This window comes from Erithacus rubecula, assembly GCF_903797595.1.
Source record: "Erithacus rubecula genome assembly, chromosome: 11".
In the NCBI taxonomy this organism is placed as follows: domain Eukaryota; kingdom Metazoa; phylum Chordata; class Aves; order Passeriformes; family Muscicapidae; genus Erithacus; species Erithacus rubecula.
This window is the reverse complement of record NC_136663.1, coordinates 2,983,763-3,049,587: the sequence shown is the minus strand read 5'-3', so window position 1 is coordinate 3,049,587 and position 65,825 is coordinate 2,983,763. Positions and strand designations below refer to the sequence as shown.

At 43.2% G+C, this 65,825-nt stretch overlaps 1 protein-coding gene and 1 long non-coding RNA gene across 3 annotated transcripts; one reads left to right on the top strand and one right to left on the bottom strand.

The window, feature by feature from the left end:
• The first annotated feature begins 10,002 nt into the window (after nucleotides 1-10,002).
• GOLIM4 (golgi integral membrane protein 4) lies at nucleotides 10,003-38,808 on the top strand. Of its 2 annotated transcripts, XM_079315329.1 has the most exons (16): nucleotides 10,003-10,552; nucleotides 21,849-21,923; nucleotides 23,131-23,180; nucleotides 23,911-23,964; nucleotides 24,417-24,567; nucleotides 25,742-25,824; nucleotides 26,438-26,521; nucleotides 29,526-29,690; nucleotides 30,514-30,813; nucleotides 32,013-32,239; nucleotides 32,666-32,745; nucleotides 33,330-33,442; nucleotides 34,505-34,672; nucleotides 35,090-35,158; nucleotides 36,578-36,658; nucleotides 36,963-38,808. In XM_079315329.1, the coding sequence occupies exons 1-16, from the start codon at nucleotides 10,366-10,368 to the stop codon at nucleotides 37,122-37,124; spliced, it is 2,049 nt and encodes a 682-aa protein (XP_079171455.1). In that variant the 5' UTR covers nucleotides 10,003-10,365; the 3' UTR covers nucleotides 37,125-38,808. The 2 variants fall into 2 exon arrangements, with proteins under 2 accessions (XP_079171455.1, XP_079171456.1); XM_079315330.1 differs by lacking the exon at nucleotides 26,438-26,521 and having other exon boundaries at nucleotides 10,004-10,552.
• Nucleotides 38,809-50,843: 12,035 nt separating this feature from the next.
• Nucleotides 50,844-53,272, bottom strand: LOC306806672. The gene is made up of 3 exons (XR_013775523.1): nucleotides 53,136-53,272; nucleotides 52,333-52,530; nucleotides 50,844-51,006 (listed from the first exon to the last, which is right to left on the bottom strand). It is a non-coding gene; the product is annotated as an uncharacterized lncRNA (long non-coding RNA).
• Nucleotides 53,273-65,825: the final 12,553 nt, after the last annotated feature.

Below are 65,825 nucleotides of genomic sequence, written 5' to 3'. Positions count from 1 at the left end.
CTTCAAGAAAAATATCCTGGATACTATAATTTCTATGGGGAAAAAATGGAAACTTATCTTCCATTTAAAAAATCTTTGCTTCAGATGAGGCCATGTGCCTTTGGTATTTATAGAGGAATACTGGCAAATTTGATTATAAGTGACAAAGAGGATGGGTAATCCTGACTGATCCTGAGGCTTCGTGTCTTGAGAAAATAATATAAAACCTACTTCTTGAACAAGTTTCAAAATTTGCACAGAAACACATGAAGAGAGACAGTGGACACTGAGCTGAGGGGAAAAAAAAGACAGCAAACCCACTCTTAAACCTGATATATCACCAAATACTGTTGTGATAAATGCTGTAAAAATTTGGGGGTTTAAGATGGACACATCAAAGTGGAATAAGAAGTTTACAACCTCATCTACCCTATGCTTACTCTCACCTATTAACCAAGCTCCATTTATTTGTCCCAAAGCTGAGACAACCTTCTTTTCTCAAAATACCCTGCAGAAGTGGAAAAGGGAGAGTCTGACTTCAAAAGCCCTCAAACACTGTAACAGTAGACCAAGTGTATTTTAATTAGAAAAAGGTTCAGGCTGCAGAATACAGGTCTGGCTCTGGACCTAAACTGCTCTAACATGCAGCCTGGCTGTCATCTTTCAGCTGGGGCCTCTTACTTTTACTGTGGAAATAAAAATGAAAAAAAACCCTCCACTGTAGCATTGGTATGAGTCCAAATTGACAATAAAGTTGCTCGAGTTTCTTGGGATTTACCCTAACAGGAAGTTTTATCACTGCACATCAGCGTTAGTCATGCCTCAGGTTATGAGTCAAGTCAAAACAAAGCAGTCACCTCTTAAATTGTGAAGGGAAAAGAAAGTAAAAGTGAAATTTGGAGTATGCTGTAGTCAATAACCTGATGCTGGCTTTAACAGCAGGAGGGTGTCACCCAGAAAAGTGCCTGTAGGAATTCCAGTCTTTGTTTTTGGCACACAATAACACATTAAATAGCAATTCTGAGAAGTGCAGCCCTTAGGTAAACATAGTTCTTACTTGATTTGATTAGGAATTGCACTTTTAACCAATCATTCTTAAGGGTAAGAGGTCAGCAATTATTTTAACTTTAGATCTGGAGATTTCTGCCCTCTGAAACTGGAGAGAAATCAGCAGCTCTTCTTAACAGTAGGTTTCTTCTACATGTGCTACATGAACTCAAAAATTCTATTGCTTTGCTGCAGCAGCTTGCTCCATTCTTTCAGAGATAAAACAAAATAATTTTTAGCAACCAGGAAGTTTACCTGAGCCACTGCAGAAAGCTCACCATAATAAAATACTATTTTATTGAAATTTGGCAATTCCCTCTCCTCATTGCTGGAATTTGAATGTTAATATCCAATAATGCATTTTGATTTCCAATTGTTTTGGAATATCACAGCTCTACTCCAGATGTATTTTAATCTTCCTTACTGTCCCTGCCAAATTTCTGTTTCCCATTTGCTGAGAGCTCTCATCATGAGCAATATGTCTATGTCACTTCCTCCCTGTATGTTCAGGCTTTTCCTTGACTCATGCAATCTGGAAGAAGCTAAGCCCAAAGGAAAATTCAAGCCCTTCAGGGCTGCTATTTTTAAATACAGGAACTTCCATGGGGCTGTTTGAAAAGGAGATTCCTTTTGAAGATAATAAACAACATGCAAGAAATACCATTTTTACCAAAGTCTCATGTCCCAGCCCTGGAGCAGGTCAGCAAAAGTGACACACCAAAAAGCATAAAATATCCAAAGAGAAGCCACAGAGAATCAGATTTCCACAGCCTAATGCTGTGGGGTTTTCAAATATTTGCTGAAACGTGGACTGTCCCCATTGATCATGGATACCCCATCCCTGGAAGTGTTCCAGGCCAGGCTGGAAGGGGCTTGGAGCAACCTGGGATAGTGGAAGGTGTCCCTGCTCAAGGCAGGGGGGACTGGATGGGCTTTAAGGTCCTTTCCAACCCAACTGGGATTCTGGGATCTGCATCACCAGATGTGGGATCTCTTGTGGGATCTCTTCCCTTCTCCCTCTCCTCCTTAAGGATTAGCCTGACCTGCTGCAAACACATCTTTGATCCCTATGGTTGCAAGGACAACTGCCCATGAAACAAATCCTCCTCCTTCCACATTAAATGGGGAGGAAGGGAGGGCTCCCTTGAGCCCAGAGACAAGAGAGGCAAAGGTGTCCCAGAGATCAGGAGTTCATGTCATTCCTTTTTGTTTTTCCTGGGACTCTGAGAACTGCCATTCCCTTTAAACCAGCCACACACTGCAGTTCTGAGCCCCACCTGGACACAAGGTGATCTCCCACTTAAAGCAGAGTGAGTGGCAAACAGCAAGAACGTGTCCAGAGTGCACCAGGCTTCTCTGCTCTGAGACAGCAAGAGCCACCCAGGCAAGGCAAACACTTTGGGTTTCTGCCAGATCTAAATGCATCCAGCTGAGAATCCTTGTGGCATTCAGGGGTGCCAGGGTGCCAGGCCATGTGCTGGGGTCCCACTGCAGGGTGGAACCAGGAGCAAAACCCTGATGCTGCTCAGTGCCCTAATCCCACTCACATTCCTGTTTTATTACCACTTGTCTCTTGCTTTTGCCTAAACAAATACTTACAGCAGAAGCTTATCTTTGAAAATCTTGTGGTTTATAGTTTACTGTGAAAAGTAATGGTAGGTTTTTTTCCTGTGCTAGTAGTATGTATTAAGTATTTTTCCATGTTATTAGGGGCCAATTGATGGCACTTTTCCCCCTGGCTGACTCTCCTCTGCCTGGACACTTATTTTCATGAAACTTTCAGGAATGTCATATCTGAGGTTGCTGCCCTCTGGTAAATCTGCTTGAGTTAGGTTTGAAAATGAACAACACACAAATACAACACCCTTGTCTGATTGCAACATCATTTCCTGAGGAAATGATTTTTTTTTTTAGTCAAACAAGAAAAGGCATGCACTGAGCTGGACTCATGGCTCTCAGGGACTGTTCATCATCATGGCCAGAGCACAAGAATGTCTGATACTGTAGGTGAGTAGATTTTGCTCTCCAGGCTCATTATTTACAAGGCAGTAACTCTGTACAGAGATTCTTACCAGCAGCTGTAGCACTTTTTTATTCACAATGTAAATGTGCTGTGTAAATGCTTGTAAAACTTTATGAGCCCCATTGCCTCCAAGCACTTCCAGCCCAGGTATGGTTAATAAATCCTGCATGTGCACTGTCTCAAGCCCCTCCTCAACCATCCAGGGCAATATTCCACAGGCAAAGGGCTCCCCTGCACCCTCTGAGCAGGGTTAGGGGGTTTTTGTTACCTAACTCTAGGAGACACAATCCCCTTGTAAAGAGCTGTACCAGAGATTTAATTAACTTTACTTTTTCCATCCACCACCTGCTGTAGCCTCCATCTCACACATTCCCAGCCTCACTTATTGAGTGCCCACACCATCATCAATGGTTCCTTTATTTCTCTAAGAGATTGTTTTAGAGTGAAAAGCAGCAGCCTGGCTCTCCTTGATCTTCTGGAGAATTCCCACTAGGTGGCACCGATATCCAACATTCCCTCTCCATCCTGCGTGTGAATTCCCCCTTGCTTTGCTCCAGGTCTTCTCTCCCAATTTTTTTTTTTTTTTTTTTTTTCAGCATTTCCAAGCTCTGAGTTCATCGGTTTTAATAACTACAAAAACAAACAGCTCTCGGGATCTTTTTTCCTGTCCTTACAGTGCTGGGTGGATCCAAGCCAAAAGCCAAGTTATGTTTCTTTTTCCCAGACAAAAAAGATCCATTTCCAGTGTGGTTTCTACAGCTGGTTCAGGAGTCTGACTGGTACAGCAATTAATTATTTCTTTTAGGACCTTCATCATTCGAGTCCTTAAAGGTTCTTTACTTTGTCATCCTCACTCATGTGCATAATAAACCTGGTCTCTGCAGGAACACCTTGATCCCAGACAGACCAGGGAGCTGGGAAACAGGGAAAGCTGGGAGGAAAACTGATGGAGCAGTGACTGAGAGCTGCCAGCAGCCATTCATCTACTGGGAAGTAAAAGAATGCCTCAAATGAGGTTTTGGTAGCAAATACAATAATTCTTTCATCAGGAAGTAGTCAAGAGTAATTCTCATTAATAGGACTGAAGTAATTTTGGATATCTTTCAGAAGAGACTGATTTTTTTTCAGCAGGTCTTTCTCAAGATCAGCCCTTTCCTCCACTCCTCCATACTCTTATACATTCCCAAACAAATATGTAGAATTCCTTTGGACTGGAACTAATTTTAGTTTGTAATGTAACAGCAAAGCCCTTCCAAGACTAACAATTAGCAAAGATAGTTATGTTTTGGGAAAAAAGCCTGCACACATTTTCCTGGTGAATAGGAAGAAGCTAGAAGTCAGTAACTCCAATTAAATTAAAACTACTATTTGGGGATAACCCTGACTGGAAAAACAGCTTCTGTTTCTGAGTCTGCCAGGCCAAGATAATATCATTAGCAGAGATAACAGTTCCATGAAAATGAATGTGGATATGACTCTTGAAGTCCTGAGTTCATTTTAAGCTCATTTAAAATACTTTATCTACATTTCTTCAGATTTTAAGCATAAATTCCAGAGTGGTTGTTTTTCTCTACTCAAATTAACTTTAAAAAGAGTTTCCAAACTCCATTTGAAAGTCTCCATTTCAGATCCTTTAAAAATCACAAGGATATCCCAGACATAAACATCAAGGAATGTACATTAGTTCATCACTCACTATCTTACAGCACAATGATAATGTAAACAATTATGAAGATGGGATTTCTGGAAGGCCAGGCAGCTTTACAGCTGTGGGATATCAGAGCCTGGCTTTTATTCAGGTGCTGGAAAAACAGACTGAGAGGGAAAAAAAAATGGATAAGTGTGACAAGACTGTAAAAAAACAGGGAATGGAATAATTCAAAATTCACTGACCTATTTATTCTTGCATCTGCCACAGCTTCCAGTCTGGACAGCCCAACAGGAAATGCACCAGGAAAAAGTAATCACTGGAGATTATCCTATGTATGAGAAAGAAACAATGTCTGCAGTCAGCCTTCCCAAGCTCAACAATTTCCTCCAACTCATAAAAAGTGGAATGCAAGGGCTGTCTTTTGAAACAGCAATGTGGGGAATCCTCCTTGCCTGGCAGATAGGACAGAGAATTCCCAAAACTCCAGGCACAGAGAACCCACCAGGATCCTGTGTCCTCACACCTGCGTGGTGCTCCCCCAGCAGTCAGGGGTTTTTCCTCAGGGGTTTCCAGTTGTGAATTTCTCATCAGGTGGATCATCTGACCACTGTTTAAAGTAAATTCACTGTTTAAAAGATATGGAATCCTACTCTTTATTTTAGGTGTTACTAGTGTTTTTATGGAAGCTGTCATGTTAAGAACAATGGAGCATGTAATGGCATGAGGAGGGGTTTTTTTTGGTTTTTTTTTTTTTCCTCTGGGGATTGCAGCAAAAGGCTGATCAAATTTCAGTGTTTCTTAAAAGCTATTCTGCCTTGACAGGCTCCAGCACAGGATACACTGAGTTCAACTGTGGTGACTCCATGGCAATGGCACAAAGTCACCTATGGCCATTCCAACTGCATCCTGCATGTGTAAAGTGAATTTGTGACAAATACAGCTCCACTACATCCAAGTGCTGCTGTACATTAGAATGCATCCGCTCACCTGCATGAATTATTTACTAAGGATAATGGTTTTGAGCCAGTAAAATGACAAGGCTGTTTTAAGTCAGGAAGAACCAGAAACAAAGTCACAGTGTAGCCTCCTCAGCTATCTCCACCAGGAACCACATTTCTCATCTCATTTTTAATGTTTAAAATTGTTAAACAATAAATTGTTTAAATTACTCCACAAAATTTTCTCACCAGTGTTTCATCCCCATTCTTACCCTGAAGCTGAAGGATTTACAAAAAAGGTGTCTTTATGAGCATCCATGAAGTAAAAGTCAATAATCATCTCCTATTCCACATCCAGAACTGGGGCCACCAGAACATAAATGTCAAAGCTCTGATAATTTGGAGTATCTAGTCTGGGATGCCTAATGCTTGATTATTTTTTCCCTCCAGAATACTAAATAGCACAGAACTTTCTAGATTAAAAGACAGCCCTCCTGTTCTCACCTCCACTCTGGACATCAGCAAAGTTCAACTCATCACTCAGACATAGCTCAGCTATAAAAGTCTTGACTTCCCCCAATGTCACAAAAATTATGACCTCAAGTAGGGGTAAATTCAAATTTCCCAGGAGCATTCACCTCTTCAAGTCCAACCTTTTTATTCCTGATCACTAATAAAAGACACTGCATGTTAAAATAATCTTTGTATGTCTTAATAGGCTTTAGCCACTGGACAAAAAGGTTCAACATCTGCAGCTGGAATGTATTTTGGAGCTGGAGAGGTAATAACAGATACCTTGCCAGGACATTCCTTAACTTCTGGCAGCCAAAGGAATGGGCTGTGACTTGTGTGGGACAACTTTCACCATCCATTTCCATAGCTTGGGATCCCTGATTAAAGATTAAAATAAAATAAAAATAAATAAAAGGCTTGCTGCCTGATCTGTTCGGCTGCTTTGCTCATTACACCATTCTGGAAGAACTCAAAACTGTTCAGTGATCATTTTTATCAGAGATATAATAATTGTGGCATTGAATTTAGTAAAACTAAATGACAAAAAATACAGGAAAATTATCTTAGGAGAAGGAAAATAAACAAAGGAAACAAGCAAACCAAAAAATGTAGTTCTGTGGTGTCCGAATTCCAGAGGGGTGCAGTTCCCAGATGAGAATTTTTCTGACATCTCTGCCCTGATCAGTTCTGAGTTATCCAAGTCTGAGTACACGGAGAGGAACTTGCAGGGTTGTAATTTACACATTTCTCAAAACTTAGAGGAACTTCATTTTGCTCAAGGTTTCTTGGTCACATCAGATGGGGTTGGCCAATGCTCTGGCCATGAGCAGCACAAACCCACGGGCAGTTGGGTTGCACAAACCTCCCTTGCCCAGGAAATGGAACCAGAGGTGACAAATGGCTCTGTGCCAATTCCTGCCACCAATTCCCTCTGCAGCGTCCCAGCTCCCCTCGGCTGGGAAACCACTCATCCTCATCTCTCCTGATTAATCAGCAACGTATCCAGAGATTAGGCCAAGTTACATTTCTCCCCCAGCAACTAATTTAATGCTTTTTAATATATTACAGCCTCTTTTAGGTTCAAACCTTTCTATTTTGGGACTTCCAATTCAAATTTGCCTAATAGCTTCGTATAATAGTCCCTTGCTCCCAATAAATTCCTCGTTTCAACTTTAATTGGTTTGTTCATGGAGAATCACAATTTACACGAGCTGAAGAGATCTATCACTAGCAGCTACTGAATATAAGTAATATTTGATTAAACAAAATGAGACAATCATTTGCTTTTTTTTCTCCTAGTATTTGTTAATGATATTGCCAATTTTTACTAGCAGTTAAAGTATATTTACACCAAAATCAATTAAATGTATTTGGAATAGATATTAAATAACACTGTGGGTTCAGTGTCCTTTCAAATTTACATTTTATCATTTTAATCATTTTAAAATGTCAGCCAATTGTTCTCCAGTGCAAAAAAAAAAAAAAAAAAATCAAAGCTAAAGACACAGACTGGTTTTATGCGTGGTGATGTAAGCAACAAGTGGAAACAAAAAAAAAAATTAAATAATTTGAAGAGCTGTAATACTGAAGTAAAAATCATTCCCAGTGATGTGAAACTCTCAGACCAAAAATAAAGAATTATCTCATTTTACTCAGCAGAGCTCAGCCTGTAGAGCCTGGAAATGGAAAAAGCACAGGGCAGCTGTAAAGGAGTTTGGTAGAGGGAGGCGAGCTGGAGATTGGGTGATTAAGAAACTTCCTGGAAATAGTTTTGTGAAAGAAATGGATGCTCTAAACCAGGATGAAAATACCTCAACTTAAAACACTCATGATTGGAACAAAAGATTTTAAATCTTTTTAATGCCAGGAAGCCCAGGAAGATTCCTAAAGACAAGGGAAAAGGTTGTGATTTTTTTTTCTTTTTTTAAAATCATCACTGTTTCAAAGCAATTACAGTTCCTTCCGGGGTGTCTAACTCATAATTTCAAACACTGTGGTCCTCAAACTGAGAGCAAGGGATTCCATTAAATGAAAATATATCAAACAGAGATTTGAAATACACGTAGAAATCATATTAGCTTGAGGAACTGACTGCTATTAATTACCAGAATATGCAGAGTATTTGAATAAGAATTTCTGAAGCTTCTTTGATGTTGTTTTTCTATTAAGGCCAGAATAATGCCTATGCAAAACACAGATTTATGACTTAAATGTATTTAGGAAAAAAAAAATAACTTGGGCATATGAATTTGATTTCTTTGCTTATTCTTCTAAGTTTAGCTTGAGAGTTGGTTGGGTTTTGTTTGCTCTGTAATAAAATACACAAGGAGAGGGAGCTGTATTTAGGCTAAATCTGAATTTATGCTGGTGAAGTATACGTGACCTGTCTCACATTTTTTGGCACCACAGAGAGATTGGGGAGCACTGAATTATGCTGGCACAATTTTGGGAGTTGAACTGAGATGCACCAGCACCCTGGGTTGGGCAAGGGGAAGAAAAGGACAAAGACAGTGAAGGATGTGACAATCAAGACCCAAAACAAAGTGCAGCCAACAAATAGATTAATGATGAGTAGGTTTAGATGGGATATTGGGAAGGAATTCCCCTTGTGAGGGTGGGGAGCTGGAATTCCCCGAGGGGCTGTGGCTGCCCCTGGATCCCTGGCAGTGCCCAAGGCCAGGCTGGACACTGGGGTTGGAGCAGCTGGGACAGTGCGAGGTGACCCTGCCATGGCACGGGGGCACTTTTAGGGTCCCTTCCAACCCAAACCATGCTGAGATTCCATGAGCACCGCTCAAAGCGGCTCTTCGGGGCTTTGCCCTCCCGGTGCGCTGAGCCCAGACGGTCCCGGCGGTGCCGCCTCGGTGTCACCGCCGGTGTCACAGCTCCCGTTCATCACCGTTCGGCCCCGAGGAGATGAGGGGGATAAGAGAGGCTGAGGGGATGCGGGGATCAGGAAATGAGGGGATGACGAGATGCGGGGCTGAGGGGATGCGAGGCTGGAGGGCTCAAGGGCTGAGGGGATGCGGAGCTCAGGAAATGAGGGGATGACGAGATGCGGGGCTGAGGGGATGCGAGGCTGGAGGGCTCAAGGGCTGAGGGGATGCGGAGCTCAGGGGATGCGGAGCTCAGGGAATGCGGGGCTGAGGGGATGCGGGGCTGAGGGGATGCGGAGCTCAGGGGATGCGGAGCTCAGGGGATGCGGGGCTGAGGGGATGCGGAGCTCAGGGGATGCGGGGCTGAGGGGATGCGGAGCTCAGGGAATGCGGGGCTGAGGGGATGCGGGGCTCAAGGGATGCGGGGCTGAGGGGATGCGGAGCTGAGGGGATGCGGAGCTGAGGGGATGCGGAGCTCAGGGAATGCGGGGCTGAGGGGATGCGGGGCTGAGGGGATGCGGGGCTCAGGGAATGCGGGGCTGAGGGGATGCGGGGCTGAGGGGATGCGGAGCTCAGGGGATGCGGAGCTCAGGGGATGCGGAGCTCAGGGAATGCGGGGCTGAGGGGATGCGGGGCTCAGGGGATGCGGGGCTCAGGGGATGCGGGGCTGAGGGGATGCGGAGCTGAGGGGATGCGGGGCTGAGGGGATGCGGGGCTGAGGGGATGCGGGGCTGAGGGGATGCGGAGCTCAGGGGATGCGGGGCTGAGGGGATGCGGGGCTGAGGGGATGCGGAGCTGAGGGGATGCGGGGCTGAGGGGATGCGGGGCTCAGGAGATGCGGGGCCGAAGCTGGAGGCTGAGGGGCGGGCGGGAAGCGCTGCCCGCTGCGGACGGACGCGGCAGGCACCCAATGCGCTCCGGAGGGAGGGCAGAGCCCCGCGGCCCGACCCAATGAGGCCGCGCCCGGAGCGGGACTTCCTTCGGGGATCCCGCGGCGGGGGAGCCGCGGCCGAGCGGGGACGCGTCAGTGCGGGGCCGGGATCTGCCTTTGTTCCCCCGCAGCCCCGGCCCGCAGCTTCCCCCGGCCGCAGGGACACGGAGCATCCCCGGCATGAGCCCCGCTGCTGCCCGCCCCGCTGAGGCCGCCCCGGGCGCCGCGGCCGTGCCCAGGGGCTGAAACGCTGGGCCGGCCCCGCCTCCGCCGCTCCTCCTTCCCTTCCTCCTTCTCCTCCTCCTCCTGCTGCTCTCCTCCTGCTCCTCCCGGGGCCTCCGATGCCGCCGCCTCCAGCCCGCTGCTGAGCCGTGACGGGCGGGGGCCCTCGGGACCCCGCCGGGGACATGGGCAACGGGATGTGCTCCCGGAAACAGAAGCGGGTTTTCCAGACGCTGCTGCTGCTGACCGTGGTGTTCGGGTTCCTGTACGGGGCGATGCTCTACTACGAGCTGCAGGGCCAGCTGAGGAAGGCTGAGGCCACGGCGCTCAAGTACCAGCAGCATCAGGAGTCGCTCTCGGCTCAGTTACAAGGTACTCCCTGGGCAGGAGCCTCTGCTGCCCTTCCCCAAGGCTTGCAGAACACCCTCCTCCTCCTCCTCCGGCTGTCCAGCCTCTCTCAAAGTTTTGCTCCTTTTTCCCCTTCTTCTTCTGCAGCCTGCGGGGTTTTGGGGTCTCCGCGCTGGGATCCCAGCCCCGCCGAGGTCAGGGCGAGGTTTTGTCCTGGATTCCTAGAGAGCTCTTGTGCCCTCGCATCGTGTAGTGACTCTTATTCCCAAAGGACTGCACATCACTTGGCAGTTCCTGGCATAAATGGGAAAGGCAGGCGTGCACTGCAGACCGTGTCCAGTCTGGGATTTCTGTGGGCTTCTCTGTTGTCTTGCAGGGTTTTATGTGGGGCATCCATCTGGAGCTCCTGGGCAGCATAAACTTTAAATAGCTCCAGAATGGAGGAGAATAAAGTGGTTTTAAAGGGTGATTTGAAAGTAAAGTTCAAGGAAGTTGCTTGACTAAAGCTGTTCTATTACTTTTGGAATAACTTTTAATTTTTTGGCTTAAAGGTGCCACATAAATACAGATCCGTGTGTATCGTGATTTAAGGATGCAGCAAATGTGAGTGTCCTGTAGTTGAAGATGAAAAGTTGTCCATGTCTGACATCTGCATGCCAAGAAAATCAGAAGCAAAGCAGCAGGGATGTACCTGAAACATCAGTGGTCTGAGAAGTGAAAGACCTCAGCACCTCTCTAATTGTCAAATGCGAGGTTATCAGGTCAGCACAGACAAAGCCCAGAGCCAAGTCAAGTTTTCTTTCTCAAAATAGCATGAAAGAAGAATCAGAGGAATCTGCTGTAGCAGCACTAAACTTCAGGGTGATCCCCAGCCGTCCTTTTCCCTGTGCAAGCATCCATCAAAGCATGCCTGGCAGCACACAGTGCAGAGAGCACAGCATTGGGTTTATGCTGTTAGATTCTTACAGTGCTTTGTTCCTTCATCCTGTTTAGACACCAGCTGACACCATCCTTCCTTAGTATTTCAATTTCACTCCATTTCCAGGTAATACCAGGGAGCTCTTTGCCAGAAACCTTCATTTTGATCACAGAAAAGGTGTAAGTGTTTGGCTGGGAAGGGGGTGTGTGGCAGATGGCTAAAGGGCTACTCTAGCTAGGCTGTGCATCTGCCAACAGAGGACACAGCAACATCTTGTTCTCAGGCTCAGATTTGACAAATTGGCTTTTTCTGCTGCTCCTGGTTTGCCAAAGAGGAGCGTGCAACAAACTTTATCCTGACACAGAGGAGAGATTCTCTGCATCAGGTATGTGAAGTCTGGACTGTTGGTTTGAACTTGAAACACGATTTTGAGTAGCCATCATCTGTCCAAGCTTGTTCATGGAAGCAGCAAGCAATTGTGGGAACTGCATTTTCTGTAATTCTCTTGCTTGTTTGAGTGTATCAATGGGACATGTGAAATAAGGACTAGGATCTGATAACATTAATAGATTTGATGATCCATGCAATAAGCTCACATGGTTCTGGGATCCATGCCAGTGTATCAAGCCCATTAAGCAGGAGAATTCTTCTATGCCAAATACAGTAGCAGTAAACCCTGTTTAAAAAAATAATCACTGGCAATTAAGTCACAGTATAGAAGGAAAAATAAAATATACCAATAAAAATGGTTCTTTAAATTTTCCTGTGTTCTGGAAGTAGCTGTTACACCTAAGAGAGAATGAGAGCCTAGAGAAATACTAAATGCAGCAGCAGCCCCTAGCTGCCTAATGTCCCACCAAAGAAAAGGGAAGTTATATTCCTAAGGATCTGGGAAATAAACTTTTCTTTCCTGTCTTTCTGCAATGGCCTCCCCTGCACAATCACCCAGATTTTTGCAGTAGAAGTTTGTTAGTAAGGAGAACACAGGGAATTCAGTGCCTGTGCCTACACCCAGCTCACCTGGAGAGACACAAGCTGTGATATCCACCAGCAAACCCATTCCTGAACCTGTCCTGTTTAACTCTTTGTTATGGAAAAACAGGAAGGAATTTTCTTTAAGCAGACACTTGGAAACAACATGAAACACTGACAGCAAATCCAGTTTGCAGGTGCAGTATCTGACTGCACTTTGAACTTTTGATTTTAAATGACCTGGATTTTAAATCAACAGTGTTCCTGTTGTCAAAAATAAAAGCAGCAAAGCCCTTTATGAATATCTGAGCTACATCTCTTGGCTGTCCAAAGATTATTAATGGAGCTTATTGCTGTATGAGAACAATAAAATTAAAGTATGTGCTGGTGAAGTAATGCAACTTATCTTTTCTATGCAGCATAACCAGTTTCTCTATAGATCTTGGGTTAGAGATAACTTGGGGGCCTGAAATATGATGGAAGCACTCTGAAATCTTTTTAAAAAGAAACCAGTTAAAGGGCAAAGTTAAAAAAATGGAGGGTGCTGCAGCAACAGGGATTGATTTCTTGGTGTTCACAGCTCTCCTGGATGATTGAAAAAGCTGAGCAGAAAAGGATATCTTGGACTTCTATTTCCTGAACAACCAGGTCATCAGGAGGCTTTTATAGGCTTAAATGTAAGCTACAAGAATAAAAGGCAACTTCTAAAGGTGGTGTTTTTGGGAATGCTGAGGCTGTAGTGTGACAGGCTGGCTGTGCCCCTGGAAGTCTGACTGGAGTCAATCTCTTGGAGGACAGTGATCACCTGTTGTGTAACTTTTTTTTTTTTGTTTTGTTGTGACTGCTGGAGCCCACAAAGGCTTTCCTGATTGCACACAGAGGGGCTTGGAAGTGCAAATTGAGTCCATTTGTAAAATGCCTGAGGTTTATGGACTCTCCTGAGTTTATGGACACAGTGGCAGTTTAGGACCTGCATCCCTTTGGTCTGCCCAAAATCTGAATCAAGATCCTCAGCTGTAGCTCAGAGTGCAGCTCCCTTCACTTCCTGCTGTCCCCTCTATTATTTTTTATGTTTTTATGAGGGTTTTTTCATCCATATAGGTAATAACCACCTTCTTTTTGGTACTTGCCAGTTCTTCATGCCTGAATGAGCTGTTCTTTCTCTTTTTCCATGAAAAGCCAGCTGTCTTAGATTTTTATCTTTTTCATTGCCTTGTTTGACTCAAGCACAGCAACACATGAAGGAGGCCCAATCTCCTGGGAGTACATGGGCAAATACCAAGGCAGAATCACAGATCACTGGGGAAAGGTGCAGGAAGAGTCTCAGAATCATTTAACACACACACCTGGTCTGAGGAGAGCTGCACATGGCTGTGCTTTTGGGAGGCTCTGCTCTCCCTGGTGTTGACACCTTCAGCTACTCTGCTGAGAAGTGTTTGTGCCCCTTGGAATAAGCCCAGGGTACAAAGGGAAGGATGGCAGACCTGGGAAACACAATAACTGGGTTAGAAAGGCTGGGATCTTAAACTCACCCCCTTCAGAGGATCAGGTTGCAGAGGATTTTGTAGAAGAATATCAAACTTTGGCATTTTTCTCTAACAAAGTTCTGCTGGGCACGGAGAAAGTAGAGCTGCTTTTGTAATCCACAAAGGGAATACCAGGGGCAAAATTTAGAGATGACACAAAATTTTTTGACTGCTGAGAAAACCTAAAGTCATTGTTATCTGTAAGGTCTTTCATAGAGAAGCTGATCTCCCCAGTAAGCTGATTATTTTCAAGCCTCATTCTTTGAGCACTATATACATTTGAAACATGGAGATAATCTTACTTAGTATTTCTTTAAGTGATAAAAGCAAAACTTGATGCTCTTTGCCTCCTTTGAAACTGTCAAACTAAGTCTTGAGCTGTTGGCCATAGAGGAACAGGCTTCAGTTGCTAGAACAGAACCACACTGAGAGCTGCAGGTGAGCAGGTACCTGAGACTGCTGCAGGATTGAAAGTGTCTACAGACATCTTAGCCCTTGCAGCTTCTGTCTTCTCATCCTCTGGGTGTTAAGTAACCCCTGTGTACTATATAAATCTGTTTAATCTGTTTTAATCCCTAATCCTAATAGCAGCCTACAGTTAGTGCCTCTTACTACCTGATCTTTTCTGCTTTTCCTGTGAGAGTCTTAACGTGTCTGTTGGCTTTGTGCAATCTCTGTGCAGCCTGAAACTGTCCTGTGATCTTGGCAGCCAGCTCAGCAGGGACTCTGGACTTGAGAGTTTTCCCTAGTGTGGGCAAGGTGTGGATTTCCTCAAAGCTTTCTGATCCAGTGCTGGGAATCACCAGCTGCAAAGCAAATGAAGATTCCTCTGTGCCTGGTGTGCCATTTGTCTTAAATCAAGGCTCACTGAGGGGGTGACCTGCTGGGGGTTGGTCAGATCTATGGTGGCTTTATGTGTGGAATTGCACAATGCACTGATCTAGAACACAGCTCTGTGTCACTTCAGTGGTTAATATTTATCATATCTGCATGCAAACTGCACAGATGCCAAAGCTGCTCTGACATCACACAGTTCTGGGTGTACTTTGCTATTACAACTCTATTTTTACAGTACCTTGAGTTGGCAGAGCTGGGAAGAAGCAGCACTACTTTTAATGGTTTCTATTTCACGTGCCTCAGACAAGTAGAGCTGCATCTGCTGCAGCTCCTGTGGGTTTGGTTGTTCTTCCTAATAACAGAGTCCTGAATTCCTGTCATTCCTGTGACTTTCAGGTTGCACATAACATAACTTTGATAGTGTTTTGTTGCTGCCTGAGAAATCCATGGTAGCACTGTGAGAGGAGAGGTTGGTTCTGTGTGTGCTCCTCTTGAAATTGCAAATGTAGCATCACAAATTCTGCTACCTGGCTTCCTGAAATGCAAAATTTTGGTTTGTAACCTCCTCTGAGCAGCTGACTGTTGTACCTCCATTCACATTTTCAATGGGTATTTAATGTTCTGCATACTTAAACCCCATGAAATGCTTGAAACTGTGCAGAATTTTAGTATTGAAGATATATATATGGTGTAATGTATATTTATATACATACATAAGCATTTGCATGTACATGTAAGTATATATAAACTAGATATGTACATTCTGTTTTCCAGCTCAGCCTCAAGATTTTGTGTTATTTGGAATTATCCTGCTTTTACTCATAACTTAAGTACAAAAAAGGTGCTGGAACATCTTCCTTCCTCACTGAATTCCTGAGCCTTAAAAATGACATTCCAGGCACATTGTCTCACTGGGCTGGCTGTTTGCTTGTCAGCCTGTGAGTTTGGGTGGGGTAACTTATGAGTAAAGCTTCCACCCTCTCAGAGATTTGAGTGCCCATTACAGCATCTCTGATGTGCTGCTGAGGATATTGCCAGCAATTTGTGGCTAACAGAGTTCACTTTGCTCTTTTTGGAATGGGATCCTTGCAGGGAAAAAGTCATTTAATCTGCCCTGCTGAAAGTCAGGTGCTGCTTTGAGGTTTGATGGTAATGAAAGCTAAATAAATCAGATTACTGGAAAAAAATGTGCTCTAGAGAGCAAGTAATTAAAGCTGAATCCTTTGTTGGGTGGTTTTTCTTGGGATTTTCAGGATTCAGGGGCGTGAATTTCTAGTCATGTCAGAGCCTGAGGTGAACACTTGAGGAATTCAAGCTGTTTAAGGAAGGGTCTTGTGAGCTGGATGCACTTCTGATCTTCCTGTGGCCATGTAGCACAACCCAAACATCTTAAATTCTCTACTGTGTATTTTTAATTAATCAATAAAATAAACTGCAATTGCTCTACTTTGTCCTCTACATTTCCCCCCTCCCCTGAGGTATCTGAAATTATTAGCCTGCTGCTTTATTTTCCTGAGGTGACTCAGGTCCCAGAGTTTGGCAGTCATTTCCTGGGCTTAATTACACAGATGATGAGGGAAGTATGGCCTGCCTGAGCTCCTAGAGGGCAGAGTAAGGAGCCTGCTCCTGTCCACACCACCACACTCAACAAAGCCATTTTCAGTCAAAAAAATGAATCACAAACTCTTGATTTCAGTATGCAGTTTGTGCATCTATAGGTTGGGCTTTTTTCTTCAAGCTGTATTTCTTTACTATATTTCTGAATATAGATATTTATGTACATCCTGACATCATGTAGATACAATCATTAGACCTTCATAAAATTGAAAAAAAAGTGTAAAAACCTTTGAGAGAAAGAACAGGCCCTTCTTTCCTGGAGCTGAGGGTTGAGCAGACCCAGGGATTCAGAGGGGAGAAGAAAACTCTTGTCTCTGCAGCTTTTATCAATGTTTATGTGTTTTTTCTGCTAATTTTAGTCTTAAAATCACTACACAGGTTTTGTTTGCACTATTTGCATTTAACATCACTCTAAAAAAGCAAAAAATCTTTTATCATCCACTGGGATATAGAAAACAGCAATGCAAGGTGGGATGCTGCTCCCACCCATGATACCAAGGGTTGGAAGAAACCTTTTGTGGAATACATTGGAAAGAATTTCTGGAAAACATGATCTCCTTCCTGATAAAAGTCAGGTTTGAAGCCTATCTGTGAGGGATTAAATATTTAATCACATTTAATACCCCTTCTCCAACTTATTTTTAGCAGCAGCTATTACAGTTTACTCTTGGAACATGATAAATCCTTCCTTCTGTCCCAACTTATCTTAAATCTGTTGTTTCCTAGAGGTGTTATTGACTTCTAAGAAAAGGCAGAATGTGAGGCTGGGTGCAGTGAAAGGATTCTATTAAATGTAGCTGTTTTCTCCAGTTTAGAAATTAATTTTCTTGTCATCCTTACAATTGAATAGAGGCCAAAATGATCTCTTAGAAATGCAAGTGTGTGTTTCTGTGGTAAAGTGCATTAATGTGCCAAATTTTCCAGCATTTCCCATTTTTCAGACCTGCAGTGAAGGCAAAACTAGAACTGCTTACTGGAACTTTTTAGTTGGAACTTCTTCCTGGAATACTGAGTAAGTCAGAGGAACAGGTTTATTTTAATTCATAGCTGATTTTTGGATCTCTAAAAGCACGTTGTATTTTCTCTTTAAAAAAATCCCCTGAATGTAAAGTTCCAGATATTAAATACAAACTTTTCAAATTATTACTACTCTGAGCAAAATAAATTATTAGGGAATTCAGTCAAAGTAGGGGTCATTTTTAAGTACAACTGCTAATGCATGGTGTGGTTTTTTTAAGAGGAATTTGACATGGCTGGTTGTAATTAGACAAAACCATTACTTGATCATGTGAGTAAATTGCAAAGTGTAGGAGTTTGTTTGGAAGTAAGAGTAATTCTCATAGTCCCCACAGTGCCAGCTGTGGTTTGCAGAGGCAGAATGAGAACAATCCATCCCTGCCTGCATCTTCCACAATGAAGCCTCACACACAATCAGTTTCACATTACCTTGGCTTCTATTTTTACCCTTTTTGTGGAAATTCAAACCAGAAAACTTCAAGGACATTAATTATTAAATGACTGTGATATTTTGTTCAATATATTTAATTTGTAAATACTGTGGCTTGGAGCAGCCTGGTCTAGTGGAATGGAAGGTGTCCCTGCCCATGGCAGGGGGGGTGGAACAAGCTGAGCTTTAAGGACCCTTCCAAACCAAACCATTCTATGATAAATAGATGGTTTTTTGTAATGTTGTTTTCTTGCTCTGTACCTAAAACTGAGATTTCCTAGTCTTTATTGTGGGAATACTTCCATTTTTTCCAAGTTATTTGCAGTGTTGAATATCCATTTTTTGTTAAACTCTCCACTGAGTGTCTGAAATAGGTGGAGCTCACACTGATGCTGAGGCCAGCATGGTTTGTGCCATGGTGGGGAATCCTGCTCCTGCAGTTTGATAATCTGTTTCTGATAAGATTATCAGTAGTGAAATCAGTGGATCTTGTTTGAAAGCAGTTTCACTGATTTAAATACAGGGCTGGTAGCTTGGGGAGCAGGTCTTGTTTTATTAGTAATATCTCCTCCCAGCATGAAATGTGTCAGAGGAGTCATGAAGTGTCATCTGAGGTCAAAATTTTAATTATTGTCATTGGATTAGAGAATTTATCCTACACCCCATATTGAAGGGATTCCTCTTGTACTCAGGGAAATGCTTTACACTCAGCAGGAAAGCTCTTGCCATGGGTTCACATTTTAAATGGTTCTATTTACAAGGACAAGAATGGTGAATTAACTATTTTTATAGCAAGTTCATGTTCTGCAGACCTTCACAGTGTCACTAGAGAGGTGCCAGTGTGGTTTACCCCGTGCTGCTGGTTCAGTTCAACTCTGCCACAGTGTGAGGGAAAACAACACTGAGTGTTGCCAAGACTACTGAAATCTGCTGGTTTTAAGTGAAAGGTATTATTGTAAGCTCAGAGAAGTTGTGTAACAAGCAGTCATGTTGAAATCAGTAAAATTTCTTGTATAATGTATATTTAAATCCCTGTGTAATCTTAATTTTCCAGGGAGCTGGGGCACTGGATCATCCATCTGACAGACCAAATGGTTAAAGTAACATGGGCACAAAATTGCTGATAATGTAAAATAAACTAGGAAATGCTTTCTTTTAAATGTACAATAGTGGCTAATTTTGCTTAGTAATAGCTTTATTGCTTAGAGAGGCAGAGCAAAGATAAGAGAAGGAGCCTTGAGTGTTAAATAATCTCCATTTCATCACTTCCCTGACTCCTGTGTTGTAATTAACGTTCAGCACTGGTGGAAATGGTGCAATCTGGGAGCACACTGGGCATTCCACACCTCCCTTCTCCCTCACTTCCTTGTCTTTGTGGGGAAAATCTTGAGGACTTGATTTGATTGGTGTGAGTTCCAGGAATTTCAGTGTTTCCTTGTTGAAGGTGAAAGGTCTTTTATTGATCTCTGAGGTGACCAGTTGAGTTTCTGGGCTCTGTGAGTTTGTGGCTCTTTGTTCTGTGTAGGTAGCACGAATGAACAAAGGTAATTCTCTAGGTAATTTCAAGAATTAAGCTGACACCTGTAATAATTCCACCTCTGGAATAGTACCTATTAGCCATTAAATGACAGCATTTCCCCCAATTTTTTTTACCATTCTATTAAATACAACTTAGAAATAAAGTTCAATTATTTGTGCAAAGATCAGTGCAAAATTAAAAGCTTACCCTTGGAAAAATGATTTCTGCATCCCAGCAGTTGGATTTTTTCAGATTCTTATATAGGCTCCACTCCCTACTGGGCTGGACTTTTCTATAAAACCTGTTTTTCAGTGTATTTATTTCTTTCTGATTCTTGCTCAGACATCTTATATCCAGGCTGGCAGTGAAGAAGGAGAAATTCCTGCTGTAGTAACATGCCCTTCGTTTGGGCTAGTCCTAAAATTCCTATTTCCTAAATTGGTGGAAATAATTCAGATTTATGGGAGATTAATTCCAATATGTACTTATAAAATCTGACCAGCAGCCTAGTACCTAAAGGAGCAAGTGAGAAAACATGGGAGCTGTGCTTTGTTAATAATTATATTTAATCAACACATTCAGTATATTGCACTTTATGGACTTTTATCAGAGAGAAACATGGTAGGCCAACCAGAAACTGGACTCAAAGGGCAGAGGTGAGAGAGGAGGTTTTTCCTCCTGAGGAAAAAGAAACTCAGGAGCTGTTTTAGGACTTCTCCAGCTTTGTCCCAGTATTTCAAGGATTGGCTCTCAGCAGTGGAGGAGAGGATGCTCTGCCTGTGTTCAGACCCAGCAAGGGCAGGGTGATACCCTGAGCTCAGCAGGGATTCTCAGAGGTCCCTAAACCCCCAAATCCTGCCTCCTCTGCCCCTTTCCCCCTATGTGGGTTTGCTGTGCAGGGTTCCCCCCACGCCCCCACACTGCATAAAGCACTGGGAGGAGCTGTGGAAGGTGCACTTGCAGATGGAGAGCTGGAATGGAAAATGTTCCCTCCAAATCCATTTGTGGTTTCCTGTGTTTGCCAAGAACCCTTTCCCACCCTGATTGCATGGGAGGGCAAGCCCATTATGGATTTTCATTGCTCTCCTGAGCTGCTGTGCTTCAACCACTGTTCCTTTTGCACAACAATTCAGCATTCACCATCTTCAGGGCCTAAATAAAACCATGACTGTACTGCTGTGTGCTGCTGCCTTTTGGTTTTCCCTTCTCCAAGCCTGCTGGTGACTTTTCCAATATTCCTTGCCTGCTTGTTTTCTTCCAGAGGGTGTTGATACATTGGCTCATCTTGACTGATGCCCTTGACTTTAGAAGATAAATAGCAAAGTGGAGATAGGTGCCAGGCATTGATTAGCAATCCAGCTTCAGAGCTAAAACGTAAACACTTGCAGATAAGGCTGCAGAATGCACCTTGGTGGAATTGAGAACATGTTTTAAGGTGCAAGAGGAGTTTTCTGTGGCTGCTAAGATGCAAATCTTTATTTGATGCTTCTTGTTGAAGGCTTGCATTCACCAATGGTTTATTCTCAGAAAATTACTTTCCTGGTTTTGGTGGAAAAATCACTCACTGTTTTAATACAAATTAATAAGTCATTAGAAGAATGCAAAGTGTAACTTGGGCAGTGAAAGATACTTGGGTTAAACTGAGCTTGAACATGTGTTATTGTACAATTCCATGAGTTTTAATTGATATCTTTGCTGCAAACTTGGCTGTTTCAGATAATGAGAGGTGAGGAAAGGGTAAATAGGGACTGATGTGCCACATCCCAAACTCCATGTCCAAAGCACAGCTGAATGAAATCCTGCTTTTACTGGCAGCCAAATGGGGTTGGCTGGATACACATCTGGATACAACAAACAAAGTCATAAATGTAAACCCCATTTTGGGATGGTGTCTGCAAAGGAATCATGGGCAGCTTGGACAGTCTTTGGGAGTTATTTTTGCTAGGAGACAGTGCAGTGAATAGTGTATTCCCAGTTTTTTGGAAGAATTTAGGGTGCTCCCAGGTTGCCCATGCTCAGCTTGGGCTGCAGTGCCCTGCTGCACCTCCTGGAGCTGTCCTGCCCTTGGGCATCTCCCTTCCCTCCTTGGCACACTCTGTGTGATGCCAGGAATTCCTCTGGCAGCTGAGCTGTCCTGTCTTATTTCCTTGTCTCTGTGCAAACAAGGGAGGGTGGAAACGTGGAGAATATCCCTGCATTTCTGAGAGCTCCACCACAGCTCTCTGCCCCCACAAACAAATCCCTCACCTGGCTATCGCATCCCTTGTTTAGCAATGCAAATGAGCAGGATTTGGGATCCATAGAGGATACAAAAAGGGAAAAAGTTACTGTCACAAGGGTTACAAACAGCCCTTTATGCCATGACCTCATTCCACTTGTATTTTCCTGTTGAATTCTGTGCCAACATTCCCTGGGTGTGTTGGGGTGGATGGTTTGTGTATGTTACTTTTTAAATGCATTGTGTACAAAATTTCTCTTTCCAGTTGTCTATGAGCACCGGTCAAGATTAGAAAAGTCATTGCAAAAGGAAAGGCTGGAACATAAGAAAGCAAAAGAAGGTAAAAATGTATTTTTCACTTTGACATTTAACTTGATTATAATAGAAAGTAATTTCAAATAGTTTTTCTTCAGTTTTAAATGAACATGGGTAATATATAAACAATACATTAGGATCCACTTGGCAGAGCTGTTCTGTTCTTTCTAATAGTTCTTTTTTATTTAATCTTTTTTAATTGGATCTTTTTAAAAGCAATCATCTTTTTAACACTATTTACAGATGAATGCAATATGAAGTAATATACACAGAGAATATGTTTGTATCCATGTATGTAACAAACCCAACACATATGTGGAGTATGGGCACTTGTAAATCCTGTTCAGGCATGCCAGAAATTCAAAACTTGTACCAAAACCATGGCATCTTTTCCTGCATTCCATCAACTGGAAATTAAACTTGGAATCGGTAGTTTTACATGTGCTTTAGGGTAAGCACATGCTTATACACCTTTTCCTGATTAAAACTAAATTCTTGGGGAGTGTGTGTGAGACAAACACAAATTGTATTTCTTACATCTCTGTGTGCCCTCTGTGTGAGTTCCATTTAATCCTCTGAGTTTCCTCAGCCTCTAAATTCACTGCAATTTTCAGGGTAGAGCCTCTCTTCTCCCTTAAACTGAGGACTGAGCTGCTGAATTACAAATATTCCTTTAGCAAAGCTGACAGGGAGTAAGAAATGATTCTCAGCCTGCAGGTCTCAGTGGGTTTCTGGTGCCATCTAGTGTGGAATGGTCCTGCTGCTGCCCGAGGGGGAGACACCTTTTCAAACCCTGCAGAGAGAGGTTGAGAAATAAATGAGGAAATGTTTTATTGTTTCCAAGAATACACAATTTAGAAATGCCCTTTTCCTTTTGAATGATGCTCTTGGGCCTCTGCTGAGAGGGTTCATGTATCAGAATTAATTACCTGTCTGTAGATTTGAGCCTGAACTCTGCACATCTCACTATAGTATGAAACCTTGAAGTGAAAATGTTTTATGAAGCTTTTTAAAGTTTGTGCATTTTAAAGTTTGTGCATTTTGTCAAATTATCCATAGGTTGTTTTCCTATTTTTTTTCCTTTTTTTTTTTAAGATCCTTTGAAAATTGTTTCTGCATGAATGTTCAGCTCTTAAAGAGAATTTCTGTACCCAACAGTCAAGTTATTCAAGCACAGATTCTCATCTTCCTGGTGGTTTTTTTTCATCAGTACTTTCCCTTTTATGTTGCAGATTTTCTTGTTTATAAACTAGAAGCACAGGAAACACTAAATAAAGGAAGGGTAAGTCATCATTCCTAGTACAAGTTTTTAATAGCTGGTGCTATTTGAGTTGCAAGGAAAAGGAAATACTTTGCAATTATGACTGTTCAAAGGAAGAGATCTTGCAAAATACTAATTGAAAGAGCTCTCACTTATCCCAGTTCTACTCTGCATTCATAAGTGCTCTCCAATTCCTAATTATTTGAACTATAGTGGGATATGCTAATACCTCTCCAGAAAAATTAATTTAGAAAATAATCCCCTGTTTATATTATGGTAGTTCAAATGTAATGCTGTTTTATTTAAGGGGAAAGGGGAATAAGAAGGTGTTAGAAATCTTTTTGTAACTTAGCCCCCAGGGAAGAGAACAGTGACAGCTTTCTAACACATGGGCTTTGAACTGGAAAGCATAAAAACATCAAGAAACTTTGTTTTATATACCAAGTGCCAGAAGGAAAGCTCTATCTGGCAAAGGACCCAGAGACCTATAGAGAACTCTTTATAAAGCAAGTAAATTAGGATTTTATGGCTATTTCATGTTGAAACTGGGGAGCAGTTTGGGAGCTGAGGAGCAGGAGTTAAAATCAGTTGTTGCTGCAGTAGGTGCAGAGTGTGGGAGCTTGCTGTGCTCCAAAGCCAGGGCAGAGGTGGGTTTGTGTCCTGGGGAGCTGCACCCTTGGCTGTGAGTGCCACGGGCTGCATGTGCAGAGCTCAGGGCAGGGGGTTTCACACCAGTGCTTTTCTTTTCCAGCAAGACTCCAACAGCAGATACAGTGCTCTGAGTGTGCAGCACCAGATGCTGAAGGTGGGTGACTGGGACAGCAGAGCTGGGGGGACACAGCCTGGCTGGCATCACTGCAGGGTGTCAGGCTGTGCACAGTGCCTGCCTCTGGCTTTCCAAAGATGGTTTCCTGCAGTTTTTCCTTGTCAGGCTTTCCAGTGGGTAATTTAATCTTATCAGATGCAATTACTTGTAGGGAATGCTGACTTATCAGCCCTGATGTAGTTCAGCACGTAGGGATTTTCTGAGACACGTTCAGCAGCTCCCAAGGGGACAGTGCAGCTCTGGGGTGAGGTGACACAGCCCTGCTCATCACAGAGATCATTTTGTGCTTGGAAGGAGCTGCAATGTGCATGCTTTGAATAATAACCTTCCTGTTATGAATGCTTCCTATTCATCAAACAAATTGCCAAAGACAATATTAGCCAGATCTGCAGATACAGAGCTGCTCCAGTGTCCCAACTTGGTATTTGCAGAGTCAACACGAAGAACTGAAGAAGCAGCATGCTGACCTTGAGGAAGATCACAGGAAACAGGGAGAGGAGTTTAGCAGGACATTCAGTGATCACAAGGAGAGATACCTACAGCTGCAGCAGGAAAAGGAGCAGGAGATCTCCAAGCTGAAGGGTAAATTTAACTGTGTCTGGCTGCCCACATTAAATTGGGTGTTTGGCATTGGTGTGAGAGAGGCATTTTCTCTGTTCTCACTCACAGGTCGTTCATGCATCTTCTGTCTCCTGACAAGTTACATTTATTGATGATTTTCTGAGGCCTCTCTCTGAAATCTGTTCATATGTACTCTGTGTTTCTGTCTGGGTTACAGAAATAGCAAAAAATCCACTTAAAAGCCTGTTGAGTGTCAGAGGTTGTTGAGTCAGTCTTTAATTTTTAATTCTAAGACTGGTATAAACCTGAAAAAAAAAGGTTTGTCTCTTCTTTTTGGTAACTGAAAGGCAATCTAAGAATATTTGCCACTGCTAGCAGAGATGTAATTGTGCCTCTTCCTGAAGTGACTTTATTTACATTTTATATCTCCTTTTTCCCTGTATGTACCAGCTCCTCTGGAGCATGTCGCCCCTGTACACTTGGATGAGGAATTCAGTTTTTACTCTTGGTATCCAGTTCCTGTTTGAGATTCTGAGCAGGTTTCAGGCCTCTCCCATCCTCATTACACAGTTCCAAGAACAAAAGGATGGGGCTGTGTCCATCAGAGCTTTTTCTGCCCCTGTCCCTAACTCAGGGGTTGGTTCTGGAGCTGTTTGCAGCTTTGTCTGCACTGCAGGCAGAGGTTGTTTTTTGGCTCCTCATCAACATCATGTAAAAAGTGGCAATAGAAGCCTCTGTCCCTGATCCCTGAAGCTTTTGGAGCCATCTGGGTTTCCCTTCCAAAGCAATAGCTGGGTCCTGTGACAGAAAATTCTCCCTCACCAGATGTGATGTGGGGAAGGAGAGGAGGGTGCCTTCCTCTCTGCCTTTCCAGGATTCAGATTTCCATAGGGAATTTTGCCATCTGCAGCACCCAGCAGGAGCAGTGATGCAGAATTCCAGGTGCAGGTTGGGTGCACTGATAGAAGATTTCACCAAATGTTACAATTTTCTGCTTGAAAATGGAAAGCTTTTAATAGGGCTGAGGAGAAGGGTAAGAAAAACAAACCTTACAATTATTCTACCTAATTTTTACTGCAACACTCCTGTGGGATTTTGTGTGGATTCTGTTATAGTTTTAATTTTGGTGCTAAGCCTGATGTTATAAATCCAGCCAGGTTGAAACTCTGTATTTCTTCTGATTTCTTTGTAACAGAATCCCTGTATAACTTACGGGAGGAGAACAGGCAGCTGAGAAAAGCTCACCAAGACATTCACACCCAGCTGCAGGATGTCAAGGTAGGCTTTGCTCTGAGGAGAACTTGCAAGATCATTAGGAAGAAATTTTCCCAAGTTTTCCCAAGCCCAAAGCAGGTTGTGCTGTTGACTTGTAGTTTCTGTTATGTGGGAAAAAGGAGAGGAATAGACTGAATTGGATTTGTCTTTGGCCACCTGCACTATATGCCCATTAAAAAAAACCCAAAAAAACAAAAACCAACACCAACGAAAACAACCCAAAACAAACAAACAAACAAATAAAGTATTTAGTATTGAAATCAGAATTTGGTTTTACAAGATAAAAATAGGGTTTTGGAAAAACTCAATGCCTAATGTTTGCCAGCTCTGGTTTTTTTTTGGTTTTTTTTAATGTTCATCAGCATCTGCCCCTACTTTTAATTTTATTTTAGTTACACAAATCCTGGCCTCCAAATTGCCTTCCCTGGTGTGCTTGCTTCCTCTGCCTTTTTAATATGCATTCCACGTGAAATAAATAAGTGCTGTCATTCCAGCTAAGGATTTCCTTTTCAAAATAAATTGAATTATCTTCCTAGTTCAAACCCCCCCCTGCCTCCCTAACTGATCTTTAGAATGAACTTTATGTGAAACTTGTGGTGTTCTTCTTTTTGTGTAGCAACAGCATAAGAACTTACTGTCCCAGCACAACGAGCTTGTGGTGACATTGGAAGACCACAAGAGTGCACTAGCTGCTGCTCAGGTCAGAAGGAAGGCAGCTCCTGCCAGTCTCAGCTTCCCAAATCTGTCTCCCAACTCTCTGCTGGCCTGGCTGGCTGCAGGGGCTGCATGTGCCTTTGGGGGTGCCAGAAGTGCATGGCACAGAGGGGCTCAGCAGCTGCCAGGGCTCAGAGCAGCTGTGGGCCAGCCCAGCAGTGCATGTGCTGGGAGAAGGTTCTGCTTCCCTGGGAGCTGTCAGTGCCCTCCTGTCTCTGTCCTCTCTGATGGAGCTGCTCTCAGCATCCTGCACTCTCACCTTCACATGGATGCTGGTCTAAACATCTCTTCTTGTGTGTGATTAGAGAGGTGGTGAGGTTTTCATGGAGTTCCAGAGTGGTTTGGAAAAAGCTCATCCAGTGTCACCCCCTGCCCCTTCCACTATCCCAGGCTGTCCAAGCCCCATCCAGCCTGGCCCTGGAACCTTCCAGGGATCCTGGGCAATACAGATCAGTGCAGCAGCAGCAGAACAGAGATGGAGATGTGCATGGAGGGATGAAAACTCCAGGTGGAGCTCCAATTAGTTCTTAGTAGAGCCAGCAGTATTAAGTTTCTTAAATGTCATTTTCAAGTGAACTATCCATGAAGCACAAACTGTTGCAGGCTCAGTCAGCTGTGCCAGTGCAAGCTGTGGGGACCACAGGGAATCTGAAGGTGGGAGTGATGTTGGAGCAGAGGAAGACTTTTGGTGAAAGATCAGAGGGAAAGGCAATGAGGCAGTGTGAAGTTATTTTTATTCCTGACTGATTTCGTAAATTTAGGCATTTTCACAGTCCACAAAATCGTTAGCAGCATGAAAAGTGTTGAGTCTTTTATTTTTTTTCCCCAGTTCTGCTTGTTGTGCCTGTCAATATGTGCAGATATTTAAAAAAAACAGGGAAAGATCAGGAAGGTCCCTCATAGACTGAATATCTGAAGAATCATAATCTGCAGTACTAAACCACACTGGCAGCTAATTTTGAGCTCTTCTCCCACTGGCCACGTTTGCTGTGTGGTATGTGCTGATAACATCTGAAATTCCACATGGCCACGTGGAAGGGCTGATTTAAGGTTCACCAAACCCAAAGGGAAGCTCCCCACACTGCTGGCTTTGATTCAGTTCTTTAATTAGCAAGCCTGTGTCACACAAAGCCTCTCTGTCTGCAGTCAGGGTGTGACATTTGTCCTGTGGGGACCCTCCAGAGAAGGGTCTTGCACATGCCTTGAGAACAGAGGGTATTTCACATTTTGTGTAGTTTCTCCTGCAAACCAGCTGCAGAAGGTCCCCAGGGGGTTCTTTCCCAGCTCTATAAATGATCCCTCTATTTCCAGGTGTATTCTAGACATTGAACACCAGCAATCAATGCTGTACTAACCTGAATCTTTAAAGTGTTTTAGTCTTTGTGCTTTTTCCCAGCCAGGCAGATTAATTATATATTTTAATAAACCCTGTTTTCTGCCAGTATCAGCACCTTTAAGCTGTGCCTTGAATCAGAATGTTCAATTTAGTGACTCTGCAGTAGAGCAAAGTACTTGAATTCTGATCTGGATGGGCACTGTTTAAATATCATGGGATGGTTTGGGTTGGAAGGGACCTTAAAGCTCATCCAGTCCCACTCCCTGCCATGGGCAGGGACACCTTCCACTATCCCAGGTTGCTCCCAGCCCTGTCCAGCCTGGCCTTGGACACTGCCAGGGATGGGGAGTCACAGCATCTCTGGGCAGCCTGTGGCACCACCCTTATAGTAAAGAATTTATTCTCAATATCAAATCTAAACCTTCCCTCCATCAGGTTAAGGCTGCTCCCCCTTGTCCTGTCCCTCCATCTCTTGTCCCCAGCCCCTCTCCAGCTCTCCTGATGCCCCTTTGGGCAGTGCAAGGGGCTCTGAGCTCTCCCTGGAGCCTTCTCCAGGTGAGCACCCCCAGCTGTCCCAGCCTGGCTCCAGAGCAGAGGGGCTCCAGCCCTTGGAGCTTCTCCATGGCCTCCTCTGGATCTCTCCAGCAGCTCACAGTTGTGCTCACCTCTATGTGTGGTCACCAAGTGAAGACAAAAAAACCCCAGAGTATTAGTTTTATCTTCAGTAAATACTCCTTTTTCCTCTGAAATACTTCTTTTTTTTTCTGTCCAGCAGTTAATCAGGGAACAGAAGCTCCCCCTAGACTGACAGGAGTAATCACTGTTCACTCTACTTTCCCTTTAGGTCCATAGGCTGTGGAGGTTCTTAAACACACCCACTCTCTCAGGTGTGGCACCTGTTGTGTATGCAGCTGGTCAGCTTTTATCCATCCTGCCCACCCCAAAAAATCCACTTGAATTGGAAATCTTGCTGCTGCAGAGCCAGGGATTGGGATACCAGCCCTGCTGGATTTTCTTTAAAGCTTCCTAATCCTGTCCAAAGTTAATCAGCAAATCAAATTCCAGCATTTTAATGTTGCATTTCAGGAAGCCTTTGGAAATTTACATTTTCCTTCTTTTCTTTCTTTCCCTTCTGTTTTTCTCCTTGCTCTTCACCACTGTGACTTTCTTTGCCTCAGTTCCATATGTTGGCTGTTGTCTTGTCTAACACCTGTCTAAATGTTGAGGACTTGGCATTTTCATTTCATGTAGATGTACTTTAAAACTTCTGTTTCTGAAAGAACTGCACTTCTTTCTACCAGCAAAGGAGAAGTTGTGGTGCTCTCAATTTCCCTCACTTCAGTCTGCCAGGAAAGCTGCATCACCCCCTTCTGACACTTCTGCTGCTTGGCATGAATAAAACAACTCCTCTTCTTTGTCCCACAGAGATGTTTTTAATACACTTTTTATGCATGTGCTCTTTGAAAAGATCCTGATGGATCAGTGTCATCTAATGTTTGGAGGAAAAAAATGTATTTTAAATGCTCCCATCCCTTCCCCTCCCTGAAATAATCAAGTTTTCTACCACGTATCCCACCAGCAATTTCACTCCAAGGTGACTACATTTGATTAAGAAATTAATTTGGACAGACTGTAATTAACATGTTGGCTTTAGACTCAGGTGGAGGAATACAAACAGCTGAAGGACACACTGAAGAAAATCCCAAGTTTCCAGGATGCAGAGAGGGTGGAAGGAGGGAATGAGCAGCCTGAGGTGAGGGGCCCGTCCCCCCAGAGCCACCCCCTGGAGCAGCAAGGAGCTGGGGCTGAGCAGCAGCAGGTAAAGGGCTTCAGACACCAGGAATGGTTCTGATTCCACATGCTCAGTGTCTCCTAGGAGTGTGTGCACCTTTGTCAGTTCTGCAGGAAAGCAGTGAGGAATGGTTTCATTGTTGAGTAGTAAGAAAATCTATTCATTATGATCTTTTCTCATGACTGCTTCAGTTTTAAGTGTATTTGTGGCAGCTGTTTTAAGAAGTTGCTCAAAATCTAATTTTTTTTAATAAGACATCTAAAATTTTAGCTATCTCAAGTGTTACAGAAAGCTTTTAGAAGTTGTGAAGAAATTTTTATTTTATAAAGTTTCAGTGGCAGATGGTCATTGAATTTAAAATTGGCACACCAAGGTTCAAACAGAAAACATGTAATCTAGAAGTTAAGAAAAACCAGTCGTGATTTTATTTTATAAGAATTTTTGGCCAGTAGAACCAACAAGAAATAAAAATCATGGAATCATTTAGGTTGGAAAAGAACTTTAAGATCTTTGAGTCCAGCTGTGAACCCCGTTCTGCCAAAGCCAGCACTAAACTGTGTCTCTAAAACACAAAGCTGGCTTTGTAGAATTGTAAGAGTTTTTATTCCACTTCAGCTAAAATGAGGCTTAACTTACTCAGTGGTGGAACTGTGCAACACCTTGTGTGGCTGTGCAGCCACAAACCAGGTAATGATCCCATTTGGCAGGAGGAGCTCATTCCAAACCAGGCATTTGGGGCTCCTGACAGCAGCTCTGGGCTGGCATAAAGGATCCAAAGCTGTCCTTGGCTCTCTTGAAACTGAAACCCATAAATGTGTTGTACACACATAATCCTGGGTCTGTTTTGCAGAATGAGAAGCCAAAGGAGAGACAAGAAACAAACAGCCAGGAGCAGGACAGGGCTGAGCCTTTCCATGCCAAGGAGCTGAACATCCAGGAGCAGCAAGAAGCTGGAGAGGATGAGGAGCAACGGGCAGAGCAGATGGAGGAAGAGCACAAAAAGGAGCTTGAAGAGGAAGAAATGGAGCAGGCAGGGCAGCCTGAGCACCTGGAGGAGGAGCAGGACCAAGTCCCAGAAGAGCATGAATGGAAAAAGCAGGAACAAAAGGAAGAAGAAACCAACATGTTGGGTGATCAGCTGCACTCAGAGGTAGGGAGCTCTTTTCTAATGGGTTAAATCTGCTGTTTGGATGGAGGCTTCTCTTATCACTGCTGGCCTTGGATTGTAGTCACCTATTTCTAGGCAAAATCAAGTTTTTATAGGGAGTTTGGGATTCAGAGCACTCACTGTTTTTCAGATAAAATTGCTGTCATATTTATAGAAAATTAGGGATTCAAAGCACTTGGATGCAATAGGATTCAGGCTCATCTTGAGCACACTTGTTCTGCAGTGCTGGCCAGATCTTAATGAACATTAATTCTGCTGATAAAAAGCAACAGATAGGAAAAAAAAAAAAAAAAAAAAAAGAGCAGCAGACTGAATCCTGTCTCCCACTTTAAACCTGAGGCCTGTGGTAGCTGATGAAGAACTCAGCAGGTGAGAGGGAGGCTGGGATGCAGAACTGCTCTGCTTTGGTAACTTGATGCATCTCAGCAAATTGCAGAGTGTTTCCTTGTCAGGGGTACCTGCCTTCTGCAAACACACTGCCAGCTCAGTGCTCACTGTTGTTTGACAGGGAATGACTAAACAGGACTAAAATAGCCAGGGGAAATCAGTGTGCAGCTCTAAGTAAAACCAGCAAATCCTGGATTTACATCCTAGATTGAATCTGCACTGGAAAATGTTATTTCACTGGTCTCACTTTAGGATTTGTAAACACTTTCTGGCCTAGCAGATTAATTGTGTCACTCTGGTGTGATGAGGAGCTGTTGCAGAAGAGCTGAAGGAGTGCAGAGAGTCAGAACAGCAGCAATGGGTTAAGCTGTGAAACTGGAGTTAGTCTCAGTTATTGCTGAGTATGAAAAGATGTGCAGTGTCTCACTGGAGGCTGAAAGCAGCTCCCCCTGAGATTACCACTTGAGTCAAGGGAAACTTTAGCTCTCTTATCAGTCATCAAAACCTGCTTTTACTGTGTAATATGTTTGGAGGTTTCATTATTATTTATAGGAAAAGCATGGCTTTCCTTAGCCCACAATCTCCCCTTTCTTCCCTGTGTACTCCACAAACACTCCAACAATTCCAGTCTGTGTTCCAAAAAATGTTTTAACTTCAAGCAGGGACACAAAAACTTAAAAATAACTTAGCTGTAATAGCATGGAACTCTTTTTTCCCTCTGGACAGGTTTCTCCTTGCTTGTTTCTGATCACTGAGAGGATGATTAATGTGTGACTAACACATTTCTGTGACAGATAATGCCAACAAAGAGACAGAAAGCAGCTTATGAGCAGCAGCTGGAGCAGCAGCACCTTGGAGCCCAGAGAGCAGAGGAGGCCAAAAAGCTCCAGCAGCAGCAGGAATCCCTGCACCAGCAGAGGCTGAGAGAGCAGCTCCTGAGGCAGCAGCAGCTCCAGGAGAGAGAGCTCCAGCTGCAGAGACAGGCAGAGCAAGGGGAGAAACTCTACAAAAACCACCTCAGGTTCAACTCTCCCTCACGAGTTTGTCTTGCTGTGGGTTTTATGTTGCCAGCTTTGTTCTGCTCCCTTGTCCCTGAGGGCAGATTTCCAGGGGGTCCTGTTGCAAATTCCTTGAAGAGCTGGGGGTTTGTTCCCTGAAATTCAGAGTCCTGACTTTACTCTTTGCCTGCCCCACATCCTTCAGGACTGCAGACTCCTCCTGCAGAGATGCACCACACAAAGTCAGTGTAGCAGCACAAGAGTGTCTCTGTTCTATCAAGTGTTTTCCAGGAAAGGTGATGTGAGAAAATGTCAGATAATAGAGCATGAAACTGGGGCCTGCTCTGGCAGCTGCTGAGAGAGGCAGAGCTGCAGGTGGGGAGTTTGTTTATTAAAGCAGAAAACACACTTTTGAAACTGAAATGATGCTTGGCTTTCAATGTTCTCAGCCAACAGGCTCATTATGATAACATGGACCAGGACATTGTACAAGGGGAGGAAGAGCAAGGTGTTCAGGAAGAGGAAGGAGGTAAGAGAGAATTCCTGTCCCTGCCATCTCACAGGCTCCCTGTGTACTGCCTTGCATGGCAGACTTTAATATTCATTTCATATCCAGATTGGATTCAAGTGAAACATAAACTCGCAATTTAAAACCAGAAGCTCAAATAACCATGGCTGAACTGGCTGAGTGAAATAGAGGAATTACTAAAGATCATATCCACATTCCTGAAAGGAGAAGTGTCCTTTTGATTGAGCTGTTATTACCAGGCTCTGTGGATCTTGGTTATGTTCCTAGCTCTGCCTAGGGGTTTGTTTGATCTCTTTAAATTACAGAATCGTGGCACTGTTTGGGTTGGAAGGCACTCATCTCATTCCACACTGCTGTGGACTGAGACACCTTTCACTAGCCCAGGTTGTTCAGTGCCCCATCCAGTCCAACCTGATCTTTTCATTTCTATTTCCTATTTGGAGTAAATCAATTCTGTGAACATTATCTGTTTGTGTAAAAGCTGCCTACTGCTAAAAGTACGTGTGGAACCTTGTCTGTAGGAGACTCTTAAAAAGATAACTAAAAACTGCTGTAAAACAATAATCACCTCAAAAATTCTTCAGCTTATGAACATGACAACCAGCACCAGGATGAAGGTGAAGATGATGATCAGAATAATGCAAATGAACAGCAAGAAGCAGAACATCAGGCAGAAAATCAGCAGGCTGATGAATCAGTAAGTATGAATTAAGATGCTGAGGGTTGCAGTGTTACTGAAGTGAGAACCCACAGGTCTAGTCTGACATAATTGCACCTACAGAAATGAGAGAAGCAGAGGTCTGCTAGGAAGACAGGCTTGACAGTTGAAATAACAGTTTAAAATTCATTTAAAGGTGTCCCTATTCATTTGGGAAGAAGTAAAAGGAAAAAACTTCCTTGTTGGAAGCAAGGTGTTTATTTCCACATTCCTTTGATCTGTGCTTTTGGTGGAATAAAGGATTTGGTTTTAGCTGGGACCTGAACAGGTACATTTGGCTTCAAAAAATTCCAGCAGTGTCCAGTCAGAATGAGAGGGGATGGTATTTTTCATGCTGTCATTAATTAAGAACCACTGTAACCAGCTGGAGTCAGTACAGAGGTGTGAGGTCCTGAAAGAGGATCAGATCAGCACTGAACTGAGCCCTGATATCAACTGCACAGAGATCTGGGGCAGGGGAATCACCCTGTGCCTTCCCCCAAACTCAGTTTACTTGCTGCTGTCATGCATCTTCCTCCCCTCCCATTCAGCAAATTAAGATGTGCAGTGCATATTTCTAATGGATCTTTAATTTGTTGTCTCTAACGATATAAAACTGCTTTTATTGAATGATAAGCAGAAAATGCTCCTTTTCTGCATGGCAGAGGTGAAAAGTGTTTTGTTTTCTTGTAGACACAGCCAAGGTCAACAGAGCAGGGCAGGCTGATACTGAATGATGCCATCAGCTGTGTGTGGAGCTGTGAGCATTAAACTCTTATCTTGGTTCACATGTTCTTATCAGGCACTGTCAGCCAGTCAGTAAACAGGTTGTTCAGCAGCCTCTGGCACAGAAGTGCTCAGATCTGTGGTTTCTGCAGACAGGCACCTGCACCTGTGTCTCTGCTCATGCTGAGGTACCTCAGTGAGCCCTGATCCTGCAGAGATTCCAGCTGTGCCAGTGGGCATGGAGCTGGCTGTGACAGCCCCTGCTGCTCTTCTTTTAAGGGAAATCAGCTGCACCATGAGCTGAAAGTGTTTAACACTCACTCCTGTGAATTACAGAAGGCAGCCATGGAAGATGTGAATCCTGCTGATGACCCCAATAATCAGGGAGAAGATGAATTTGAGGAAGCTGAGCAAGAGAGAGAAGAAAACCTGCCTGATGAAAATGAAAAGCACAAGGAAACGGGTCAGAAACAAGGACATCCAGGAATGGAGGAGCACTTGGTGGTGGGTAAAGGCAAAAGAGGCACCTCTAGGGCTCCTTCAGGAGCTTAAAGCTGCTCATTTCAGCTGTGTTGGAGCTGTAAACTCCTCCAGGCAGAGAGAGTCTGAGTTTTTATGGCATTGGTCTTCAGCGGGGTGAATATTATATTCCATTGTCTTCCTGCTTAGTATGGAAAGTCTTGCTTTATTCTGTAAAGTGATTTTTCTTATATTCATCCTGCCATTTTTTAATTGAGGGCAATTTTAAATCACAGAGCTGGGCTCTCACTACTGCTAATGAATGCACTAAAACTTCTCCTGCCATTATTGTCACTTTAGCTTTACAGAGAGCTTTAGTTCCAGAACAAGAAGCTTTAATCTTCAGCCCTCTGGTTATTAGGCAGGCTCACAGAACTGAATTTTTATGTGATCTTTGTGCAGATGGCAGGAAATCCTGACCAGCAGGAGGATAATGTGGATGAACAATACCAGGAAGAGGGAGAAGAGGAGGTAAGAACACAGAGCCAAGGCAGGTGAAGCTCAGGCAGCAGAGCACAACTGCATTAACACCAACCTTGGTGTCTTCTAGAAATGCAGGATGAACCCAAATCACTTTGTCTGACTTTAGCAAACCTGGCAAGTCTTTGCCATGACTCTGCTGTCCCCTTCTGGATGCACTCAGGGTTACTCATGCTCCTGTGCTGCAATCCATTACTCTTCCATGCCATACAGCATTAATTGTGCAATAATTGAAAAGATTAAGCCTTTCACAACACAAGGAAAATTTCCTGGAAACCTCAAGGTCACAGAAAACCTCATTAATCTCTAATCACACACTGCAGTTCTGAGCAAACTGCTTCCTTGGCCACTTACTTACTCTTTAGCTCTGACTTTGATTTATCTGTGCTCCTCCTGAGCAATCCAAGCTGCAGTTCATGGAGCTGCTCAGGGAGCTGACAGCACATGGAGCTGGAGGAGAGAGAGGGAGGGAAGGGACTTTTTCCTTCATGTCATGCTCATTGTGCAGGCACCACCCTGAGCCACCCCACAGCCCTCAGCAGTACCTGATTAATTCCTATTTCTGCTTCCCACAAAATCCCTTTCAAAAAAAGCCCTGAAATTGGCTGCTGTCACTCCCTCATGGGGAGCACTTTGGATTAGCTGGGCTGCACTTAGCATTCACCAGTGCAAAGTGCTGCTGCTCACATCCAAGCAGGCCACTGGGAATTGGGCAGAGCTGGCCTTTGGCAGCTGCTCTTGGCTTACAGGAAGCAATTTATACTCATCTCCTAAAGGATGTGCCCACTGTGCTGACCTGGAAGTAGGGAAGAGGGAGCAGGGACTGAGTGAGCAATTAAGAGAGAAAAGAGATGCTGCAGTGGCATCAGTTTCTTTAGTAGATGGACTCAGATATTATCCATGGCTGTTCAGCTCTTTGCCAAAGTGATCCTGGGGTGATGGATGCCTCTGACCCAGCTCAGGACACTGTTTGGAGCAGACAAGCACAGCAGCACTTCCCAAAAGGAAAAAAAATTACTTGAAATACCCTCTTTCAAATTTGCACCTAACATGGTAATTGGGCTGTGGAATTGAGGAAGAGTGCTGACAGAACAGAAAGGAATGAGAGATCCAAATGCTGAACATCAGGGACACAGATTCAGCATGACTTGCTCTCTCCAAGGAGAGCATTGGAAGAGATTGTCTGTGAGAATTGTCTTTAAAAGTTAGATGCTCTCAGAGGAAGGGAGTTTCCTGATTGTTGGGTGGTTATGGTTCTTTTTATCCTCCTTTAACCTCTCCCTGCTCTCTTCTCCCTTCTTTAGAATCTTCATTCTGTAAAAATACCACTGTGAAATTGTGCCCAGCTGTGCCACAGGCCACTCCTTGAAAGGCAGTTAAGCCATACAGAGCATCTCTTGTGCTTTGCAGGTGCAGGAGGATCTGACTGAAGAGAAGAAGAGAGATCTGGAGCACAATGCTGAGGAGCCCTATGGGGAAAATGAGGAAAATGTGAGTCCTGTGCAGGGCCAGGGCTCAGGGACAGCATCAAACCTGGTCACAACATCATGGCACAGGGGTGTGACATAATAACTGTTCTAGCTTGCTTTGGATCACAGAGCTTAACACTTCATGCTGTCCCTTTAGCTCACCCTTCCATCTCTGTGTCAATTCCTGCTCCCTAGAGGCTTTGGAAAATTTTTTCTGTTTGTTTCTGCCCACAACTCCAGCTGAAAATCATTTCATTGCCCTAAAATGAGCTGTAAGGAAACTGGCACTGAATCTGTTGTAAGTTTGTTTTGTTTTCCCCAATCAGGCAGATGAAAAGAATAACAGAGGGACAGACCAAGAGCAAGAAATGCAAGAAGACAACAACCAGAAAGAAATACATGAAGAAAATTATGAGGAAGAAGAGGAGGAGGAGGAGGAGGAAGGCAGAGCTGTTGCAGCAAAAACTCGCAGACGAGGGGAGATGTAGTTCCTCCCTTCATTTTCCTTTTTCCATTACACAAATTTCTGTTGTGTTTTTTTTTTTCAAACAACTTTTTTTAAGGTATTTAATTTCCAGAAAAAAAAAAAAAAAAGCTTGTGTTTTCCACTTTTTACTTTTCTATTAGGTGCAGTCCTGTGTTTATATGAATACAATATTTTGATACTCTAGTTTAGGATTTCTTTTCTATCCAGGCTGTACATAACCAGACATCCTCTAGGCTGAATATTTTCTAACTCTGGGCATGGTTTATAGAGGCCATTTTGGATACACTTTCACCTTGTCCAGGCCTGACAGAATGTTTGGTGTCATGTCAGGTGCACTCAGCACTGAAGGAGCATTCCTAGTGCCTAAATCCAGGTGACTTCAGTCACTCCAGCTCGTTGTCTTCCATGGATTTATTCTGACCAAGGGCTGCTTATTCCATGTAACCTCAAAGTCAGGCATGGGCCAAACCTTTTGCAGGACTAGGCCTTTTCTAGGTGCAGAACAGTTATAAAATATGCAAATTTTCCAAGCCTTCAGCATGCAGCCAAGTTACCAGCTGTTAATTTTGGCAGCTGTTTAGATACGGTTCAATTATACATTTATTTTAATGAGCATTCCCAGGTACTTCAATTACATTCAGTACCTGGCTGCTCATGCAAATGGGGCTGTGCTGAGAGGAGCTGGGAGCTAAAAACCAATTTAGACTTGCAGCTCCATTATGCCAAATCAAAACACTACAGCTGTCACAGGGATGAAGATTTACAGCAGCAGCAGCAGCAATTTCCTTGTCCTAGTTGATGTATAAAATATTTGACCAGAAGCAGAGTGATGTTGCCTCAGTGCCATGTTTTCTGGAGGTTGTGGTAGCTGAGCTGACACAGTTGGTGCAAGATGTTGAACTTAAGGCCTTTACCTTCTTTTCCTTATTTATTTACAAGAATCTGCTGGAAGGATTTCTGTGAGCCCCAGGGTGAGACTCAGGCTCAAGCCAAAGCCCACAGAAGTGGTTTAGCCCAGCAAACATCTCCAGCACTGCATGCTGAAACCTGAGGGGGGGGAGGGAAATGACACAAAAATTGTGCCTTGGTGTGGGCTACTCTGAACATAATCCCAGTGCATGAATTATACAATATTTGTATTGGTACAGACACTAGTTATTTAATATATGTTAAAGGAGAGTGGGAATCTGGATTTCCCAGGCTATGCCCCATTGCTGGAAATGAGGCACAGGGGAGCTCCCCATCAAAGGCTGTGTTAATATATAAAGGGAGAGGGAGTGGGGGTTTTTTTCCTTTTTTTTTTTTTTTTTTTTTTAATAATGATGCATAGCAATGTTTTTAGTTTAATTTTTTATATGAATGTAATTTAATTCATTTTTCTACTAACTTGATTATATTATGTTTTATAGTTGGTTTCCATTCATTGCAATTTTCCTAATTGTCCCAGATCCAGTGCTTATGTTTCATAAGAAGATTTTTGTCAGTGAGTATTTTGGGTTTTCTAGTTACCATAAAACAGATTTACCTTATGTATAAAAAAAAAGTTTACATGAGACTGTAAAATGTATAATATGTACATAATCTTCAGAATACAATTATTTTGGTAAATTGGCCTGTATTTTTAATGTCATGGTTGCAGTATTTAATTATTTGAGGCATAATAAAACTTGACTGCAGTCAATAAACTGGAATGTAGTTACTGATTTTTCACAAGCATGAGGGTTTGTGTCAGTTTTCCTAATGAGGTATTTGGATTTAATTTCAATACAGGAAGCAGGGGCAGGCAGGGGAAGAGATGGAGCCCTGGCAGCATTTTCAGGGAAGTAGAATATTTTTATTAGTGATATTCCCACCTCTGGGTCAGAGTTCCTGACCCAGGGCAACCATGGGGGAGCTGTGCTGGTCCTGGTTTCCATAGGATCCCTGGAATTCAGAGAATGCCAAATGCTTGGCTGAATCAAGAATTTAATGAGTTTCTGTGCCCTAAAAACGAGTGGGGCTGGGTCTTGGAGCAGAGGATGAGCAGGAGGGGAATGCTCAGTTTCCAGCCCACAGTGTGATCCCAGCCTGATGCTCTGGTTTGGCACTGACAGAGGGGAAATCAGAATTCCAAGGGAAATGTTCCATCACTTTGGGATTTGGCAGCACAGAGCAGCCATGGGCATCCCATGAGCAGAGCTGGCAGGGACTCACCAAAACACTGGAGACAGTTCAGGGAGCAGGGGGAGAGCACAGGGAAAACTGCTGATGGAAGGAAAATCCATGTACAGCTCAGGAGAGCAGAGTCCTGGTGGTTTGGGTGAGAACACACCCAGGGGAACACCCAGTGAGGCAGGAGCCCTCAGCCTCCCACCAAAACAAAACCCACCATAAAATTCTGACCAGAAATAGTGTTTGCTCATTGAGTTAATCAGTCCTTGCAGCAATCAATTGAAATTGTGATGGATTTTTGATCATGAGACATCTTTGAAAAGCCTCTGTGGTTCAGCCCCAGCTTGGGATCACAGAGAAATTGCCCACCACAGGCTGAAAGGTCAGTCAAGGAATGATGAGTTGCCTTTGGTACATCTGACACAGCAGCAGCCCCCAAACACAGCTCCCTTCCTGCTGCTGAAATGCAGAGTCACCATCATTATCATCACAACTAAAGAGAATAAAAACACAAATTATTAAAAGAAATTCTTTGCTGTGAAGAATTAGAAAATAGGAACAAGTGCCCCAGGGAGGTTTTGGACTCCCCATTCCTGGCAGTGTCCAAGGCCAGGTTGGATAAAACCTTGAGCACCCTGGAATAGTGGAAGGTCCCTGCACATGGCAGGGGGTGGGACTGGAGGAGCTTTAGGGTCTCTTCCAGCCCAAACCATCCTGGAATTCTAAATCTATGAACATACAGCTATACAGAAATATCTATTACATGAAGCAATTTGTGCAGAATTGTGTTTACCTGAGCCTTGGGCAAAAGGCTCTTGTAGATGAGCTCAGTTCTGAGTTTCCAGGCTCTCCTGCAACTCAAAACAACCCTTTATAAATATCTGTATGTCACTGACCTGTTTCCCTGAGGAACATGAGCATTATTACATGGCACAGAAGAGCCAACTGCACTCCCTGGGCTGCCAAAAAGCTCTAGGAAACAAAGGGAAATTGGAAATGCTTTCCCTGCCTGTTCCATGGCATGCCAGATGGCCGTGCTAATGGATCGATTTGGTTGTAAAATGAAGAGATGTGGTGCAATAATGAAAAATGTTGAGATGCCTCCAACCTCAAAATCAATATTTTGATGAGTTTTAAAATAAATTTGTTGAAAATAATGCTGTGATTTGAAGAAAGTGGAAGTGTTATAATTCACAGTGACAGATCTGCAAAGCCTCAATCCATGTTGTTCCTGAAGAGACATTGAGAAAAGTTTAAAATTAGAAAAACTGGAAAAGTTTTCAGCAGTTTCAAAATTGGGAAGCAGTTCAGAATGGAGTTTCTCACTGGTGTTTTTGTGTAGGGCCTCAGGAACACAACCAAAGCCCAAAATCCTGAGTTCCTGTGGGTTATTTGGGGGCAAATCAAGGGGGCTCAGTGCAAGGATGAGGAGAGAGCAGCTGTAACTTTTATCCTGCTTCACTTCACATGGGTTTGGGCTGTGCTGTCATTAACAGCTCTCCAGGTTATTCTGCATGCTGGTTCCACTCTGCCAGACATCCCCTCAGGGCTTGTCCTCACAGCAAACATCCCTGCATCTGCAATTTGTGATTTATCCCAGTGCCTGCTGCATTCCCCACCCAAGGCTGCCTGGCACATTGCCTCAAGGAAACTCTGCTCTGGCACTGCCTGAGAGCAGCACAAAGCCCAGTTCCAGCCTCTCTCTCCCTGCTTTATTCCTCCTGTTTTATTTCCTGCCTTCAGCAGCTGTTCTGGCTTTCCAGTGGATCCCCATGAATGGCACTGACACCTCAGGCCATCCCCTGGTCACCAAAAACTGCTTTATTGAAGCTTTGCAGGTGACATCCCCATTAAATTGAGCTCAGCTCCACACCTGAGCTGCCCCATTCTGAGGGGACATCCCAGGAATTGCTCTCAGTGAGGAGAGAAGGATTTCCATCTTTGCTGGTTGCAAAGGTTTCACAGCTCCAGCTATTGAATATTCCAGTGTGGAAAAAGGAGAGGAGATTATTTGACATTCTTCTGTATCTTAGAAAACTGCTAAAGATTCATGAATATTTCAAAGAGCCCTGGCTTTTTGAAAGGTGCCTTAAATCTCTTTGGTGTGCAGCAGATGTGGTGTTTTCCATTCCAGGTACAGCATCACAGATTGAGCTCTAGCTTGGGTTGCTGGTATTTTAAGCAACAGAGGGCAAAAAATTAAATAAAAATCAATATTTTTCCCCTTACAGGGCAATCTCACAACTGCCAATTCTGTTGGTGAATAACTGATCTGTAATTTGTTTGTCCCACTTCACCTTTTCCTCTTCTCAGCAGATGGATTTTGCTAAATCCCACCCTGTGTGGGGTGAGGAATGCAAACCTCCAGGGAATTGTCCCCTTTCCTTTCGAGTTTTGGGTCCATTTGGGTGTCCCCTCCTGCACATCACCAACACAAATGGGTTGCTGGATCTCCCTTTGTGCCCAACCCATCTGAATGTGCTCAGAAGGGGCAGCTCACTGCCTGCTCAGCCTCTGCCAGCCCAGGAAATGCAATACCTAATAAGAGGATTAAGTAGAGAGGAATTCTGTTTAATATTGTATTAGCCATGGCAGATCCCTCCCCTGCCTGCTCCAGCTCCCTCACAGGATACAATGTCCACGCTTGTAAGGGAAGATTATTGACATCTGATCAGTCAATAAATCTGTTCTTGTTTTTTAATGACCCCAAGAGCTGTTTCCACACGCTCACATCGTCTTACCAACAATTTACCTTTGTAAATTAATTATTTCCTTTAAGGCTTTTTAAACCCTAGGACCTGTTTTAGCTCCTTTGCAACAATTCTCATTTAATTGTAAGTCAGGGCTCATGGCAGAGCAGGGTTAAACCTCACCAACCCAGACAGAGCTGGGCAAAACCAGAAACAGAGGGGCAGAGACAGCAACAAAAACCTTCTCAAAGGATGCAGGAGTCAGCTCAGAGGGATGGAGCATGGCTGATGTGTGGAAACTGGGAGAACTGGGGTGTTCAGCCTGGAAAAGAGTTTGGGTGAGCCAGCTGTGACCTTCCAGGACTCAAAAAAGATGGACAGGGACTGTTTAGGAGGGGCTGGAGTGACAGGACCATGGGAATGGCTTTAAGGTGACAGAGGGCAGGGTTTGAGGGGATATTGGGAAGGAATTTCCAATTCCAGTTTCCCTGTGAGGGTGGGGAGGATCCCTGGCAGAGCCCAAGGTCAGGCTGGAAAGGTTTGGAACGACCTGGGATAGTGGAATGTGTTGGAACTGGATGATTTTTAAGCTCCCTTCCAACCCAAACCATTCTGTGATTCTGCAATTTAGGATAAGTGGGTTTGAGTCCTCTGTTGCTAAATCCTGCACGTGACATTTGCAATAATTTTCCCTTCTGTGCCTGAGTTTTTTGCCTGTGTAAAGGGGAAGAACAGTCCTCTGTTATCATAGAAGGACTTGATCAATAAGAATGTATTAAAGATTCATATATAGGTGTATTAAAGCATCCATGCTATGCTAATGTCTCCCATTTAAATACTATAAAAAGCTCAGTGGGCTCTTGACTGAGCCATTAAGTGAACGATGGGCAAATTGGAAATGTCCAAGAAAAAGAAGGAGCAGAATTACACTCTGCTATGAAACACCAGGCAGCTCCCATAAAAATCAATGGCACTGCATAGCAGTAAATTGCAGGGGAGATGAGCTTTATTTCATGGCTCATAAGTGAACATGAATCTCTAACAACCTGTCAGCCCTGGCAGCTGTGCCTCTGCAAGGAGCTGGATTTTGGGAGCTGCCTCCATGCCCTGGACCTGCTGCTGAGGGATATCCCCAACAGGTTTCATTCAGGTGGCAGAAATCCTCTCCAGGCTCATCCCCCTGAAATCTGAGTACTGCTGGAGTGACTGGGCTGTGCCAGAATTCCTTTACAATGTTGGGTTTGGTTTTGTGTGTTCTGCTCTCCAAGCCCCTTCTGCTCCAGGCACACAAGTTATTCCCTGACAATGTTATAGCTGCATCTTAAGGAAGAACAGAGAAAAAAGGTATTCCTGCCTGATAAATGACACAAAAACCTGTGACAAAGCTGCAGGAGGAAACAGGAGAGGGGTTCCCACATGCCCTGACATTTAGTCCTGCTCCAGGGCTAAGCAGAGCAGGAGGCTGCAGTGTCTGCTAGGTGGGTTCATGGCAGGGAAATTGCTCACAGGCAGCAGCTGTGGGGATAAAAGCTCATCAGGGGAGGAGCAGACACAGATTTTGGTGGGTTTTGGTGGAGTAGATGACTGAGGTTAAGATCCAGGATGGAGCAGCTTTGCTTTGCAGAGCCTTCCCCAGCCTGGACTGCCCAAACACAGCAAGTGCCAGTAAATTCTCTCCTTTTGGATTTCCACACCCAGAACTGGCTCTGATGGGCACTTGGGGAGCCCAGAGCAGCTCCAGAGTCAAGCACAGAAGCAGCAGGGGATCTGCACAAACCAGCACTTTATAACTTACCTGGAGATAAAGGTCTATGGGAGCAGCAGATAAAAATCAAATAAGTGACATAAATCCCTGAGGTCATGGAAAAACCCCTCAGATTTAACCATTGCCCCCTAATTCATCACCTTTATATCTAACAGTGAAAAGAAGGAATTACCAAAACACTGAGAGAACTAACCTAAAAAACTTTTTTTTCCCTCAAGCCAGGTTCTTCACTTACCCCCTCCCCAGACACTGCACTTGCCTCCAGATTCCCCTTCAAGCTGCCAAAATCCCACATCAAGGAGGCACTTCCAGCCTCACCTTTCCACTATTTTCCTTTTCCACAGTGTTTGAGTTCCCCTGATGATTTCTTATTATCCTCCAAAAAGCCTTTTGAATCTGTTTTCCCAACCCAGCCAGCACAATAAATTATCAGGAATTAAATTATCTATCAAAGGACTAATAGACTTGTTCCTTCAGGGACTAAACTAGTTATTGCAACCTTTATCTGGAAGAGGGATGGTTTAAAAATGTTTAAACCAACAGGTTTTAGTCCTTATTATCCACTCTGAAGCCAATTTGAGGCAGCCACTCAAGGCACCACAAGAATCAGCAGCTCAGAACAGATGGCCTTGCACTAAAGGTCAAAGAAAAGAGAGAAAAAAACTCGTGGAAATACTTTTAAACCATTCCTGCAGGCAGTGGCTGGAGTTACCTTTGTGGAGAGGTTTCACTGCCTTTGAAATTCTTCCTCAGTGCTGCTCATGCAATTCCATTGTACACGAATTCTGCTCTTGTTGTTTGGCTTTGCTTTGTATTTTTAAGCAGGATTTCTGTTATCTCTCAAGAAAGTAAAATATATTTGCTTCCTTGTGAAAGGATTAGGAGCTGAGACATTGTGTCATGTTAAAGCAGCATTGACTCTCCATCATATAACAAAAACTTAGCAACAAAAGCCCTCAAAAACTGATTATGAGAGCAATTTCCCTCTGTATATAACAGCCTGGAATGAAGGGCTGAAATTCAGCTAAGGGGATGAAAAAGCTGTGCTGGATATTATTCCATCTGGGGGAAATGCTGGGTAAATAAATACCTGTTGAGTGAGTGAAAATATCCTTTGGGCTTCATCTGAAGGTGTAAATATAGGTGGGAAATTTTGAATTTCCTAATTTTTAGGAGGAAATGGTTAAGCAGAGCCCAGCAGAAAGAGCCTGGGAGGGATGTGTGGGGTGCCCTGAGTGTGCTCAGCCCCACAGAGAGTTTTGGGAGTCCCTCTGCACAGAACCAGCACATTGTGACTCCAAGAGATCTTTAACATGAACATCCAGGTGATTTTAAAGAGCTCCATAATGAGGGGATGTTATCCTTTTTAGAAATCCTTTGGAATGGAATTATTTGAGGCACTGGAGAGTGATTTGCACAACCCAAAAAATTAGCACAAAGAGGAAAAAAGGCACTTTAAAGCCAAGACCTAGGGCCAGCTCCCTCAGGTGGGCTCTTTCAGCCCTGCTGGGTACAACTTCCAGCAAAAACTCACCAACCAAGAGACCCAGAACGGCTCAAGGAAGAAAGAGAGACAAATTGCAGCTGGTTATTATTGTCAAAAAGTTCAGCATTTCCCTGTGGAATCTGTTTCTTTTGGCTGTAGTTCATTCCACTGAATAAAACACAGGGTTTTTTTCCCCTAATTTATTTGAACTTCTGGCAGCTGCACTTCAGCTCACTGGCCAGGGTTCTGTGGCTGCTCTGCTCTCTGCAGCTCTCATTGTTGGATTGTTCAGATCAGATTATTCCAATTATTCCATCTGGGATAGTATTAATGGCTGTGACAGCTCCCAGTGCTCAGACAGGCATCTCTCAAATAGATGAGCCCCTAATTCTGGGAATATCTTCCAGTGATGGGGTTTGTTCAAACAGGATTATGCAGTGAAATGAAGAAGAGGAGAGCAGGGAGTAGCTAAAATTGGTGCTGAGCTGTGGCTCAGAATGAGCCTGGTCCCAGCTCAGCTCCAGGGAAGGACAGGAGCTGAGAATCACTGAGAATATCTGGGGGGTTCCTCCTCTCTGGAACTGCACCTTGGCTCTCCTGCAAGCAGCACACTGCAGCCCCAGCACCAATTAAAGGATGCACCTCCAGGAAAGTGAGGAAAACAGTTTGGAAGGAAGAGATTAACTGCAACCTAATTAAAACAATGTAAGGAGGAAGGCTGGATTCAGCTTTGGGTTCCATACACCAAGAGCAAAGGAATTTCCATCAGCTATTCCCACATTATTACTGTCCAAGCTTCTCTCATCCCTGTTTAGGGTATCACTTTTATTTTAAGGCTGTTTTTATCCATAGCATTTGTTTTTGATGGACTTCTTTCCTTTTCTTCAGGGTTTTCAATTGCATTATGTAGTGTGTACCTGGCAATTCCAACACAAATCTGTCTGGAATGATAGATTGCAAATGAAAAATGAGTGATCTGGGATATCTTAATAGTTTATTTCCACCCTGCTTCCTGCCATGTGCCTCTGCATGTCCAGTACATGTATCCAAATGGATCAGAGTGTCAGCATATTCAACAAATTCATTTTCCCTTTTGGTATTGATAGCAAGGAAATCATCAAAAATGCTGAAAATGCTTTATTGAACAGCAAAAATTAACTGGTGATGACTGAAAGCTGCATTGGACAGACCAGGAGGAATTTGATTTTAATCAGACAGGAAGGAAATGGTGAAATAAATGAGCACAGTCTGATATATTCAGATTCAGGTTCTCTGGGGAAAGGGAGAGGGCTCAGCTGGGACTGAGCACAGCACCCTCAGCACGTCCCAAATGCTGTGCCAGGCATTTCTCATGGACACAGCACCCAGCAGGCTCTTGTGATGTACTTGGGGCTGCTCTGTGCCCCAGCACTGCAGGCTGAGCTCAGGGAATTCACCAACAAATTATTGAACCCACAGCAGTCTGGGAATTTGGGGTGGAATGATTTGCATTTGTCTTGGTTTGAAGGACAGGTGTCTGCCAATAAAGGCAGAAGCTTCTCTTTGAAATGGAGAATGTAAACTCCTTTCTTTTAAATTATTAGTATAATTTTGAAGTTAAGGGGCTTTCAGGCAAAATTAGGGGAATTAGGAATAACAATTTTTTACTAGGAAAATTAAAATAGAAATGCAGTATTACAAAGAACAATCCCAAACCCTGCCAGAGTCAGAATCCAAGCTGACACAGTCAGTCAGTCAGGGTGGTGGCACAGTCCCATTCCATGGTGCTGCATCCTCCTGCAGGGGCAGATGTGGCTCAGCTGGAGCAGTGCTCCTGGAGAAGGTGCAGTTTCCTCTGAAGGTCCAGGGATGATGTGGAAGGGTCAGGTTTTCCTCTGGAATCCAGTGGGAAGAAGGTGCCTTGGTATCCAAAATCTGATTTTTTATCTGGGTAGGAAAGGCTTGGCTCCTGCCCTGGCTGGAGCATCTCCCAGTGGGATGATGGAATTTTATCAGCCATGCACTGGGACTCAATGGCCATGAACAGGAGATATCTGCTGGAGGGAGGATGGGCTGTGGGAAGATAAAGATGATTGCCCCAGCTGGTTTAAAGATGCCCATTAGCAGGAGATATCTCACACAGGGATAAGATTCACTGCCACACCCAGTTTTAAACAATGGCCCATTAACAGGAGATATCTCACAGGGATAAGATTCACTGCCACACCCAGTTTTTAACAATGGCCCATTAACAGGTGATATCTCCTGGAGGGAGGATGGGGTGTGGAAAGATAAAGAAGGTTGCCCCAGCTGGTTTAAAGATGGCCCATTAGCAGATAATATGTGCCACAGAGATAAGGGTCACTGCCTGGGTTAACAGATGGGGACAGAATACACATTTCTGGCCACATCCTGTATTGCAGCCCAGGACAGCATTGAAATTCCAGAGGGGGAATTACCTGCTTTGCCCCTGGTGCACTCCCAGCCTCTGAAACCCAGAGTGAGACACTGAAAGAACTCATTTCTCATGGGAATCCCCTGCTCTCCTCTTTGCTGTGTTCACACACACTCAGAGCTGCAATGAACAGTCCTGGGGAAGGAAATTGCCTCAAAACCTTTCTTTTCCTGAGTGATTTAAATAATTTGGAACAGTAGTGTTTGTCCTTCATGTCCTGCAAGGTGAGGTGTGTGAGCAGATGGTTTTTGAAATGCTTATCAATACTTGATGGTTTATTCTCTGCTACAACTTTAGTTCCATGACCCCTGAACTGTAATAATTACAGATCTTTTAAACTCTGCTCTGAAATTCCTGGGATCATAATAAAGAATTGAATGAAAAACTTTATTTTCTTTCTATTACTTTAGTTAATCTGGTTTTTTTTATTTGATATTGCTAAAATTTTTCTATTCAAACTTTTCTAATTTGTATTGGGAGATTTAGACATAATGAGAAGTGAAAAGACAGATAAATTAGACAGGTTTGGGCTCATCAGCCTTGGACCTGCCTGAGGATGTTAAGCAAGATTTTGGGAGCACCTTGCTAAGTTTTCATGAAATGTCAGGTACAAAGGAATCTTTGTAAGTAATTGGAAATTGATTTCATGCCACTTTGGTACAGAGCTCACCTGTGGCAGCTGTTATTTTACATTTCAGAATGGATGGAAGGAATTCTTCCCCATGAGGATGGGGAAGCCCTGGCACAGATTTCCCAGAGAAGCTGTGGCTGCCCTTGGATCCCTGGAAATGTCCAAGGCCATTGAGGGGATTGAATGAAATGGGCTTTTCTCTCCCTTCCAACCTAAACCATTCTGTGCTTCTCTGATCTTTAAATCTCTCTGCAGCACCACTCAAACATCACCAGCACATTCTTGCTCCTGGATGCACTTTAAATAAAATCAGCAATGTTCCCCAGAATTACCTCATATTTCCCTGGGATCCCAGAGCCAGAGCATTAAAATAATGAAATGAAAAATTATGAGAGCAGAACCAACTTCCTGTTTGGAAAGAATAAATCAGTGTCAGTGCCTTTGGCTGACCCAGCACTCAGGTGCAAGCAGCAGAGCCCCTGTTCCCAGGAGAGACTCCAGAATTTCTAATTACAGCTGCAAGAGCTGGGGGTGACCTTACCAGGAGCTGAAACATCTGCCCATGGGACTGGAGCAATTTCCCACCTCAGCCTCCCTTTCTGGTGCTGGGTTCTGGGAACAGAGCTCAGTGCTTGAGTTCTGGGTGCTGTGATTTCAGCAGGGCTGCTTTAATACCCCTGGGGGTCTGGTGGCATGAATTCAGAAGAGCAATAAACATGATTCTCAATCCAACAGCCCCCAAGAGCAGGTCTGGCAGTTCCCAAGGTCCTGCTCCAGCTGCCACTTCAGGAAAATTGTGATTTCTATATAAAAATAGAAATGGGACATTCTGTCTGCCTTGGCAACCTTATGGCTCTTAGGTCTGTCAAAGGATTGCCTCACACATGTCCTCAGATGGAAGGAATATATTTAATGCTTTGTGTCCAACCTTCCACTTCCAGGGACAACAGGGGTTCTTTATAATGATAATGTGTTCTAGAGTATCTGGATTCATTTCTAGACTATCCTCAGTCCATAAGAAACTTTTATTTTCTGTTCCCATCCCCTCTACAGCAAAGATTCCTGCTCTCTGGGGCGGTTTGCCATGTACAGCACCACCCCAAATTTCCACATTACTATGGATTAAATAACTTTTTGGTGAATTCCCTGAGCTCAGCCTGGCAGTGCTGGGGCACAGAAAAGTTCCAAGCACATCATAAGATCCTGCCTGATGTTCTGTGTCCCTGTTTCAAAGCTCTGCCTGTGTTGTTGTTTTTGAATAAACCACACAACTCTCTCTGAACCTGTAAAAGCTCTTTGCAGGGTGCTGCTGAATTTCCCTCCTGATGCTGGGGGTGTTTATGGAGGGGTTTGTCACAGTCTGCTCTGTTCCCAGTGCTGGGGTGGATCCTGTGAGTGTGTAAACACTGCTCTGCTTCTCTGAAATTCAAGATTATTTCCTGAGGGTCACCATCAAGCTGACAGCTCCTTGCAGTGCTCCACTGCCTTTTCCTGTCACAGCTATAGAAAATCCCCTGAGCCAGACCCTGCAACACATTTAAAACCTTATTATTTCATTAGTGCAATATTTTAATCACCTGCTTTGGCTGCTGAGCTGTGGGAGAGGCAAGGACATCCCTAAGGGAGAGCCTGGAGACTTTCCCAGCTGCTGATTTCCCTGGGTGCAGTACAGATGTTGAGCAGAGCTGCTGTGGCACTGGTGCTGCTGAGCCTTGGCCCTGCAGAGGGCTGAGTTCTCACTCCTCCCTGCAGCAGAGGATTTATTGCAACCAGGCAATTCCCTTAACTGGCTTCATTTCCAATTCCAGGGCTCCTGCTCTGGTGGTGGCACAGCTGTTTGTGTGCTGCTTGGGATAAAAACCCCCAAGACTGGGCAGAAAATCAATCAAAGGCAAGGACAGACACCTCTCAGAGGTAATTGCATCCAGAAATCCTGGGAGCCTTTGCAATTCCCTTGGCAGCTCCCACAGGTCTCTCCTCCTGTGGCTTTGCTTTGAGGAGCCTCTATTAAGCAGCAGGACATCCCCAAATAATGCCAGCAGTGAGACAAAAGACCTTTCCTTTTCTTGATTTGCCTCCCCAGTGCTCTCTGGCCACACCAAACTCCAGAGCAAAATCTTTTTTATTGTCTTTATTTTTTTTTTAATTTCTAAGGGTCAGACTGATTCAGCTTTTCCCATGTACAAATCTCATTAAAGAGAACTTGGACATTGATGGGGCTTTTTATTCAGCTGTGGGATTTGTTTTCCTTTTCTTTGGATGTTCATCCCTTGTTTGGATGTTCATTCCACAATGATTTTGGGGTCTGAGCTTGGATATGTTCTAATTAAATGCAGTGGGAGTCAATAATTGTGAGTAGTTGTCAACACAGAGTTCCTGGATGAGAAAAATCACACAGTTTTTAATACACCAAACTCATGATATTCAGTATATGCATTATTTATGTACTCATATCCATATTGGTATCACAAATGCACTCAAAAATGTTTTATTTCTGTTTCAATGTCTCTTTGTCCAGTAAAAAAAAAAATAATAATAGAACTTCCATAAGCAGGATTTGTCTCTTTGGAGCAAGGTGGTTGTAGCACAGTTGTGATCCCACAAAAATACAGTGCTAGAGTATAGTGCAGATTCTGTAAAAAAACCTGACATCAGGGGGTGAACAGTCCTCTGGCAGTTTTGGGATACCATCCAGTATTTTCAGGTTTGGCAAATTGGAGAATACACTTAAAGAGACAAAAGGAAAAATAGAAATTGAGAAAAATAATCTTGGGAAATGTTGACAACAAAACAGGCACTGATAAAAAAGAAACAGTGGATTCAAACATATCTAAAATAGATTTGGGTTATTGGAAGTCTTGATTTTTCATTTGTTGCAGAATTTATCTGATAAAGAGCTAATTAAAACTCTCAGATTTCACTCAATTGTACCACTTTTATATCATCAGACTCAATAAAGCACTTCAAGAATCTGTCTTCCAACACTGAATGAACCAGAATAATACCAGGGTTATATCAAAAAGTACCAATATTTAATTGCCCTAAGACTGAGAGCAGAAACACAATTAGGAATTGTTAAAAGGTGATTTTCTGCTTTTGTTCTCCTGGACTTTTAGATATGCAAATAAGAAGTGAAATCCATAATTTAAAGTTTACTTTTCCCCTTCCATGCTGGTATCTGCCTAGAAAGCAGCAGCACCACATTGCCAAAGGGATGCCCACAAGACCAAAGGGATGAAACATTTTGAAAATTCAGAAATTTTCATTAAACACTTCTTTTTTACTTCTCCTGTCTTTTTCCCCCCTCCCAGGCAGTGATGGGAGGAGATGTGTCCCATTTCAGACACACTCTGAAAAGTTTATCTTTAAAACATCAACACCTGGCTGTGTTTGTAGTGGGGGAAAAAAAAACCATGCAGATTTTCTAGCAGTGAGACTGAGAATAGATTTTATTCTCCTGGATTTTCTTGGATTTTGATGTCCTGGATTAGAATTTCCACCCCCAGGGTCTGAGGCTGCTCTGTTGAATATCCCAGAGCCTGCAGCACAACTTTCACTGAGGGGCTGACACAAGAACAGGGGGAATCCAGAAAAATCAAATGAAGGGAACTTAATTTTCCCCTGAAGTTGCTCCTGCCTTCCAAGACATGCTCCTGATTCCATCTCTGACATGTAATGCAATTTGGGCTCCTTGCAGACCCACCAAGGATGCAGTGAGATGAGAGATGGAGTAACAGGTAGCTTCTATTAATAAAAGGGAATTTAATTTATCTGCTCACTGCCTGTAAACCTGATCCACGGGCTTAGCTCAGCTCCAGAGCTGCCAGTCATGCCATTCAAAAGCATCACAGGCAGTTTCTGGATATTTTGGGGCTTTTAGCACATAATAGCTCACTAACCCACATTCCTGGGGCATTTCAGAAACTAAGGGAAAATGAAAAGCTCTTTTAGAGAGCTTGTTGGATTTGAGACCCTATTCCTTTAAAGCTCTGGCAAACATTTGTTTTTTGTGTTTTTATCACTTTTGTTAGGCTCAAGAGGGGCAGACTTACAGTTGTCTGTATTTTTCCTGGAACTCACAGGGATTCCTCTTGAGGATCAGGGATTCCAGTGGAGTGTGTCTGAAGTCTGAAATCCCACTTAGGGTCGTGATGTTATTTTCAGCAAGAGATAAGTGCTGAATCTGGGGGATCTTTGGCAGCTGTTTGAAGGATGTAAAGTGGTTTTTATTTGCATTTAGCTCTCTGCATCTGTAAAGTACAAAGTGTATGGCATCACAATGACATCTGGGACAGGATCCCTAAACAGGGATGGGTTTTACACACTGGTTTTACATTTGTGCTGTTTTTGCCTCATCATGGACTGCCAGACCTGATCCCCACACTTTATATTCCATAATTCCTTTATATTGCACAACAGATGCATCATTATTTCTGCTCTCAATACCACAACTCTCCATACACTTAAATACACAGAAGCAGAGTAGCAGCAGGTGGATGGTAAAATAAATTTATAGTTTCATGGTCATGCTTGGCCTCTCTCTTTGAGTTATGTCCCACCATCTCTGCACAGAGATTCCTCTTGTGTTCAACAATTTCCCCTTTTGATCTCCCTGAAGCTGACAAGACTCATTAATTATTCCCCAGGATTAAAGGGGACATCATCTGATCTCCTCACTGGGTTTTTCAGCCTGGGGATGGTGACATGAACTCAGAACAGCAACAAACTGATGGAATATCAATCCAACACCCCCAAGATCCTGCCCAGCTGCCGCTTCAGGAAAACTTTGATTTCTGTGATAAAATTCTGTGATTTTGGTTTCTATATAAAAATAGAAATGGGACATTCTGTCTACCTTGGCAACCTTATGGCACTTAGGTCTGTCAAAGAATTGTCCACCAGCCACAGCTTTTCCACCCGAATTAACCTTTGGAGGATTCTTTTGAAGTTTTCCACCTGGTAAAGATCACCCAGGTCCTGGAAGGAAAGGTTCAGCTCCTGGGAAGGGAAAAATAAGATTAATCACTTTTTTATTTGTTTCCCTTGCTTTCTAATAGAATATCATTAAATATAGAATTAGTCAGAGGTAAATAAAACGAGAATACATTTTATGCTGCTGCTCATATTGGTGGTACCATAAGTGAGTGGCAAATTCACCTCAGTGATGGACTCCTTAATTCTTTGAAAGGCAGAAAGAAACCATCTCTCAAGCATGAATTTTAGAGTGCATCTCCCCCTCCTCCATGAGTGGGGTTAGCAGTGTGTGGGAGGGAGCAGGACCAAGGGATCCTGGCTGATTGCTTTGGCTTCTAAACTCATCTGGCACCAAAGGGCTGAGCAGCAGCCAGGTGTAAATATTCACAGAGCCCTCACAGAATGGTCTGGGTTGGCAGGGAGTTTAAAATTCACCCAATTCCACCCTCTGCCATAGCCAGGGACACCTTCCTTGTCACAGGTTTAAACCTATTAAATGCAGTGAGCAGCCAGCACATCATTATTTGGCTCCTTTACAGCTACAGCCCAAAGTGTTAATGAGGAAGTTTTACAGCACAGTTTTCCCAGTTCTCTTGCAGCCTCTTTTCCCATTTCTCTTTGTCAGTTACTTGTTTTCTTTTTTTCAGAACATGTTCTTCTTTTCTGAAAAACAGCTCTTCTTCTGAGGGCCCTGGTCAGAGAAAAAGATTTAGAGTTTGAGGATGGGATACAGAACTGGCACATAGACACTTGCTGGAAGAATATATACACATATTGCTGGGAAGATTCTGTAATAAAGAAATATATATAATATTATAGGTGTGTAAGTTTCCAGGCTTCTGAGACATAAATTAATGAGAAGATTTTTCTACCATTTCCAGGCCCATAATTCAGCCAGCAATCTACAGTGGTGATGATTTTGTGCATGGTTGGTAAATGACAGATCTGCTACAGCTCAGAATGAAAACTCTTTCTGAAGGGTTGCTCATAGGTTCAAAAATCCTTTTTGTTCCTTGCCATGATGTGAGATAGCCCTTGATTGTTCTGAGAAATTAAAATGTTTGCAGCTCCCAGAGCAGTGACCAGCAGCCCCTCCAAACCTCCTTTGTGTTGAGACAGACACACACTGGAGACTTAAAGCCCTAATGAAATGTTTAGACATCTCCATTTGGACATCTCCAAATTCCTGACTGAAGCAAGGACAGGCTGGAAATTTTCCACTGTTTACTCCCAAACATGCAAATACTGGATTTTAAAACCCATCTGTTCCTGAGTGTGTCTATAGATTGTAATTGAGCCAATTCAGTCTTGAAATACAATATTATAAGTGCCACTGTTTGCAGGAATGGGTTTCCCTCTTGCTCTCTTGTTTGGCTGTTTGGCTCATGGCTACTGAGCTGTCAAATGTTAATGAACTTTTGAGAGAAATAATCAGCACCATTTTAATACTAAAAATTCTAAATTTGCAGTTCAGGCAGTTGTTTTTAATTTTGGAAATTGCAGAAGATGATTTCCTAATGATTAAAAATAGAACCAAAACCAGGTAAGCATGGGCACTATGAGATGAAATCCTGCCCCTTTTCAGAAGAATGGCAAACTCCATGATTTAAGCTCATCCCTTTAAGGATGTGCTCTGTGGCTCCACTGAGTCAGGGTTGAAATGTCAGAGTGTGTTTTTGATCTTTACCTTCCCTCACTCGGGGGCAGTGGAGCTGATCTCCTCGAACATCATGTTCCTCTATGTCACACCAGCCAAGGTACTTGAAGGAGTCAGAAGGAAGCTTAAAAAAAGGCGAGATAAAGACACAAAATAATCAGTAAAAGCTCCTGAAGTTTTGACATTGTACTTTCTCTTATTTCTGACCTTATTACAGAAATCCCCCCAGTCAGAACCATATGCAGGAGCAGGGAAATGCTGTGGGAATTCACAGTTAAGTGGAGTTTGGCACAGCTCACCCTGTTTAATAAATTAGCTCAAATATTGGGAGAGCCTTTTTAGGGCTCATTTTCCACCTGCCCATTGTTGCTGCCTGATCAGGAATGGTGAATAATGCAGCAACACTCACAACTCCTTCCAAGCAGCAGGAAGAAGTGATTTATTGAAAAGGCATTGCATTTATATAAGATAGATTGTGCAAAACAAAGCAGAAAAGACTCATTGGGCCAGGAAGGCAACACCTCTTTGAAAACATGCTTTGTGCAAAATATCACAAGATGCTCACACAGCTTGGTGGTCAACACCAGGTGTTTATCTGTGTTGTTCTTTCTTCCTTCTCTTGTTTTGTCTCTGAGACAATTCTCCAGCCTGGCAAAGGTCTGAGCTGGAGCTGAGAAAGCCAAAAATCCAGGCTGGATTTTTCCATGAGCCTTCAGCAGTGTCCACTGCATCAGTTTGGTGCCCAAAGGCTGAGGCAAATCCCCAGCCACAGCTGGCCCCAAACAACAGAACTTTGTTTATATTCCACCCCAGTTTTGGAGGATAAAATTAGGCAGAACAAAATCCACTTCAAAGCTGAGGAAGAGATTCCCACCTTAGCTCCTCTTTATCAATGTCTCCTTTCTACAACCACCAGACTGGAGAGCCCAGCACTTACTGGGAAAGCTCTGGGGTCCCAGCTCTGCCTGAGGGTTCCTCTGTTTTGGGGTGAAACTGGTGGGATGGTGTGTGCACCACTGAGGAGGGAGCAGCAGGAGGAATAGGGCTGGAAGAACTTTGGGTTGCTTGTAGTCAGACCTGAGGAACTAGAGAGGAGATGTTAGGCCACTGTAGGTTCTGTCCAGAGAAATGCAAATTTTATTTGTTTTGGTTTTATAATTACAGAAAATAATTTCAGGAAGTACAGAACAGCTTGGGGTAGGACTTGCCAGCAGCCAACAGCACATCACTGAAGTGTCCAGACATCAGAAAGAGGAATTTACTGGAGTTTGTTAGAAAATCTGAGTTTTGGAGAAAATGGAGAATTGATGTTGTTCAACAGCATGATCTCCTTCTACCCAGGAGAGCCCTGGCTTTATGGATCTGGGTTGGATAAAAACATACCTCAGTTATTTATTTTATTCCATTGTACATGTGCTCTAACTCACTGTTTTACTAATATTAGTATATTCATTTTACCCTCTTGGATATGTTCTAGGGGATTCTCAGAGACCTGGAGAAAAGCTGAACTTTGTTCAATAGAGTCTTCAAATCACAGAATCATTAGTTTGGGAAAAACTAATCACAGAATCAAGTCACAGAATCATTAGTGCTGGGAAAGAGCTCCAAGGTTATCAAGTCCAACCCTCAGCTTGAAGTAATGTGCTCTTAGTCCCTTGCCTAAGTGCCTTCCAAAAGTCACATTTTATATACCCCAACTGGAGCAATTTCTCCAATTGTGCTTCAGAGGGATTGAAGAATTTTCAGTCTGGCAGCTGCAATTTAGGAATTTACCAGAGAATGGCTGAGAACAATGGTTTGATTTGGTCAGGGTGTGCATCCAGCTCTGTAATTTGACATTTGCTCTGCAGGCTTGGGGAGCTTTGCCAGGGAGCCTCAGCTGTCAGTCAGCATCACAAAATGAGTGAGGAGCAGAAAAACAGAATTAAAACACAGCTTTAAAAAGGTTTGGGGAGGAAGGCAAAGGAGGTGTCACACTGGGAGTAACAGGCTAAATAGAGCATTGGCTAAAATGGAAATTACAGATTTGTGGCAAATCTGTAATTCAATTCATCAAGAGACTTGTCCTGGTGACCTCAGAGAGCAGGAGCAGCTCTGACAAACAGCTCTCCCTCCTCCTGCTTTTTTTGGGTTTTAAAGGGTCAGAGCAGCCCCAAGGAGCTGTGGGTGACTCCCAGGAATCTCTGTGAGCTCAGCATTTTGGAAAATAGCTATTTATTGAGTGTGCTGGGTTTGTATGGAAGTTACCTAGGAGGAGAATATACACAGAGGTTTTTCTTTATGAGAACTTTTGTTGTGAGTTGATGGAACTAATTGGAGCTTGATTTAATAATTGATAGCTTGGAAGACCAACTAGAGAAGTTACTTTGCCCACAAACACAAGAAGACTGTGAATAGGAGGAGTTTCACAATTTGCAGATTTTTCTCAAGCAGATGCAAATTGTGAAAGTGAAGCCATAAGAGAACTTTATTTTTCTCTTGGAAAAAAAAATCTCTATAGCCAAAACAAGAAAAAACCCCTCTATCTGAAGTAATCTGAAATGATTATTTAAGTAAAAGACTGACTGAAGTGTCTCTATATGTTGTTGAAATGTGAAAGGTGGGGGGCAGGAGGGAGTGATCTGAAAATCTTATTCCCAATATTTTCTCTGTGTTGTCAATAAATTTCTTCTTTATACCCTTTTAAGTTTTAAGCCTGCCTTGTTCTTGCTCCTAATCCTATCTCACAACAAAAATTGAGTATATTAAAATTGGCAACCCTAAACTAAACCAAGGCACTGAGACACTTTTTGAGGTCACCTGGAGTCTGTTTGTGGGGTGTGTGTGTTACAGAGCACCAGGAGTTCACACAGAGCAGCCCTGTGAAAAGAGGATTTACATTGGGTAAATGGTAAAAAAAAAAAACCCTAGAAAATAAAAAAAAAGTGCTGGGAATTCTTGTTTAGCTCTATCTTGGTGTTTTTTCTGCTTGTATGTTAAATGAGATCAGACCAAAGAAATCTGTACACATTCTTCTGAGTTTAAGAAAAAGATCTGTTATTTTTCTCAGTTTGGAAGTGATCTTTTAGGATGTATTCAAATGACTATTTATAACTACAAGACTTTTCAAAACCTACCTTCCTCCCAGCTAGATCCTACCTCCTCTGCTGAGACAGGAATATACACTCCCAATCCCTGAAAATATGGGATAAAACATTTTAGCTGAACCATTTAACATGATATTTATTCTGATCTCCTGGCAGGAAACCCACTCACAAAATTCTGTATCACTGATGGCAAATAAAACAGAAAGTTCCAGAAAAAAAAAAAGAAAAATGTGATGGGTACAACTTCCCCAATCAGGTGGGTAGTGAGAGATTTCCATGGGAAGGAGTGACAGAAAGAAACATCTTTCATCTGAAATCTGCCTGAGTTTAATAAGCACCAGCTGGACCCCCCACATTATGTCACAGAGGATATTTTGGAGGAGCAAGTGCCACACAGCTTTTCTCTCCCTCCCTTTGTTTACCTTCCTATTTTGCTGGAAAATTGATGCAAAAGGAGTGGCAATGAGCGAGGCAGGATGCAATTCCAAGCAATTACAGATCACACAATACATGAAAGGAACAAAATTTCCTGCCTTGATTGTGGGGCCCTTCGGCTGGATATGAATCTGCAATGACACCTCTGGGAGCAGCACACTAGATTATGTCAAGCATTAAGGGGAAAAAAATTAGATTCATGATGTCTGTCCAGGCTGAGTCATTTCCTCTCACTTTGCCTGCAGTGAGAAATTGGTGGTTATCATAAATCATGGGCCTAAATTCTTATGAGAGAAGAATTAATTTCACTAATGGAAAACCTCTGTGGCAATTGCATTCCTCCATTCTCCCTCTTTTTTTGGGGGGTGTGGGGGAGTATTTATGATGTGCAGAGGTACTTGACTATATTTTAAGAATTCTATAATAGAGGTTTGGAAAGAAAACTTCAAAAGGTAATTGGGGGAAAAAAATCTTGTGTGTGGCCACCTTCTAATTTCTGAATTAGAAATTCAGTCCAGTTCCTACTGTGGCTACAGCTTTGCTGCTGACACCAAATCCAGGTACAACATTTGTTTTTCCATCTCAATTATGAACAAAGACCCACAAAATTGCACCAAACAATTCTTTGCAGGCAGCTTGAATCTGGAGTGCTCTGTGTGAGCTGACAAGGGGCAGCCCAGACTTTGGGGTAACTGGAAGCACTCCTGGCCAACCCCTTGTATTTTACATTATTCTCCTCAGTGGAACCCCTCAAGTACATTTGAGTCCAGCTGCCTTTAAGTGTAGGATGCTTTAAAAGACTTAGAAGAGCTAAACTGAGCTGCTTCTGGAACTACACCAGTGGAAGATACTGAGTGAGAAACAGAGTGAAAAGTCCCTCCTGTGTATATTTTAGATATTTGGCTGTTAAAAAAGGAGTGTCTATCAAAAAAACTCATTTCTCCTGTTAAAACATCAGCCTTGACAAACAAACATCTGAGGCTTTACAGCACAGGTTCACAGGTGGAATTGGTTGAATTCACAGGTGGAATTGGATGAATTTTAAATCCCCTACCAATCTAGAGCATTCTGTGAGGTCTTTGTGAATATTTATATCTGTTCAGTTGAAGAGGAGTAAAGATAAAGGGGGTTATGAGCTAACTCTTGCATTGGGGATTTGAAAGGCTTTTTGTCCCAGCCTTTTGAGCAGTTTTGGGGTCTGGTCTAACTTCCCCAGGCTTATTCCCAGCTGCTCTTCAGGAATCAGCACCTTCCAGCAGGCTTAGCTTTCACTGAACCACAGCTGCTTTCCCCTTAAATCTGAAATGATCTGGATAAAATCTTTGGGAACAAGTAGTGGGGCTATTTATATTAACTCTTCCCATATCCTGTGGTGCTTTCTGCATCCCACCAAACCACAGCCAAATCTGATGGAAAGGTTCCTGTGGGGTTCAGCTCAGTGAAGTCTGGTCATGTTCTTATTTAGCAGCAAAGTGCTCTCAGTGCATTCAGTGCTGATAACATGGAAGTGAAAAATGTGGACCATTCTGAAGGAAGGAACCAAGTCAAATGTGAAAGAAATCCAAACTAGAGAAACTAAGAAAAGAGCAATAAATCCAAAATAAATAAAAAGCAGAGTTTGTATCACTGGTGAGAGCTGCTGGTTTTGCAGTTCTGAGAGAGCTGGATGTGCCCAAACCAGCTGCACAAAGGAGTGCTTGCTCCCAGCTTCCAAACACCCAATTATTTATGTGGTGTCCCAGTTAATGGCAAATGACATTAATGACAAATGAGACATTAATGTTATGTCCTGGTCAGTGGCAAATGCCAAAGCCACATAAACAACCTGCAGGGGTGACTCACCGACACAATTTGTGAAAGTATTTAAAAGATGGCAAACTCAGAATTCAGGCTGTGCTTCATTTCAAATGCACACAATTTACTGCTCCAGAGCAGCTCTGCTGGTATGCAAACATTTATTATGAGAACTCTCTGAACTTAGGAGAGTAGAAGATATGGACACAGTGTTTGCATGCTCTATTACCTTCCAATTACTTTTGTAGGAGTTTTATGAGACATGATGCAACATTTTGAAGCACTGCTTTTGAGTGTAATTTAGTGGCAAACACACCTGTAAGTTATGGCTACAAAGCATCCTTGCTGATAGCTGCAGCATCAATTATCTTGCTTTATGCTTCATAAAACTGCCCCCCCCCTCCAAAGACATGATTAACTTAATTAGGTCCTATCACCACAATGATACACTCTTAGCATATTAACAAACATTTTCCTCATGGATCCAACTTGCACCAATACAAAGCCCAGTTTTCCATCCACGTGCCTTTCACACATTTCCATAACAAACATTTTTTCATTTTTGTTGGGACAGCTTTTTCTTTTAGGCAACGACACCAAGAAAAACAGCTCCGTTTGAATTCCTGTTTTCCCTGCACAGCAGTCTCAGCTAGCAGCACAGGCTGGCACATTTTACAAAGACACTCAATCCTGTAACTCTATCTTTGTTGTCAAAGCATGTCAAGCAATGACTACAGGCTCGTGTCTCCTTTGCACCCTCCTACCTTTCAGACATGTCTGGCTGCCGCGTCAAATCCTCACATCTTGCACAGGGCTATTTGTCTACAGGCAGAGCTTATCTTCCCATCTCTGCCCCTGCCCAGGGAGCAGTTCCATGTCTCTGGAGAGGGGGAAGGTGCTGGGATGCTGCCGGGGATCCTGGATGGGTTCGGAGTCGCCAAGGGAACGCCGTCACCTCGCAACCCAGTCACGTTAGCAGCTATTGTTACCAATCTCTTCAACAAATTCCTGGTGTCAGTGAGCTGCCCTTCCAGGAGGTGCCTAAAGATGGGTTGGTGATACCTGTAGCAGGATATGTGATCATCCAGCTGAATCTCTCACTCCAGTGACTCCGCTCTCACCAATCGCTTTCACAGCTTTGCCCGCTTGAAGTTTGTATTTTCATTGCCCAAAAGATCTCCTGCTTCATGAATGGCTTGTTAAATGCCTTATGAATGTATCTATGAGATGAAAAGGAATTACTCAAAGAGGCTCACATTCTGTGTAATGTTCAGGAAAGTTCTGTATGAGCACCTCTTGGCACTCTTGGGTGCTCTTGCCTTACTGGAACGTGCTCAGCCAGTTTAGGAGAATCTTCCAGGCTTCCTCCTTCCAGTTTGCAGCTGAGAATGCAGTGAACTGCCCTTCCAGGAGGTGCCTTAAGATGGGTTGGTGATACCTGTAGCAGGATATGTGATCATCCAGCTGAATCTCTCACTCCAATGACTCCGCTCTCACCAATCGCTTTCACAGCTTTGCCCGCTTGAAATTTGTATTTTTGTTTCCTAAAAGATTTGCTTCATGAATGGCTTGTTAAATGGTTTATGAGTGTATCTATGAGATTAAAAGGAATTACTCAAAGAGGCTCACATTCTGTGTAATGTTCAGGAAAGTTCTGTATGAGCACATCTTTCCTCTCTGGAACGTGCTCAGCCATTCTAGGAGAATTTTCCAGGCTTCCTCCTCTGAGATTGCAGCTGAGAATGAAAACCAGAGATTCTTCTCTTGGTGGGAACCAAGAGATCAGGTTTGTGTCTGTTTTTATATTGTATTTTTCTCAAAGCATTAAAGCTGTAGGTTCTGCAAATCAGCCCAGTGAATTATTCCCTTCAAAACACTGATTTTGTTTTGTTCACCCAGACAAAGTGCAGATGCTGGCAGGGTTCCAGGCTGGAATTGCAGCAGCCCAGCATGGCTGTGGGCACTGGCTATTCCCTGCTGAAGTTCACAGATGGCTTTTAAACTCCAGCAGCAGTGATGGGACCCAGGGTTTTGGGGAAGGTTGTAATGGAGCTGTAAATCAAGCCCTATTGATCAGCAACTCCCACTCCACAGGCACAGCCTCCTCCTCACTTGAGCTCTGCACTGGAGAAAGAGGGGATAAATAGATTAAAACCAATGTGGAAAAAGTACACAATCCCCTCTGCCTGGGGATGTTCAATTGGAAATGCCATATAGCCAAAACCTCTGTGGTTTAGATTTCTGCCTTCCAGCTTCATCACAGAAAAATTATTCCTTATCCTCCTTTTCCCTCACATTTCTCTTTTCTCTTTTTTGGTCATTACAAAGGCTGATCATTGTAAGGTGTTTCTGTATAGAAAGGTCAGTGCTTTTCTCAGTGGTTGCTGGAGGCTCCAAAATCTTCTCTCAGAAATTCTGCTGGCAAATTTCACCATGCCAGTAAAGCAGAGGGGAATAATGGCAATTAGAGAATTTCAGCTCCATGCAAAGGCATTCTGTGGTTCCAAATGCTGAACTGACAGATCATTATGGGGAATTTAACAAAGTAGTCATTCCACACAGGTTTCATTAAAACTTTATGTGCTGAGAACTGAGTTTATTACAGGGTGGGTGAGGATGGGGTATTAAGAGATTCATCAGGTCACTCGAGCGAATCATTTCTCTGTCTGCTAAGAATAAAGAAATTAATATCTAAATCAAACAAGATTGCAATTTGGGGCCTTTCTACTTAACCATTTTTCCTCTGTCTATAAAATGAAAGGTATTGGTCCCCATCACAGCCTAATGGGCTTCAGATCTTTTATGGCAAATGCATTCCTCATAAAGCCCATGAAAAATTATCTCTGTGCTGTTTCAGAGGAACGACATATTTTACATGTGTCGGCCTTTCCATTATAAACACTATTTTTCACATCTTTACAACCTGCCCATAAAAATGTGCTTCTGACAAAGAATTCAGCTCTGCAAGAAAGAAAACGTTTTCCCCACTTCATCTAAATTTGAGCAGTAATTTTGTCTTTGAATTGGGTAAATACAGGGTGGGCCATTGGTCTCTCACATCTTTTTTTGTCCCGTTGGATTCTTCCCTGCACGTCCATGAAAAATGTAGGAACTGGGCAGAATCCAGCTCATCCTGAGGTCTGATTAATGGCAGAAACAATCCCAATTATTCTCACTGCTGTAGGCCACCAGAGGCCCTGTTGTTCTGGGCACCACAGAAAGCCAGGAAAACAGAGTTTGCTCCAGAGGGTTTGTGCTTTAATTGAACAGAGCAGGCAGACAAAGAGTAGGAAGAAAGGAAATAATATTATCCCTTCTCCTTTTATACAGAAATAACTGAGATGCTCAGACCATGAAATCCTGGCACTGTGGCAGCAGAAATTCTGTTGCTGTGCCCAGGGTCAGCATTCACACAGGATTCCCAGCCACTGACTTAGACCAGACTGGATGAAGAGTCTGGCTTTAAAGTCTGCATTTACTGGCTGAGTTTCTGAGCTGACATTTTGTTAATCACCATTAAAGAATATTTAAAAGGCATTTCTCTGCTATAACATTGTTCTGATTCAGGTTTTTTTAGTGTTAACCTTTTTTTTGTGTTAATTTGATCCATATTGGTGATATCAAACCATACCTAAGCATGTAACACTTCAGCACCAGCAGAAAGTCAACTTGTATTGCTCTTACCTGGTTTGAACATATTCAGGAATCCAAGAGTCAGTCAGAAAAAGAGAATTTGTTGGGATATTTCAGTGCATAGCCCTGGAAAAGGAACACACTTTTTTATTTTTTGGTGCACAAATGCTCATCTGTGCCTCAGCAGATAAGCAGCACACTCACTCACACTCACTGGTTATTTTGCTGAGTTACCCAGGCAACACATTTCATTTTGTCCTGCCCATTCAGGATTGCAGGGAAGTATTTGATTCCCACTGGCAGGACTTGGGGAGTGTTCCCAGGGAAAAGCCAAGCACAAGAGAATAAAACCTCGGGCAGGAGGAGAGCAGAGTGAGTGAAACACTTCATCAGGGTCACCAGACAAAAAGGAATCAACAACTAGCTGCATCAATAATTGAAGTGAAAACTATATATGTCTGCTTTCCTAAGGTGTTACAAACCCTTGGGTTCCAAGAGGGGTGGAGGGGCTGTAACCAAGCAACAGGGACTGAAATTTGGTTTTCTCTTCTGCAGAAACAATGGGCTTGCAAGTCATAATGACAATGTCTGGCACTGACAGTGAGCCTTTCCTTGATTTAATAGTCTTTGGATGAAGCTATAAGGAAAGATGTTTATGGGATGAAGAAAGCATTTTTATTTCATTTAGGAGAGGCCTTTTCCAGTATCAAATCTGTCTTTTCTAACAAAATGAAGGTCAACAATTTCTGGGTGAGTTAAACTTTTTCTGACACTGAGGAAAGACCACAAATAAGTAACATTTCAAGGTTTCCTTTCGCAAAGCTTTCTTTCCAAAAGGAATAATGGACATAATTCACTGTCTCTTCATTTGCCTGTATGAAAAACATGATTGTATCCCAAGAGGAGCTGGTGGCACACAACACCCCTGATTGATGATTTCTCCCATTATAAACCTCCCTGAAATGAGAACATTTTCCCTTTTACCTCCAAACATGGCTTATATTGAATGAAGTCACTAACCCACAGATGCACATGAGATCCCCATTAACCTTGCAGCCCTCAGGGCAAAGACATGGAATTCAGCTGGAGCTGAACCAACGCCCTGTGTAAGTGTGGAAAAATCCCAAATTTACCTGCCAGAACTGCAGGGGGGGGCTGAGCCTCACCCAGCTCATGGTTTGGGGCTCCCTGGAGCTCAGGGACAACCTGCCACCCATTTAATGACATTCAATTTCCCTGCCCAATCCTCAAAATTTAAAACATCCAGAGCTGCCAGAACAAACAAATCAGGAATTCATGGAACCACCCAGAGATGGAACCTCCAGTGTGAGGTCAGGCTCATTTCCTCCATCCACATCTTTATTGTGAACTTCATGTTTCATCTGTTCACCAGTTAATTGTTAATAATCCCCAATGGAGTACAAGATTCATTAAGTGCTTCCTAATTTATCAAACAGAAGTCTCATCAGGTAATTTTAATCATATGAAAATCATTCTAAATTAATTTTGATAGACAATTTCCTCTTGCAGCCCAGTGGGTCTCCTTTTCCCCTGTGTTGTTGGAAGCAGAATCTCTGGTTTTTCTCCTCTCTAACTTCCATCCTTGCAGATGCCATCACACTTCCATCATTTTCTTGTATTTATTTGAAACTGCTGCCAGCTGCTAAGGAGTTATGTTTCCTTTTTTTCTTTTTTTAGAATTGATTACCTGAAATATATTTTAGAAATTGGTTTGTTTCATCCATCAAACCCCTGCCTTCCTGCAAATCAGATCTTGAAAATGCAGGAATATTTGAGAGTTACCACAGCACCTCTTTATTAGAGTGGCTTTACAAGGTTGTCTTATATTTGAGATATTTGACATTTTATATTTGAGATATTTGAGAAAAATAGACAACACCTCTTTAACTATGGGATGGGAAAATTATTGTATTGCTGAGCCAAGGTGATAAAAATTACCCAGCTC

What these genes read in the sequence shown, in the direction of transcription:
- GOLIM4 (XM_079315329.1), top strand. Translation starts at nt 10,366, where the DNA reads ATGGGCAACGGGATGTGCTCCCGGAAACAGAAGCGGGTTTTCCAGACG. An exon ending in CCCAGCTGCAGGATGTCAAG is followed by an intron (nt 25,825 to 26,437) that starts GTAGGCTTTGCT and finishes CTTTTTGTGTAG; the next exon opens with CAACAGCATAAGAACTTACT. An exon ending in GTGATCAGCTGCACTCAGAG is followed by an intron (nt 30,814 to 32,012) that starts GTAGGGAGCTCT and finishes TTTCTGTGACAG; the next exon opens with ATAATGCCAACAAAGAGACA.